Source organism: Miscanthus floridulus, chromosome 8 (genome assembly GCF_019320115.1).
Source record: "Miscanthus floridulus cultivar M001 chromosome 8, ASM1932011v1, whole genome shotgun sequence".
Classification (NCBI taxonomy): Eukaryota; Viridiplantae; Streptophyta; class Magnoliopsida; order Poales; family Poaceae; genus Miscanthus; species Miscanthus floridulus.
Window position 1 is genome coordinate 15,473,879 of NC_089587.1, and position 72,089 is coordinate 15,545,967.

A 72,089-nucleotide genomic window follows, 5' to 3' on the forward strand; every position below is an offset into this window, starting at 1 on the left:
TTACATAATCCCTTAAAAGTCACCCTGCCGAACTTTCACACTGACTACAACATATTGTTATCACGGCTACTTTCTCTGTGTTGATTGCGTTGCTATTTCCATCTACATTCCTCGATGACCCTGACTAGGTTAACCTTGGCATCGTCCCCTTTCATAACGATTGTTTCAAGGGGCTATTGCGTTCTTGCCCCTAGTTTGAACCCCAATTGTGATTTTACCCCTATTTTTCAGCCACTTTGTGTTTTTACCTCTGCTTTTCCAAAACGAAGGCTCCGTTTACCCCTACTCCGTGAACAGCAGGTAACGGTGTTAAAAAAGTTAACAGATGACAAGTTTGCCCTTCCGAATATTGCGTTTTTGCCCCTATTTCAAACCACAATTGTGATTTTACCCCCACTTTCTTCCACTTTGTGTTTTTACCCCTACTTTTCCAAAACAAAGGCTCCGTTTACCCCAATTCTTAACTTGGTTATCTACATCCGGATCAAAACAACTAAAAATTAATAAAAGGCCTGTGAAAAAATAAACTTACCCCTTATCTCTCGGTCGTCTCTTTCAGGGTCGTCCCTCTCAACGCTAGCAGGCAGCGGGCGGCTGGGTGCGGCGGCAGAAGGGCAACGTCGGGCCGTGGGGCGGGCGCGGCGAGCGGGCGCGTGGGGCCAGGCGGAGGAAGCGGCGTGGGCGCGCGCGGCTTAGCCTGACATGGGCACGTAGCCAGGCACGCGGCTCTACTTGGCGTGGGCGCGCGCAGCCAGGCACGTGGCTCTGCTTGGCACGGGCGCGCGCGGCTTGGCCGACGTCACGGGCGCACGTCTTGTGAAAGCAGCCGACCATGGAGCCGACCATGGGTGCAACCAAGCAGCATGGTCGACTGCTTCCACGAGACGCGCGCCCGCGCCAAGCAGAGCCGCGTGCCTAGCTACGCGTGCCCGCGCCAAGCAGAGCCGCGTGCCTGGCTGCGCGCCCACGTCAGGCTAAGCCGCGCGCGCCCGCGCTGCTTCCTCCGCCTGGCCGCACGCGCCCGCTCGCCGCACGCAACCAGCCGCCCGCTACATGCTAGCGTTGAGAGGGACGACCCTGAGAGAGACGACCGAGAGATAAGGGGTAAGTTTGTCTTTTTACAGGCCTTTTATTAATTTTTAGTTGCTTTGATCCGGATATAGATAACTGAGTTAAGAATTAGGGTAAACGGAGCCTTCGTTTTGGAAAAGTAGGGGTAAAAACACAAAGTGGAAGAAAGTGGGGGTAAAATTACAATTGTGGTTTGAAATAGGGGCAAAAACGCAATATTCGGAAGGGCAAAGTTGTCATCTGTTAACTTTTTTAACACCGTTACCTGCTGTTCACGGAGTAGGGGTAAACGGTGCCTTCGTTTTAGAAAAGTAGGGGTAAAAACACAAAGTGGAAGAAAATGAGGGTAAAATCACAATTGAGGTTCAAAATAGGGGCAAGAACGCAATAGCCCCTTGTTTCAATGTATCTCCGTCATTACCATAGTGCCTCTTTTGTGCCTGTAGCTTCATGTGCAACCGCTTCGACATAGACTACCTTGATTGCTACATTAACCACGGCTATCTCTAGCATGCCATTTTTTTTACCATGGCTATTTTGCCTCCACGCTCGCCTATCTCCACATCTAGACTAAGGGCTACCGCCTTACTTTAGCACTCCAACCACACATCTGTGATGCATCGACCGTTATAACGAGAGGATGTATCCTCGTCGACTTACAACCTTCAGCTTCTTCTCTAGTTTCATTGTTTATGCTGCTGCCGCTGTGATTGTCCCCTAAGCAATGTGTTTCTATGTATATCTACCCACAAGGCTCAAAAATACAATTAACAATTCCACCACTTCGCTCACTCCTACACTGCTACACATACGCCTAAAAGCCATCAATCGTTGATCTTTAATAAGAAAACTTTATTTCATTGGTTTATTACTAACCAAAGCCCAAACTGTCTTTAGCTTGTCCACTAAAATTTTCTTGCACAAGCTTGCTACAACGAGAGCTAGTACATGCACATCCTCTCTAAAGGCTTTGGCACAAATAATATGGAGCTCAATGAGCTCCCAAGGTGTTCCTTCTTATCGAGACGCCTATCAGATCTCTCGCTCGCTCTCTACCCCTAGCCCGTAACACGGGCGCACGACGATGGCAGCCGCTTGCGCGTACTTTTTTCCAGAAATGGTATACAACATACATGCGTTTTAGCACAAAAAAACACATGGATTTTTTCGTATCTATGACGTCTAGGGCCCACATGTCATAACCGGCGTGCATGGAGACACCACGCCCGTGCCTCCCCAGCCTGCTACTCGCGCTGCTTCCCTGCTGCCCCGCGTGGCCCCGCAGTCCTCCCAACCGGCGGCGGACGAGGTGCAGCTGCTGCTCCAGATCAAGCGCGCGTGGGGCGCCCCGCCCATGCTCGCCGGATGGAACGCCTCGGCCGCGGGCGCATGCTGCGCGTGGCCATATATGGCAGTGGCGGTGGCGACAGCGGTGACGGCGGCGGGTCCGGCTCCAGGTAGGCCTCTCCTCCTCCTCTACGATCTATGATTTGTCTTTCCATATAAAAAATTATTTCTTATGATCTGTGATCTGTGGAACTGTGATCTTATGATTTGTGATTGTCTGGAGGTAGAAGAATGCTGGAGACGGGAGGTAGAAGAAGGGTGCAAACTGTTAGATCTTAATCCTATGGTGTAAAAAATTTATGTGTTGAAACTACATACAACACATGCAGCATGTTCGTTTCGTCGTAAACGATCGTGAATTATTTACTGCTGGCTGGTTTGACTTGTTTGGTGTGAGAAAAAAATATTATTTCAACTTATAATCTAATATCGTATACGATCGTATAAGCCCAGCCCAACAGACCTAAACTTTTTTTCTCCTATACGCAACCAGCACGGCAGCACGGACCGCACTGCCGCCTTAGGGTGACATGACGGCCGACGGCGCTGCGGAGTGGCAAACTCGTAGATATCTCGCGAAAGCAGTCCCGGAAGATACAGCAATCTGCTTTCCACGCCGGACTCCGTTGCAGCCAGCCACCTCTCCTAGTCTCCTTTCGCTTCCGATCACCAAAAAGACCTTTCTTTTCGTCGCCCTCGGTGCTCTGCCTCGCTGCGTCGCCCGTCTCTAAAAGCCTTGTGGATTGTGGACGCCGACGCGGCCGCAGCAGCAGCCACGAGAGTAGAAGCGCCGAGAGAGAGAGAGAGAGAGAGAGAGAGAGGTGTCCGTCGCTGCCTACCGAGAGACGGATGAAGAAGTGCCCGTCGGAGCTGGAGCTGGAGGCCTTCCTCCGCGGCCGTGAGGACGCCACGGCGGCGGCGGGCGAGCAGAAGCCTGTGCACGACGTCGCTGCGCTGGCGCCGTTCGGCGCCGGTGGCGTGTTCCCCCCCAGCGATCTGTCCGCCTTCAGCTTCGCTGACTCGGTGAGTAGAAAGCAGAGCAACTTTGACACTGCGTGAATTACTGAGTGGAGTGGAGACATAACATAAGAGGAACATGTATTTCTCTGTTTTTTGTCATTACAAATTGGTGCTTCAGGTCTCTTTGTGTATGTAGTGTTAGAAATTCCAGCGCTTTGTGACATGTGGATCAGTGGATGAGATCTTGTTAATTTAGGATGAATTTTTTTCCACTGGTGCACCTCGTGCCACCAACTGATTTTGGCCCACTTTTGTTTTGTTATTATTAGTAACATGCTTCACGTTCTTTTTTTTTTTAATGTTATGCTTCACGTTCTTAATAGCAATTTTGAATGGTATGATCACAATTGTATCTTGAACCCTAATAAGCATGTTGAAGCAAATCAGGAGTCTTCTCCTAAATGCATAATTTCTTTCAAAACATTCACAATTATCAAGCCAAGGTTCTGTTCTAAGAACTAATATAAGTACTTGGCTCTGAATTTCACATGACAATTAAGCAAGACCTGACCACAAAAAAGATCACATAGCTAGAGTACTACTGTATATATTTTATATTGTTGTAGACCTTGATATGGATGTAGATAACTCCATTAAGTTTGCTTTTGTTTTGTCCAAGCAGAACACTCTCAATGGAAGCATTCATAATCACCTATGGTCCCATAACCACAACGTGAGGCATGTCTCCACAACAATCGAGTCGCAATCGTCAATCTGTGGTATTATATATATATTGCTGTACATGGTTCCTCTTCCACATTTTTCAGTCTCTCTGTTGGAGTTTTGACAATTGATTAGTTAAATAGATAGGTTTTGGCATTTGATGAGATGAGCCAGTGACAGAAATAAATGTTGCAACAGACAAATTGGGCTTAAATGATTGCAAGGCATAATATAAGTTATTTCAGTGTTCTGGCTAGATCATAACAAATTCAATCATTGGCAGCAGCAGCAGCAAGTCCAACATCAGCTACCAACCTATATCTGAAAGAGAGCCAAACTTTGGGTGGCACAAGTGGTTCAGACTCCGATAGTGAATCGCTGTTGGATATCGAGGGTGGTCCATGCGAACAAAGCACAAACCCACAGGACGTGAAGAGAATGCGACGGTACACCAAGAACATGAACAATGTTTTCTTCAGCATTTTCTTAATTCACTATTAGCATTATATAATCATATCAACAAAGCAGAAGTTAGGATCGGAATCTTTTATTATCTCAAGCGAATGTTGAGAAAAAAATGCTAACATAGGAGACTAAGATAAGCTGAAATGTTTGGCTCAAATCACAGGATGGTGTCGAACCGTGAGTCTGCTCGACGGTCGAGGAAGAGGAACCAAGCCCACTTAGCTGATCTTGAGACACAGGTAACCACTACTATGTTTTCTTTGTTTTCCACAGTGCTGGTACAAATGTTAAGCTTCCATATAGGGTTTTCAATTTCGGTATTAGACTTTTTTTCATTCACCCCCGAAATTACCGAAATTTGTGAAATTAGAGACTTAAACATAAAGTATAATTTCTTAAAAAAATTAGATCTAAACAAAATGTTAGCATGATTTATGATTACATATTTATCGAGTAAAGGAATGCAAAATAAACAATAGAAAATGTGAGTATAGAGTTATATATTTACAATAAAGTACATGTGTTAGTGTAATGCAAAATTTCGGATTTTTCTATCAGCCATCCTTCTAATTACTGAAAGTTGCAGAAATTTTGAACCTAAACCATAGCATGATTGTGGTTGGTTTCTCCAGCTTCATTCTGACTTACAAACTACGTCCTTGGAAACAGGTTGACCAGCTGCGAGGCGAAAATACATCGCTCTTGAAGCAGCTGACAGACGCCAACCAGCAATTCACAACCGCAGTCACGGACAACAGGATCCTGAAATCAGATGTGGAGGCCCTCAGAGTCAAGGTGGCCGCCGGTCATATTCTTCATTGCAGGTGAAATCCGTGGTGATCATCCCGTTCACCTCCTCTGAAATCGTTCCGTCTCCGCCGTGCGTTTGTCTTGCAGGTGAAACTGGCGGAGGACATGGTGGCCCGCAGCGTGCTGTCGTGCGGGCTGGGCAGCCTGGGGCTGTCGCCGGTGCTGAACCCGCGGCAGGCATGCCGTGGCCCCGACGTGCTGTCCGGCCTGGACTTCCCCGGCGATGACGCGTGCTTCACGGGGCTGTCCCCGACGGAGCAGCTCCAGAACTCGCCCCTGCAGAGCATCGCCAGCCTCGAGAGCCTGGAGAACCGGATGGCTAGCGAGGTGACGAGCTGCGGCGGCCCCGGCGTCGACGTCTGGCCGTGGGACCACTCCAACGGCGGGCTATCCAAGTGAAGCTGAAGAAGGCAAGAAGCCGAAGTGTGGGATTCGCACGCCGATGGCAACTATCCTGCAGCAGCTCGTCGTACCCAAAGACGGCCAACCCGCCGGTCTCGGCGATGGCTCCCAGGGCCGCGGCGAGCGCCACGCAGACCTTTTTCTTCCCCTATTCCTCGTTGAACCACTCCTCGCCCCGCCGCGCTGCCGCTTCGCGGCCGCGTCCACGGCCCTGATCGCCGGCTCCACGTCCACGGACTCCACGAGCTGCGGCGGCTGAGGACGTGAGGAGCGCGATCGAGTCGTCGGCGGTGCGCTTCATCACCCGGTGCGCGTCCGCGATCACTCTCCACATCCTCGCCAACCTGATCGAGCAACGAACGAACAAAAAGGATGCAGAAATTCTGCCATGATTCCACATTTCCATTAGTACCATAATTCGTTCGGATGGCCGTGTTCTTGCGGTCTCCGTCGAGCACGTACCCTCGGACGAGCTGCGTGAGCTGCGGTAGTAGCTCGTCGTCGCGCACCGCCGCGATCCTCCTGGACACGGCGTCGACGGAGGTGAGGGAGATGTCCAGCTTGGTCCGGAGGTCCCTGACGGTGGCCCTCGTCTTCTCGATGGCGAACGGCTCGGCGCCATTGGCGTCCTGGCTCCTCAGCAGCGCGCACTTCTTCTCGTAGACCAGCCGGATTCTCTCCCCTGCCTTTCGTTCACGTTGGCAAATTCTCAGCTCACTGATTAGTTTCAGCACAAGAGATAGAGAGATGAATCAGGGGAGCAGGGTGCACGTACCCTGACCTCCTCGTACAGCCTCTTCTCCCACTCGTAGAGCCTGTCAAGGCTCTGGAACAGCTCGAACGGCTCCGGCGGGACCTCTGGGGCGCCCTGCTCCTCGCCGTCGTCCCTCGGAACAGGTGATTGAACTGTCTAGAAGAGAGCAACGGTCAATGGAACGACGATGTGCAAACTGCAATGGGGAAGAGAGAGAGCACGTACCTCTCCTCTGGTATTGGACAACCTCCAGGCTCCAGCAGCACGGAGACCTCTTTGGCAGTGTCAAGAATCTTCATGAAATGGCCCTGGATGTCCGTCATGGCCTCCCCCATGCTCGCCGGTGGCCGGTCGACGTACACGGTGAAGCCGGGTGCGCCATTATGCTGCTCGACTTCTGCAGTTGCCAGGACTCTCAGCTCGTTCTTTACATGATCCACCTTTTTCTCCACCTTCTCCCTCGCCGGCGGCGGCACCACCGGTGCTGCTGCCGCCGCCTCTTCACCCTTCTCCTCTACTTCCTCGGCTTCGCCTTCACCTTCTCCGCTGCCGACGTCATCGTCACTCTCTTCCTCCTGCTCCGGTATCTGTTCATCTTCTCGATCGTCTTTCACCTCCTCGACGCCGTAATTTGGATGATCGGCTAGTGAAGAGAAAGGGTCCCAAAAGCGGTCGCATCTCGGCGGCTGCGGCGATACCGGTGTGCCATTCAGCGGATCAATGGATGAAGGACGGAAGAACGGGTCATCCGTCCCGAAGAATCTATCGATCGTGGCGGCCTCAATGGCTTCAGGCGGTTCCCACTGCTCCACCACCGGATGCACCGAAGCACCCGCCGGCCTCAGGCAGTTGATGACGAGAACCTTCTCGGGCGAGCCCGGGTGGTGCACGTACGAGGACTCCTGAAGCCGGTAGAGGTGCTCGTCCTCGGCGAAGTAGTACAAGAGGGCCATGGAGACGCGGCGGAGCGACTGGACGTAGGCGGCGTGGGAGGAGGCCAGCAGGTCCCGCTGCGCGATCGCCTTCTTCACGAAGCTCTTCCGGTCGTGGCAGGTCTTCACGGCCGCCACCTCGTCTAGCTTCGACGAGGAGCAGCCCATTGCAGCTTCGAGCTGCCTGCTCCTCCTCCTCCGGAATCAGGTCGGAGCAGGAAGTATGCCGAGGAGGACCTTGCTTGGAAGTAGCAATGGTGGTTTCCTTTTCGCGTATCAGATGCATGTGGATTGGGTATTGGGCCATTGGGATTTGGGAGAAGGTTAAGATTCTTGGTTTGTGCTAGGTCATGAAGAAACGAACATTTCTTGGGCGAGGTAACTGAAAGTGCTTGCTTATCGAGAACTCTTTTCTGGCTTGTGGACTACGAACAATCGAAAGAGTGGAAGTGATTATCAGATTCTGAACTTCACTGACGAGTTAAGCTCACAAGTCACAAGCTGGTTCTTTCACCGAACTTCACTGATGAGGTAGGAATCCTAAATGCTTGTTTTGAAGGGAAAAAAAAAGAACTCCTGAAAAGAGGTAGGGTCAAATTTAACGGTGAAATTAGAAAATTATAGTTTTTTTTCTCGATCACGCAAATGGTTTGCGCGTCTTTGTATTAAGGTAAAAAAAGGTCTAATACAACACGCCATAGCAGCGTCCTAAGAGAACAGAAGAATTAACATGGAAGCTCATATGTACTGGGGCGACCGACCCTTGCTCATGTGGAATTTGTTCTTTGTCTAAAATAAAATATTGGCCATGATGCTCTGAGACTCTCATGTAATGGAATTTGTTCGGTCCACCATTACATCTGGTCAGTGTGGAATAGTAGCTTATACAAAATCAGAATTTAATGCCATGAATGGATTATTTTTGTTGAGCTTTGTTGTGGTACCCTAAATAACGGTGAGCTGTTCATTTAATTAGATCGGAGGGTTAGAATCATCGGTTACTTATTATGAGATAATAGGTGAAATATATATATATTTTATTTTAAATTTTGTTTAATAGGGTAAATAAGAAAAGTTTTAGATATAAAGATATTTTTTTATCTAATTGATGCATATGTAATCTACTAGATATTGTAAATATTTTTATTTTTGTAACTTTGGATATGAGATAATCTAATTAGCATAAAGCCACAAACTATCTATTTTTTATGTACCGCACATAGGTGCTCAACACGTTCGTTTCACGTACGTGTACAACTTATGTGCCCAACAAAAAATATACTTTACATACGTACATGAAATTTTACATGACCATTCTACGTGCTCAATGTACGTCACAGCTACATGTTGTGTTAGAAGGCTTTCTCAATCAGGTAACATAGTTTTAATCAAGTTAGCATAATATTACAATCAATTATGTCACGTGTCATTCGCATATATATATATGTATGTATGTATGTATGTATGTATGTATGTATGTATGTATGTATGTATGTATGTATGTATGTATGTATGTATGTATGTGTCACGTGTTTAGCGTGTAACATGTTTTACATTACCAACGCTCATGGCTCAGTTAACGTATTAGATGTTGATATTATAAATGTATATAACGTATTTTTAATTATGTGAATTAAAAAATGTATTTGTCCAAATTCATATATTTGGTCATTTGGATCTATGGGCTTGCTAGCATCCGGATGTCCAGACCGACGGGGCGTCTGGACGTCTACGCCTATAGCCGTTTCCCATGCCGTTTCGTCCACCTTGAACGTCGCCAGCATCGAGAAGAGGGGAGGGGATGGTGGATGCCAACCGGCCCCGGAAGGAAGAGACACCGCGGCGAGGCAGCAGAAAGCGAGGGAGATGTAACACTCGATCTACTTTTGAAACATCCGGATGCAACACTTGCAATATATATCTGAAGGCAGATGAAACACTTGAAACCTGCATCTGAAGCACTTACAAAAACACATGAAAAAACACTTGAAAACATACACAACATCCAGATAAAATACTTGAAACATATGTGTGAAACATATGCAACATCCAGATAAACACACTTGCAACATATATTTGGAAAAAACAGATTAAACATTAAGAACAGAAGCTTGCAACATACGTGTACAGCTATTGCAACATATGCGACATCCCGACCCACTTTTGCAACATCCGTATGAGACACTTGCAACATACCTTTGAAACATCTAAAACACTTGAAACATACGCATGCAACATCTCCCACTACTACTGATTGAGTTACCACTATCGCCACATTCACTGCCATAGAAGACATAAGCGACGGTGTGATACTTTCACCGTCGGATGGATCGATTTCAAAGGCTCGTAAGGAATCAAACCAACAGTTGAAACTTCTACCACCGACGGGTTAACGATAGATGCGACGATGCTAGTGGGGTTAAATTTCAGCGTCGTTTGGAAAGCCGAGCTAACTGAGATATGCACCGCCGGCCCTACACGACCGTTTGGTCTACCGACGGTAAATTCAACATGAGTGTTGAATGTCCCAACTTCCAACACCGTCTCAGCACTTTCGTCGGGAACCATCGTCTACCGCGTCTTCCCTGATGCGTATGCCTAGATCACACATCTTAAATGCTCCTTTTCGCTTCTCCATCTTGAAGGTTGGCCTATTTAAGCCGGGTTTGGGTGCACCTCTTGGCCTCATTCCACACACTCTAACTCCTTCACTCTCTTTTACAATATAGATACAAATCGACAAAGCTCTTGAGCCAACCATCTTTTTTCCTTCATTGTCATGGCGCTCCTTGTCCAATTCTTCTAGCGGTAGCAGCGGCGTTGAGAGAAGGCCTTTAAGATTGGGTACAATCTGCATCAAGGCGCAACTGGGGCTGCTCGATCTAGGTGCTAGTGGAAGTTTTACAATTAAGGGGGTCATTTATTTGGGCAAGCCGGTGGAGGCAATAAATGCACCTACCCAGACGGGATGCGCATGCACTCTCACACTCCTCTAGGTACAAAGAAGGACGACCACTCGTTAGACCCCCTGGAGTATCGGGCAATGTGTCAACCCTCGGGCCACACCCCTCTGATAGACAAGACTACACCAAGACCCTGCTACATCACCACGCGTGGCTCAGCACTGTCCAAATCCTGCCTAACTCGATAGACAGGCGTACGATCATACCCACTACGGGTATGGGATACATGGCCGAGAGTCAGCTTTCACCAAACCAACCAGATCCAATTAAGGATGGCAACGGGTATAGATTACTCACGTGCCCGTAGGTAAAAACCCGGTAAGGTGAGGGTACGGGTGCAACTTTGTGCCCGCGGGTGTGGGTGCGGGTTTGTAGTTGAACCCAATGGGTAAAAACTCATGGGCATAGAAAACTTGTACTTGTGCTCACTTCACCCACAAACCCGCTCCAACCTCGTGACATGTAGGTCCCCTCTTACTATATATAAAGGAAGCAACTTAGCTTTATGTTTTCCTCCCTCGTACCTATTTAAATACAAGAGAACCAATTTTATGTTGGTATAATGCTAGGTATTTTGGTATAACGCTAGGTATTTTGGTTTCCATACTTAAATTCATTTCTATAATCTATGCATGTATTGTTGTTTTGCGGGTTCATGGGTTACCCGTGGGTATTTTGTGCCCGGGGTAACGGGTGTGGGTGTAGACCTCTACCTGTGGCGGGTTGTGGGCGTGGGTGCAGGTTTGGGATTTAACCCACAAGTGCGGGTCTATGTCTTCTACCCGCGGTAATGTGCCCGTTGCCATCTATAGATCCAATGTCCTCGATCCGACCAAGGGAGGTCAAGACAACGTAGCCACAACCAAGAGAGCAGGCGACCCACGAGGAACAGCCTCTCCCCCCATACGAAGATGCCACGACATCTCCCTGAAATAACGGACGCCAGGACACAGACCATGACATCGCCCATGTTGCACAAGTGTTGACGATCGTTAACATCAATTATAAATCATCAACATAACCTGCATATATACTTAATTCCATCACCAAACATAGGTCTAGGGGTTTAAACTAATAAATTCCATGAGTTTTGGTGAATCTATGAGTGCAGGAGGATTTATCCAGAAAACGAGCAAGGTGGGCCTAATCGTCAAATCAAATCACGTTTATCCACGATGAAAATAACTCCAAAATACACCAGAGGGCAACCCACCGAAGAAGACTACGAGAGGATGCCAGGTGGGGCCAGCCGGCCCCACCTGCAGGTCGGCCGGCCTAGGGGGCCCACATGTCAGCCTCATCTTCCTACGTCGGTTCTCCACTGCCTTAAGGATTGCATCTACGCCGTTCTTTCAAGTCGGTTTGATCTGAGGGTCCAAAATTGATGCTACCCCCTATATATAGCAGCCCCTACCCCCTCCCTGAGGCAATCCCTAAAACCCTAATTCATACCTCTCATTCGGATCAACACACAATAGGAGGATTAGGTCTAGAACTTTCTAATATAGTAGATTAGTAGCTCGAGAGTGATGGTCGAGTTGGGCTCATGCTCAAGTTCCAGATCTAATCTTGGAGGCTCGGTAAAGACTTGTATCTTCACTTCTATATCTTGTAAGACTTGTTATCAATTTATCATATTCCTATCTACATGGCTATGCTTACTTTGAATATATATCTTGCTTAGTTATAGTTATCATTACTTTTGTGTGCGGGTTCATAGAGCGCTTAGCTTGCTAGTTTATCGATAGGGCTAAGCAGCCGAGCCTCGTGTAAGCATGGTGTTTATACGATGCTCTGTCTGTGAATACACCCTGTTCTCTGGTTGTGTGGTAGCAGCGGGAGATGACAACCCCGTCTATTCTCTGTAGTCCACTCTGAATTGAGCAGGTTCTTAAATTGTAGGACCGTAGTCGCGTCAGTAGAGTTATCCTTTGCGGTGTTCTACCGTCTAGCGACGTTCCGAAGTGCACAAGAGTAGAGTAAGTCTTAACTATCGTCGGGTATATATATACTTTGATCATGTAATAAGAATGTCACAGGAATCTACCTCATCCGTTGTTCTCCCGAGTTGACTAGTTTACATTATTTTAGTGATCTATCCCCTGAGTGTCATTATGCTTAGTTTCTATCAATACATTTATCCCCTGCTCTAGCTATGCTAGTATGTTGATTAGTAGATACTATTTGGTTATTCAATAAATCTTTATTCCATTGTTTTCTTGTGGTAAAATATAAATAACGATATTTGGAATACTCTCGGTAAATGCTATGATGGTATTCTGTGCGCTTGCAGAATTCTTCATATTCTATTTGCACTTATAAATACCAACAAGCATTTTTGGGCCGTTGCCGGGGAAACAATTGGCGTAAAGATTTAGATCATTAACATACCACTAGCTTTAGTAGGATTACCCCTGTTCTGTTGAATTGTGGAATAAGACAGGACAACAGACGCCTTTTCGATCTTTCGGCAAGCTTTCACAAGAAAAGAAGAAAATATTGAAGAACCCAGGGACCCTAAACATTCAAGATCCATTCCTGCCATCTCACAGGTTTGTATAAACATATATATTACTCTAACCATGTGTAGATTGGAGAAAAAGGTCATCGTCACAAGAATTCAAATCATATCTCAAATGACGAATACAAACGCTGCACTACTCACAAATTCCATCTTGTGAGTCATGGTAAGTATGATCAAGAAAGGTGAGATAGTCATGCTCAAGAACTTTAAACTTGATGAGTAGTTATCTTTTATTTTTTGTATATCATTGCATGTTTACTTTAAATCATTCATGCATCCACTCCATTTAGTTTAAATTCTCTCATATTAAATCCACAGCATATTTAGTTCCTTACATACATTCATGCTACTTGCATCTTTTATTAAAAAATCTCTCACCATGATCATGCTCTTTCGTCTCTATTTGAATAAATCTCTATAATGCCTTCATGTTACCTTTTGTTTACTATAGTATGTTTAGGTTTGGAAGTATCTTTTACATCTTTTAAAGTGAGCATGGTGCTTAGTTTAAATCAAGAGGTGTATGGCCTTATTTCTAAAGGTTTTTTTAAATTAAGCGTGGTGCTTAGGTTAAAATACCTTTCTTGATCAGATTAGACATGGAGTTTAGTTTGGTTATTGAACTAAAACTTTTGCTGTAGTAGATACTGGTTATTTTGTTGGACTAACCCCTGCAGAAAATTCTCAAACTCAAATTAAGGAAGTCCTGAGATAAATTCACATCGGAGATGAAGCAAGGCATATGAATTCCAAAAACTTTGCACAAAGAGGCCCCAACTCATTCTTCATGAAAGGAATAACTGTGAGTATCAAGGTTTATTCACTCATCTTTTGTTGCAAGTTATCTTAGCCTTGAATCATGCTAGAATGCATCCAACACATAAAATTTGTTAATAAACAAAATCTATGCTAAAGCAATCCTAAAACCATCCTTTCATTAGCATAGAGGAAAACTACAAAAGTTATGGACAACAACCCGTAATGCAAATTTGTTGTATTCCCTCGGGTATGAGTCCACTAACGTTTTGCAGAAAAAAATGAGTATAAGCTATGCCTGTTCATGGTATGAACCTGCAAATCCAGAGCTTACCATCACTAGAACTCAAAGGAACATGTTGATGGCTGATTTCACCGCTATCGTGCCGCTGCAAAACTGAAGGTTGGTGAGGCATCTGATGTAACAACACAACACTGATACAATGAAGGGCTTCATTTGAACAAATTGATCTTGTGCAGGTGGCAGCCATGATTGAGAACAAATTAAACCACCACACTTCCGCTATACTCGCTCTTGAATCAGTGTACAGCTAGCCCAACTCACTGATAGCAAGAGTTGCGAACCACCAGGAATCACAAGTGCATCATAGCTTGAAGCTTCCACACTTTCAGATGATGCTGTCAGAGCAAAATCATGGCAAGGCTTCTCACTGCAAGTCTGATCACCTTCAAGCCAATTACTCATAATAATATGTGTAGCTGTTGAAAATTTTCCTTCATGCAGTATCACACTGCTAGCCATACACCTTCGAGTGGCATCATGCGACAATGAAATAGTGATTGTAGTGTTATGTCCAGAAGCACCACATATATTGACATATGTATAAACCAACAACAACTGCATATGTGAAGACTGGACTGTGCACCAATCCGGTTGAGCACTGAACAAACTGGTTCGCACAAATAATACCCATGCAGTGAAGTTATGCAACATTGTACCACTGCTACTGAGTTTGCTCACTGTAAGCACTGATAGCTTGGACTAATCACTCCATTCCTAAGTAGCTAATAGTGATACAAAAGCAGACAGCATATGAAAATGTGCAGAAACATACCAAATTGTGATATGAGGCAAGCTAAAATTAGAACACCCTTCCCAGGTAAAGGAAATCCACATCATCTCATCTTTGTGCACATACGAGGACCAGATTAGCTTCCAATACTCCCTACTGACTTCACAACAGAGAAGCCACAATAGATACTTGTGCAGGAGACATGTATGACACCTCACTGTGAGACAACCAAACGACGACCAAGGCAAAGGCCTGAGTTGAACCGCATCACTCTGTATCCCGAACTGCATAGGTGGTGGCCATGGTGGCCTATGCGGCATTGCATCCAGCTAGGCGAGAAACAGCTCTCCATGCTCTTGTCAACCAAGTATTGAGCTAAGGTTATACTAGAGCCAGCACTATGGACTGCAGCAACAAGAGCTTCTAGTTTCTCAGGCTTTTCATCATCAGATTTTCCGAAATCAACCACATCAACATAGCAAGGACTGCAAATTGTACCAACTTGAGCCATATGTTCAGACATTTGCAGATATGTCTTGGTGGCTCTAGAAATCCAGCATATGACCATTTGATCTGAACGCCATGGCTGATAAGCTATAATGTGATGAACCAGAATGTGCACACTAGAAACACCTGTGTCACTACAACTTCCATGATGAACTAATTCAGCTTGCTAAGAATAGATGCAGTCATCACCTCAGAATCGAGCAAGCAAATACCAAGCGGTACAGGAATAACTATTCTCCCTAGTCTCATCAAGCATTTCCAAGACTCTGCAAGTGCAGCAAGCACACAACTGATTTGTTGTTGAGTTGATACATACCATGGGGGTTTGCAGAGTTGGCCAGAGAGAGACGTGACCGAGTACCTCTCAACCATGTCGAATGGCGGCCATGGTAGAGGACGCAGCTCAGCCTCACAGTTCACCAACCGGAGTTCTGAAGGTGGAGGCCATGGCCTGTGCTGCCAGCATAACGCTGCATCCCGGCTGCAACTGAATGGAAGTGAGAAACATCGTTGTATGATGGTGAGGCAATTCATCAAACACCTGTTGGGCAAGGTGTTGGGAACTTCATCCTCCTCCTCGGGCACCACCATCTACAGGAGAGAGGAAGCCGGGGAGGAAACGCTAGCTCGACACGGCACTGAGCATCCAATGGACCTGCTCCTCGAAGACAGTTGCGTCAGTGGAGGGAGGGCTAGGCGCGGCCTTGACGTAGTGCCAGCGGCGGATGCAGGAGAAACTGCTGTTTGATCTTAAGTCTCAGTCCTCCTACACTATAGAATTTTGCCTAAAGATTTATATGGGCTCTACAGTAATTTACCCTGCTTCGGTTTGGGTAGGGGGGCTTGAGCCCCCCGCCCCACTGCTGGATCCGCCCCTGCGTAGTGCTCCTCTTGGATGTGGTCGGTCCGACGAAGGTGAACCAGCACACAGTGCTTCCGGGACGACGTCGGGGCGGACGAGGAGGAGGCAGGTGGCTGTGGAAGACGCGGGTGCGATGGTGATCGAAGCGGCGGTGGATGATACTGTCGTGGCCGATGCGGCGGCGGAAGGCGTGGCCGCTGGCGCGACGGAGGCAGCGGCGGAAGGCACGGGTGTGGCGATGACCGAAGCGATGGCGGGAGGTGCGATGGTGGGAGGTGCAGGCGCGGTCACGACCGAGGCGGTGGTGGAAGGTGCTGGCGCCACCGAGGCAGCAGCCGACGGCGCGGGTGCGAGCGCGTTGAGCTTGGTGCATAGCCGATCCAACCGCGTGTTCTGCTCGGCGAAGAGCTGCGCATCTCGTGGAGGAAGAGCTCGGTGGAAGAATTCATGGTGTTCCAGAGAGCAAAACCACCTAATTGGATCGCTCACGTGCTGGGAATTACGAAAATCAAAGATCAACGACGGCCGATCCGATTTCGACAACCTAGGGCAGATGCGAGCAATCACGATCAGTAGAGAAAGAGACGAAACACATAAGAGGAATCGAAAGTCTCTGATAACATATGTTAGCAACCAGCTGTGAAGATACAAAGCTAGGGATGGGAGAGGAAGAAGAATTATAATTAGCTCATGTTTAATTTTCCTAATTAGCATTTGAATGTCTGATGTGACATGAAATAAACTTTAGTGCATGGATCCAGACACCCCTAACAGACTGATTTATTTGTCAACCGTGTGTCTTAGGTTTGGTAAAGAGAATGACTCGGACAAGGCCGCGGGGATCAAGGCGAAGCAGTGCAAGATGTTCCTCCTGACGATGGAAGGATGCGACGAAGAAGCTGATCGCGAGGCCTGGGCCGCGTTCGAGGAGATGTTGTCCAAGAAGCCTCCGCTCCTGCTCCCTCCGCCGCGGCGCCGATTGGCGACCCGGCCCCGCCTGCTCCGGCCGTCCTCCCCGATGCCGCTGGCACCATCCTACCACCCGCCGCCGGAGCTGCTGCAGCGGCTCCGGCTCCACAGGCGTGAAGGAGTTGCAGTGTCTGCTTCTGAATACTACTTGGTACTTGTTTTTTCCGTACTGATGAGTCCTGTCACGTTCTGCTGCGATGAAGTTTGCTGTTGTTCGTTATATGGCATTAGTATGGTACTTTGTTGCTCAGTGAACTTGGATGTTATGCCATTAACGCTTCCTTATAAGAAATTGGCAATCATGCAGTTTAGATCATCTTTTAAATTTGCACTGTTTCTTGCTCTCTCCACCTCAAATTATAAGACGTTTTGATTTTTCTAAATACATAACTTTTGCTATGTACTTAGATAATGTACATTATGTCTAGATGTATAACAAAAGTAATATATATGGAAAAGTTAAAATGTCTTATATTTTGAAATAGAGGAAGTAAATTGCTTAATTAATGCTAATGCGATTGTATTTATATCAAACATGATCATGCATTGTGCTGGCTTGCATGAAGCTTATTTTGGTGGTTTCTGTTATGATGCAAAAGTGATTATTGCAATTAGTCGGTGGTATTAGCTTATTGCATGAAGCTCATGCACCATTTTTGCCATATAATTAGACTGCCACTTCCTTAATTTGAAACTGCTGGTTGGGGAGAGTGCACAGTGCTGCTTAGATGGGCGGAGGAGCTCGCAGGTGCCGTTTTTTCACCGAACAATGTCACAGATGTTGCCGGCCGGTGAGACCGTCTCTGATAGTGGTGCGGTGATGCTTAAGTCATTTTTCCACTCAAAAACCTCTGTACCAAACGGGGTGTGTAAATTTCCTCTTCAACTCTCCATTCTATTTCTATCTCCGAACCAAACGAAAAAAAATGCCACTAAAGCTCATATTGCTTAGCATGTTTCCCTACATACCGACGGGCCGTCAAGCGCTGCGTGTATGTAGCACAGGTTCGATCCGGTGGCACGCGTGGGCCGTCCGATTCCGACGTACATCGACACAACTATCTATGGCACCCGGCGACACTGATGTTGTCATACAGAAGAAAACACAAAAAAGGTAAAAAAAAAAGGCAATCTCTATTCTCTAGCGGCTAGCCAAGAGACTTACATTATGCTTATATAATGCATCATTTTCTTGTGCGACAGCAACAGAAGGTGCAAATGGAGATGGAATAAGCTTTTCGATACTAACCTTACTGGCAAAGCTTGGTTTGCCTTTGCCGATCACGAAGCATCAGAGCCCAAAAATGGAGGGAAGGGCGTGCAAGGCCCGAGGAGCAGAACGGAATGCAGCCAAGGATGACTTGCCGGAACGCCGCCGCCGACCGGCAAGCCCATGTTTCAGCGAGTGCCGGCAACTTTGTCCCTAGCTACGTTTCGCTCTCTTCGCTCTCGCCTCCCCTCACGGTCTGTGTTCATCCCCGGTAAGAAATCAGCAGCAGCCTTCAACTCCTTAATTAATCTGTAGTTTGTCGATGGTTGGTATACAAATCAGCATTGGAATGTTTGACAATTGTTTCATTAAGAAGAGGTTGCGATTAACCTTAGCCAAGTAACTACGGTATATTATTGCTTTTTTTAGAGCAGCATATTATTGCTTAACTACACTGTACGCCTCACTTGGAAAATTTCACATGTCTTCAAGTTGGTAAATTAATCCATTACCTCTCAACAAGGAGATCAACTTGGCATACTTGGGCTGAAATGAAACTGGGCTCGATTTGTGGCCAGTTAGTAGTAGGCCTGATGCATGTGTCATTTTCACAGTTTCCATGTGACTAGCTACAAAAAAATCAGGGAAGGTACAACCCACGTCCTGAGTCGTGACACGCTGAAATATCATTTTTATTTTCCTCCCATTTACGTGATATATTTCGGTCACGGTCCAAGAAGATTGCAAATCCTACAGGTACACGTCACGGGCATCATATATGTCTAACCTTTAAGCAGTTGGCATGATTGAAGGAGATTGTGACCTATCAAATGATGACACACCGTAAAACCTTTTTTTTTCCTAATAAACTCCATTTGACCCTGAACTTGTTGAATTTGAAACCCCCACCCCATATACACACTAAAAAACTAGAAATTTGCATACCATAACATTCAAGACTTGACAAATTACCCCCCTATAATTCATATATAAAAGTGGTTTTGATTCACAGCATCCCTTTTTATTTCAAATAACTTTGGTAAACACTAGATAAGATTTTAAAACCATAGGTTCAAAAAAACATGAAAAATATCTTCAAAACCCCCAAAAATCCTAAGGGTATATTAGGACAAATGACACCTAGGTGAACTATTTAGAGCTCGTGAAGTTATTTCCGAAAGCTTCCAAAACTTGGATTGAGTTATAAAGAAAGATGAAAAGATATGAGAAGAAAACTAAATAAATCCCGAAAACATTCTAGTAGATGTCTAAACATATTATGAATAATTTTCACAACAAAAACATCACATTCAACCAACACTATTATGTGTTTCATTCATGCTGGTTTCATTTCATGTTTTTGTTGTGAACAAATTCAAGGTGTATTTGAACATCGATTAGAATGTTTTTCATAATTTTTCTTTTTTAGATGTTTTTCCTAAATCATTTTTGGGAAGCTTTTAGAGATAGTTTAACAAGTTTCAGATCTTTTTATTTGGTTGTCCCTTGTCCTAATACATCTCTAATATTTTTCTCATCCTTTTTGGGGAGACGCTGAAGATATTTTTGGTGGTCTATTAAAACCTTACCTAGTATTTACCGGATTTGTTTTTGAACTAAAAAGGGATGATGTGGGTGAAAACCACCCTTAAACCCACTTTTAACTAATGTATGGGGTAATTTATCAAGTTTTTAAAGTTGGATTGGAGGATGTAAGATTTCAATTTTGGAGAGGACCACCGGAGCAAAAACTCATATTTAGATTTCAAGTCACGGGCTTAAGAATATATTCGGTCCATTTCTGGAATGGTAAATGGCACAAAAAATTAAATTTATAAACTTTGACTAATATTTACTCAAACTACATACAAGTTTATATGACAAAATTTGCATGAATATTTGAAGTGCTTATTGTGGCAGAACCACCCTGAGTTATGATGATTCACACGCACTTATCATTGTCTTAAAGACTTCTGACCATTATGCGTGGGACTCACACAACTCCGGTAGTCTATCGGGTGTCCTCGGGGATCCCGAATCATCCACTTTTCACATCCGATCAGGATCATTATAGAAGGCATTGTAGTATTACAACAATTGATACAAATATATTACATCAGAGTTAAAGAGCGGAAGTATTACAAACCATAAGTTTACAAACCATTTGTTTAAGTTTTACAAACCATAAGTTTTTGACTACTCAAACGAAGTAGGATAGCATGACTATCACAACTTTATTCATTTCATAAATGTATCATCCTGCTCAAGGATGAGAGTACCACACATCTACTGCTAGCTATCATCTTCCAGAACTGACATACAACAGGGACAAAAGCCTACTTGTTGTTGGGTTCACCTGCAATAGGGGTTAACAAACCCGAAGTACTAAATTGTACTCCGTAAGACTTACCCGACAAAAATAAAAGACTCCAAGGATATGCAAGCTTACGGGGTACAAGGAGGGTTTAGTAAGAATCAAGAATTGCTTTTGCATAAAAGCTTACTAAAGATTTATCCTTACTTTCAATATTTTAGCTCAAGTTAAGTCATTATAAGTCTTATGCTTGCACCTGATCTAAATCAATCACTTCTTTAACCAACACTTCTCATGATCATAAGTACCATTGTTTCATTAGTTAACTACGATGTAGTTCAGTTGATCGAGTCTTCTTCTTCGAGAAGTAGCGACGATTTGAATCGATTAAAACCTAGCTGGGGATTTCTTACCACACGACATATGCAGGTCCTAGACCTACATATATCAACCTTCACTCGGATCCTCCAAACCCGGAATGGGTTCACGCCACCCGAGAGCACAGTACTCCACCGCCCTATCCTATTCTAGTAGGGTGGGTACACGCTACTCTCGCCATCTCTCCACTCCCAGTGCACGATTGTCCTTTCCCATAATGGAATAGCCGAGATATTAGGCTTACCGGAGTATGTGGCTAGTACTACAAGTCATGATCACAAGTGGCCCTACAACGATCGGTCCTTAATCAACACAGATGGGATAAGCACGACCAGGCAACCCTATCGGCTTAACCACCAGAAACATATCCCATGTCCCGTCTAGTCTCCATATTCATCAATTCATATTAGGTTTTCAAGGCATCTCAATAGTATAGAACCATTGCGAATGATGAACTCATTATTCAACTTCTAATTAGCTAAGCATGGCTAAGCATTACTAGCCTAGCATACTAAAAGGTAACAAGCATGATATTGGGATTAACAGGGCAAAGCATGCCACAGTTGGTAATCAATCAAACCCTAATAACTTAATGCTCAAAGCATAGGACTCAAAAGTGTAATAATATTTGTAAATCACAAGGAAGGGGTTTAAATGCTCCGAGGCTTGCCTTGGTCAGTAGAGGTGTTAGGTTCTCTCGATGAGCCACAGATGTCAAACCCAACCTCCACTGGTGGATGCTCTTCTTCTAGGATTTGATCAACGGTTACTCCCTCGCTTTCGGTCACTACACGTGAATAAAGGATACATGCTTAACATGATGAAGTGCTAAACATAATGAATGGAAGATGTATGCAAGTGCATGGATGAACTCAAACAGGATTAATAAACTTGAGTACAACTTTCCTTCACGATACAACTAAGTTAATTACTCACAAAACAATTTGTTATTATCATTAATAAGTTGATTAAGAGCATAACAAGAATGTGATTAAGTTGCCAAGGATCTACAAAGGGTTTAGTATTCCAAAATCCACAATCAAGTCCAAAATCACTTCAGGGTTATTTAAATAGTTATAGAAATCATTTGGGTATTTATTTAATTAATAAAAAGGCATTTAAACACACTTAAATTAAGTGGATAATTTATTTTTATCAAAACAGTGCCAAACTTTTTGTGAAGTCAGGTCTAAGCATGTAACTCACACACAAAAAATTTTATGATCAAAAGATTATTATCTTAGTCTACAAAAATTATACAAGGTCTATTTTATAATTAAAAGAGATAATTTTTAAGCGTATATTTTTTTATCATTTCATATTTTTCCTAGGTAGATAACAATATAAAGAGGCTACACAAAAATTTTCATAATTTTATCAGCTATAATTATTTAGTTATGAATTTTATAAAATTCAGTATATTTATTCATTTTCAGAAAATAAAAGGAATAAAAATCATTTTTTACCCACACGCAGTCAGCCACAGAGACTGGCAGGCGAGGCCCGTGGTCAGTAAAGATGGAAACAGGCAAGACAAACCTACGTGCCCGTGGGCATCGAACCCGGTGGGCATGGATATGGGCGTGAACCTATGCCCGCGGGCGTGGACGCGTGTATAGAATTGGATCCAACGGGCAAAGCTCTACGGGTAAGAAAATAGCATGTCCGCACCCACAAACCCACCAAACCCACGCTGACATGTGGGGCCATTGTAGAAGAGGTATATATTCTTCATCCTAGGGTTTCATTGGTCCCAAATTCACAATCCCATTCCCACCAGCAGCCGCCACCAGCTAGTCACCCGTGAGCTTGCCTCCCCATTCCCCCACTCGTAGTCACGCGTGGCTCCTCCACTCGTGGCGTCGGCATGGCTCCTCCACATGGGGGGGTCAAGCCTCTCCCACTCGTACTACCCTAATGCCGACCTCCAGCCTCCCTACCCCGATAGCTAGCGGACACCGGCCTTCCCTCTTCGAGGCTCCCACTCATGGTCGTGGCGCCTCCCCCTACTCGTGCGACTCCTCTGAGATCTAGCATACTCTGATGGCCTTGCACGCCTTCTCACCAGTCTCCACACACGACTCCTCTCCAGATCCAGCGCACTCCAACATCGGTCACCATCCTCTAAGCCTTTGACGCAGGCCATCGGCCGCTAGCCTCCCCGCTCCGAGCCTTTGAAGCTCTGACCTAGGTCATCGTCCCTGTCATGTAGGTCGTTGTCCCACCGCATTGGCGGGCATGCCCGCGGGCAAGACCTACCCGTAGATGGTGGGTGCGGGCATAGAATGCTACCCGTGGTGGGTGGCGGGCGTGGGTGCGGGCGCACAATTTCTCTCGCGGGTGTGGGTCTATGAGGCTTGTATCCGTGGGTAACATACCCATTACCATCTTTAGTGGTTAGCAGAACAGTGTCCCTACGCTGACCATGGCGAACACCACCATTGACCGGCGCACCTACACAACCTTCCTAACCTTGCACACAAACTCAGGGCAACGGACTGCTATCTAGAGCACGGCAGTAGGCACGACGGTGACCATGGTAGCACGACAGTGCTCCAGCGCAGCGAAGGCGACCCCCCGATGCAACGACAGATGATAGGAACTACACTAAAAGCTTCCTTGCACTCGTGCGAACATGAAATAGCCGCTAAGCGATCAAGTTAAGGATAGGAACTAGCTTGCCCGCAGCCATGGCGGAGCTGCGGGGCAGAGCACGGCGGCACGACGGTGGTCCAGCCGTTCTAGGCTTTAGCTGGTCAAGCTAGGGTTTGGCGCACGTCGAGGAGGCTCACTACAACTTGCTCAGTTACTCGGCTACGATGGAGACAAGGCGAAGGTGTACTGTCGGCGTTGAGGGCGGGTCCTGCAATGCGAACTAGAGAAGACAGTGGCGTTCAAGTGTGTCCTGCATGGTAGAGATATAAAAGGAGGAGCCAATCACCATCAAGGCATCACGGCGAGACAAGAGCAAAAGAAAGGTGGACGAGAGACCCACCCAAGTGGCCTAGCCACAGTGAGATGGCCTACGGTGATGGTGGCGAATGGCCACGCAAAAGATGATGGTCTCTGGCCAACTCCGGCGAAGAGGGATGGCATGCGTGGGTTCAGTGGATGCGAAAGGGGGTAGCGAAGCTATCTGTGAGAGGAATTGAGCGAAGGGTGAGCGATGGTGACGAATTTTTGCCACGAAAGAAGATGGTCGGCGTTGGCTTTTAAAAGCGTGGATGACGTCTCAGGCCTCGCCAACACCTTCTCGGGCTTGGCCACGTAGCGCCGCGTGTCCACGCGTGGGAAATGCCATGAAGGCACGACCAAACGACGCATGGCAATGACGTGATGGTAAGGGAGGCAGAGGAGCTGCTGCTGATGGTGCACTGTTCATGACTAAAAGGGACCATGACGCCTAAGAGGGGGGGTGAATTAGGCAACTTAAAACTCTAACTTCAGACTATGGCATCTTTTTCTATTCTTAGCAAAATCTATGCAAAAGATAAACTATCTAAATATACAACTACGGTTTTGCTAGTGTGTTACTATCTCTATCACAAAAGGAGTTATGCAAACAATGTAAATACGGAAGCTAATGAGTAAGGTAGAGATTTGCAAACTCTCATCGATGACTCTGATATTTTTACCGAGGTATCGAGAAGCATGCAAGCTTTCCCCTAGTCCTCATTGGAGCCCCTCGTAAGGAATCCCTTGTAAGGGCCAAGCTCCCAGTCAGGTAAGTCCGTGGATAGCCCGGGGCCTTCTCCACATGCAAGTGGGTCTCCAGTGTGCCTTTCGGCAAGCCTCTTCTAGACCACTCCCCGTCATCTTCACTATCAAGCTTCCGATCGAACCGTTGTGGGCCTTGTTTCCTTTGGTACACGGTGGCGGCCATACCACAAACGCAGTTGGTGTGATCTCAAAAGACTACAAGCCCCTCCGATGTATAACAATAGTGCACGCAAGCACCGAGTGGTAAGAGGTATGCAAACCTCACTAAACACTAGGCCTAAACCTAGAGCAAGCATATAAGCGGTGGTCTAATCAATCTAAGCACTTCACAAAGCATCTACGCTAATCACCTAATGAATCACTAAGCACTATGCAAGTGGAGATCACTAAAATAGTGTATTGCCACCCTTGGTATGTTTCCTCAGCTCCACTTTTTTCAAATGGTCGGTTGGGGGGTCTATTTATAAGCTCCACTAAGAAAGTAGCCGTTGGGGATGAAACCCAGCTTTCTGCTATTGATCGGACGTTGATCACGTCCTGACCGAACGTGTCTGGTCATCTCGACTGTTGGAGCGCGCGCATTGATCAGACTCGGCTCAAAGTCCGGTCATCATCGACTGGATGCATCCGATCGTGCTGGCGCTGCTCTAGAACCTCTCTGGACTCGATCAGATGCTGCACTTCGTGCGTCCGGTCGTCCAGTCTATTGTGTCTGGTCACGCTAAAAATACTGTCGTGACGATGAATAGTGTCACTGGTGCGTTCGGTCACTGCTTCGCTCAGCGTCTGGTCACAGCTACCGATGCCTGCTGTTGCCTGGCACCTGATCGGACGTGTCCGGTCACTCATAGGGCTGCATCCAGTCACCTCTACAGGGCTTGTTTCTTCACGATCTTACGTTCGGCTTGGTTCCAATCTTCGTGCTTGGACTTTGCTTGACCTTGTATGTCTTCTATGCATCTTCACATGTCTTTCTTGAGGTGTTGATCATTAGATCATCACGTCGCCTTCGTCCAAGTCATGTTTTGCATCCTATTGAACTACAAAACAATTACTTACAAATCCATTAGTCCAATTTGATTGTGTTGGTCATCAAACACCAAAATCTAAAGTAAATGAGCCTATGGTTCATTTTCCTTACAATCTCCCCCCTTTTTGGTGATCGATGACAACACGATCAAAACAAGCAAATAATAAAAATTTTGGAATTTAAAAACTATCTACTTGCTAAGATGCAATGCAAAGGGTAAGGTTATATGATGCTAAAAGATACCATATGGAAATATCTTTGGAAACTTATCTTATCCTTGCAAATGTTTCCATGTGGCATTACGGATTTAAGCCTACACCTAACTCCATAATCCACTATCCTCCCTTTCTTAAACCATTACCACTTGTAAATTATTATGATCGAGCTTGCTTTTGGTCCTATAAATTCTCCCCCTTTGGAATCAAACATCAAAAAGAAAGACATTAGTAGCCCAAGGGAGGGTCAAACTTTGTGATCCTTTTTATGTGGAGTGGAATAGGTCACAAAATTTGACTCTCACATTACATAGACTAAGCTCCCCCTAAATATATGCATACATAAGATGGAGAATGTAGTTTATGCATAATTGGCAAATTAATGCTTAAGGGAGTTTAATCTATATAATGCATGGAGAAAGCATATAAATACCAAAGTGAAATCAACATGATGATATCGGTTTAGAAATACCACATGTGGAAAACAATTTGATTTATATCACTTCCAATAGGTGGTGGATATTTGAAGTATGATGCTTAACTCTAGGGAATCCATTTTCCTTGCAATGAGACTACTACACACATGATAAGCTTAAAAATGTGTTAGTCTCAAGGCATCCAACTTGTAGAGTAACCTACCTCTAAATTTGTGCACACAAGTATGGAATACTTGTAGGAGACATACACAATGATTTTACAATAAAAAATACCACTTAAAAGATAACATCACATGAATGTGAGAATCATTTTTGAAAGTAATATTCGGGAGAAGTTATCTACAATTTGAACTTTGGCACATATTAGATGAACAATTATAAAACAAGCTATGTGTCATGCTCCTAAACAATTTAAACCATATAGGTTTACTCCAAGGGTTAAGAGTGAAACCGAGCAAGCCTACCATAAGATATACCTAGTGTATACAAAATATTTAAACATGCTAATGCAAACCTAGGCATGAAAAGGAACTAGATGCTAATTGAGATTGCAAGAAATTAAATCTAGTTACCTAACATAGAGAGAGAAATTTGAGTCCATAGTATTCACTAACCTACTTGACAATTACCTTGTCTATAATGATGTACCCCATGAAATGCACTCATACTTTGCCAAGTCTCCAAATTCTCCAAAGTCCATCGGACTTCTCATTTCCCTTTCGGGATCCAAACCTTCTTGGTGCTCTTCGTGTTGGAAATAATCTCCTTTAGCACCCAAATACGTTTGGCCCCAATGTTGGCTTGCTTATTCACCTCGATGGCCACCACCTTGTTATTTTTCTTCTTCTTTAACAAGTATGGTGTGGAGGCCTTCTTGTCCACCATGTTGGTGTAGGTGTTGGGGAGCTTGCTTGTTTACCTTTTGTTTTTCTCTTTCTTCTTAGCTCCTCCCCCATTCTTCACCTTGTACTCATAGGACATGTGGCCTTCCTTGCGGCATACATAGCAAACCACAGTTTGTCCTTCATCAAGCTTCTTCACTCCATTGACGGTGTTATCTTGATAAAGTTGAGCTTGCTCTGTCTTGCCTTTCACTTGAGTCAAATCCTTGGTGAGGCGAGCCATTTCTTGCTTGAGTTGCTCATTCTCCATTGCAACCTCTTGTGTGCATATATCTACAATAACTTTCTCAACACAAACTTGGTTGCACAAGGGTGAGTCTAAACATAAATCATTGCAAGAAGTAGAGGCATCCTTTTTAGGCATGTCAAAAATTGAACCTTTCTTTTTAGGTACCTCGGTGGGGGTTGTACCGACGACTTCAAAATTAGCAACTTTATTAGTTAGCTCATCACAATGTTTGCACATGGTTTTCATTTTAGCGAGCAAACTTTTATAATTATCTTGTGAGCTAGCTAACTTTTTCTTTAATTTTTTATTTTTCTTTATAAGTTGCTCATCATTGATTGTGCAATTATTTGTGTTTGCACTAGTCTCAAGTTGCTCAATTTTAGTAGATAGCTCCATATTAAGATTGGCAAAAGTTTCAGATTGTTCAAGCAAAGTAGCATAAGCTTATTGTGAGCTATCTAGTTTTTCTTTTAATTTTTCAAGCTTCTTTTGTTGACTAATGCAAACATAAGTTAAGATTTTCTTGCACAATTTCATCATAAGAAGGTAGTTCATCATCACTATCATTATTATTGTCACTATCACTAGGGATAGACTTTTTGTTATCTCGTGCCATAAGGCACACTCGTGAAGTGCTTGATGATGAGTGCTTGTACCTTTGCCTCTTATGATGGTCTTCTTCTTCACTTGAAGAATCATCCCATGACCTTATTGATGTGAGGGCTTTGTCCTTGCACGCCTTCTTCTTAGTCTTGGGTGTGGGCTTGTTTGGACAAACTTCCACAAAGTGCTCCAACTCACCGCATCCATAGCATCCTTTCTTTCTTTGCTCATTTCTTTAATTGGTGAAAATAAATCTTGAATTTAGATGGGCACACCCTTGACATTGAGCCTTTGGATCATTCTCTCCACCTTGTTGATAAGTTTGATTGATTCTTCATCAAGGTCGAAGGTGGAGGAGGAAGATTGATCATCATCACTTGAATCTTCATCATCATCATCATCATCTTCTTCTTCATCTTCACTTGAGGAGCTTGAGCTTGAGCTTGTCTCAACTTGCTTGCCCTTTATCTTCTTTTTCTCACTACATGTGAGAGCTTTGCCTTTGCTTGATGAAGAGGCTTCTTCTTGACCCATCTTGCGTGACATTTTAAATGCCACTATCTTGCCAATGACTATGGTCTGGGTCATGGTGCTCAAGTCCTCCATGTTGTGAAGGATGGTGATGATGCTTGTATATTTCTTCTGTGGTAGCACAGAGATGATCTTCCCCACGATATCCGCATCATCTAGCTTCGATAATCCTATTGAATAGAGCTCATTGATAATTAGATTCAAATAAGAATACATATCACGAACAAGCTCATCACCATTTATTTTAAAGGAATCATAATTTTGTTTAGCTAGATAATATTTTTGCTCACGGACATTAGTTGTGCTGTCATGGAGATCTTGGAGTTTTAACTAAATTTCATGTGCCGTATTTAAAGTGAACACTTGGTTAAACACATCCATGCTAAAAGATTCAAACAAGCAATTTTTAGCTCTAGCATTGAAATGAATTTCTTTTTCTTTACTCTTTGTGGGTTTATCAGGATTCTTGATGGGTTTCATCCCGTCACGAGTGACTCTCCGAACACCCAAATCTACCGCCTTAAGGTTACAAGCCATTCTAGCTTTATAGTAGGGAAGTTAGTGCCGTCAAAGTGCGGAGGCCTAGAGGTATCTATCACAACCACTCTAAATAGTATCGGCTCAACGACGGTGAAGCCAGAGGTCCAAATTGAGCCAACCGGCTCTGATACCAATTGAAAGGGACCATGACGCCTAAGAGGGGGGTGAATTAGGCAACTTAAAACTCTAACTCTAGACTATGGCCTATTTTTCTATTCTTAGCAAAACCTATACAAAAAGATAAACTATCTAAATATACAACTACGGTTTTGCTAGTGTGTTGCTATCTCTACCGCAAAAGGAGTTATACAAACAATGTAAATGCGGAAGCTAAAGAGTAAAGTAGAGATATGCAAACTCCCATTGATGACTCCGGTATTTTTACCGAGGTATCGAGAAGCTCGCAAGCTTCCCCCTAGTCCTCGTAGGAGCCCCTCGAAAGGAATCCCTCGCAAGGGCCAAGCTCCCGGTCGGGTAACTCCGTGGATAGCCTCGGGCCTTTCCCACGCACAAGTGGGTCTCTGGTGTGCCTTCTAGTAAGCCTCTCCTGGACCGCTCCCCACCGTCTTTACTATCAAGCTTCCGGCCAAACCGTCACGGGCCTTATTCCCTTCGGTACACGGTGGCGGCCACACCACAAACGCGGTTGGTGTGATCTCGCAAGACTACAAGCCTCTCCGATGTACAACAATGGTGCGCAAAAGCACCGAGTGGTAAGAGGTATGCAAACCTCACTTAACACTAGGCCTAAACCTAGAGCAATCATATAAGCGGTGGTCTAATCAACCTAAACACTTCACAAAAGCACCTACGCTAATCACCTAATTAATCACTAAGCACTAATTAAGTGGAGATCACTAAAATGGTGTATTACCACCCTTAATATGTTTCCGTAGCTCTACTTTTTTAAATGGCCGGTTGGAGGGTCTATTTATAAGCTCCACTGAGAAAGTAGCCGTTGGGGACGAAACCCAGCTTTTTACTATTGACCAGACGGTGATCACGTCCTGACCGGACGCGTCCGGTCGTCCCAACCGTTGGAGCACGCATGTTGATCGGACTCGGCTTAGAGTCCGGTCATCATCGGTTGGACGCGTCCGGTCGCGTTGACGCCGCTCACGAACCTCTCTGGACTTGATCGAACGCTGCACTTCGTGCGTTCGATCGTCCAGTCTGCTGCGTCCGATCACGCTGAAAATATTGCAATGACGATGAACAGTGTCACCGGTGCGTCCGGTCACTACTTCGCTTAGCGTCCAGTCAGCGTCCGATCACAGCTGCCAAAGCCTGCTATTGCCTGGCACCTGATCGGACGCGTCCGGTCACTCATAGGGCTGCGTCCGATCACCTCTGCCGGGCTCGTTTCTTCACGATCTTGCATCCGGCTTGGTTTCAATCTTCGTGCTTGGACTTTGCTTGACCTTGTATGTCTTCTATGTATCTTCACATGTCTTTCTTGAGGTGTTGATCATCGGATCGTCACGTCGCCTTCGTTAAAGTCACGTTTTGCATCCTATTGAACTACAAAACAATTACGTGCAAATTCATTAGTCCAATTTGGTTGTGTTGGTCATCAAACACCAAAATCCAAAGTAAATGGGCATAGGGTCCATTTTTCTTACAATGACTGACAGCCCATCTTCTTCTCTCATTTTCTCTTGATTCCAAACAGCAACTCGAAAAACTTCCTTACTATCACTTAATCAATTTGACGAGATCTCCAACTTCTATTAAGGAACCATCATCAAATTCTAACTGGTTAAGAAGATCTAGAGTTAAGAACATAGGTACATGCAAACTAAAAACTGCATTCAGTTAATGGGTTTTGGAAACAGTTAATTAACTACTTTGGGTAATTAATTGGGTGATTAACTAGTTATCAAACAATTCAACAAATAGCACAGTTGCAAAGTACAAACCTCATACCAATCAATGAAACAAAGGTTGCCCAACTTTTATTTATGAAAATTGATTTAATAAATTCCCCAACATTGAATTCAAAGTTGAATTCTAAGACTTAACTAAGTGCTGAATTTCAAAACTAAATTCAAACTTGGAGCTCAAATTTGAACATGTTTAATTTAGAAACATCATCAATTTTTGTTTCTATATTATAAATCACACTTTATTCTACAGGGTTTATTTTTAACAAAATTTTAATTGTTTAAACAAATTATTAGTTTATAAAATTATAAAGAACCTTAATCACTATTATTGCTAACATTTCATGGAACATATGAAACACATCATAAGTAACATATTCATGCTATAATTGAAATATGAAATGCATTTATGCCTTAATGCTTAATAGTTATGTATGATGATGAACATGATCAAGTCTTTATTAAGTGCTTAACACCTAGGGTGTTACACTTATGAGAACGTACTGGAAGAGAAAGTAAATTAAAATATATTTTTGTCCTGTTCGTTTGGGCTTGTTTGGCTGATAAATCCTGGCTGAAAGTACTGTTGGCTGATTTGGTGTGAGAGAAAAATACTGTTTGTTGGCTGAAAAAGTACGGCTTATAAGCCAAACAAGCCCAAGCAAACAAGACGTTTATATGATTTTTCCGTGATCGAAGTAAACTTATTTTTTTGAGACGGCGGTAGTAACTATTTTTAGTTTGGATGGAACCTTTATACATCTCCTGATCTCCATAATGTCAATATTGCATTGCAAGCGCAAAAGGATTTTTTTTCTCACGGTCAAAAAGAAATGAGACTCACAAACCTTAGCCAACCATGTTTCCCAAACTGCAAGTTGCATAGAGACTGATTGCCATATTATGACAAGGGCCTGGACGCTTGCTCTTTGGAGGCGATGGCGTGCAGGGATGGTGCTAAATTTGCTGCGCAGCTGGGTATACAGCGGGTGGGCGAACTGATTGCCTCCAGGTGGTTCATCTATGGAACAAGGTGGAGACCCAACTTTCAATCATCGATCCTATTCTGCGGCAGATTGATGAGCTTAGACTTTTTCAAGAATTTTCTCTTTCTTCCATTAGTAGGAATTGTAATAAGGGCCCGTTTGCGTGCCTTTAAATCCGGTTTGATCCGTTTCTTTTTTTCATCCGAAATCGTGTTTTTCTTTCACAAATTCCTCCAGATTTCTCCAGAATTCCTCCAATCAAACGGATAAGGTAGCACATTCTCTAGCTAAGCAAAGATCCGGTTCGCATCGCTCGGAGACGTGGCATATAACTACGAGGTGCGTGTATGTCCTGATTATGTTTGAGGCTTCGGCCAACTGATAATAAAGGGCAAGCAAGTCAAAAAAAAAAAAAAATCCCCTGCAAGTTGCATCATGATACCATCTGGAAAACAAATACTAATAGCAGGACAGCTTAACACTCCCTTGCTCAAATAAAAAAAGAACCATAACCCAGTATCAGTGCTAATAAATCCACAGTTCGTTCATCAAATGTATGTACTCCGAGTCTCCGATCACATATTCTTCGAACTAGCAAGTTTATTTATATTCTTAAAAGACCTTTAAACAATGTCCCATATGTCAGCGTCCGCATCGGCCGCTGCAGCTACAACACAAAACGGTACTGTGCTCCGATCCGATCGTGCAACAAGTTCACAAATCACAACACACATCTCGTCACAACACGATACTCCTGCTCCATAAAAAACAGAGCGAAATAAAAATCGACGACGCCATCTATTTAAGGCTGAATCCGCCCTGCCTGCGTGGCCGTCCTCCCCATCGCGTCCTCTCCGCTCCGCTACCCCTCGCCGACCAGATCGCTACGAGACGCCGCGCGATCCGACCCAGGCCGACGCCGACGACCACTCTCGCCGCCGGCGGCCATGGCGTACGGAGACCACGTCACCACCTTCGAGGACTCCGAGAAGGAGAGCGAGTACGGCTATGTCCGCAAGGTCCGCGCCTCCTCCCTCCTCCCGCTCGCATTGCTTGCGCCTAGATCCCGCTGCTCGATTTCGCGCGATCTCTGGTGGGCGCGGGCTGCACGGTACAGTGGCTGAGTCCTCGGCGTCTGGCGTGCTCGGATCGAGCTGAATTGCTGCCAGATTTGGTTGCCTGCGGGTTCTCGGTTTGGGATTTGGGTGGTGTTGACGGTTACTGTCGTGGATCTCTCAGGCGTGACTGGCCTTGTCCAGGTGGTGCTGGGATCTAGCCAGCATTGGTGGGGGTGGCTTGGACGCTTGGTCCAGTAGTTTGGAGATTGTGGAGTGGTATTTTGATTGACGATGTACTATTGTTTGATCCAATGTCTTGATTTGACTACCTCGATGCTTGAGGATTATTGTGGTATTTGGTTTGCGTTGCCATGTGATTAGTTCAATTAGTGGAAGATGTGCGTAAGTTTACCGTTTTTGTAGAAGCTAGATCCATTTTTTGAGCTTCTAATGCCACAATGTAGTTGCTTGTACCTTTGATGCTATATCCTATTACCTACCTTGGCTAATCGCCATCTGTTTACAAGAGATGACATCTTCCGCTGATGTTCTGCACCACCGTTATATATATAACAAGTCTCATTTTGTTCATGACGTATTGATTAACCTTGATGCTGGGTTATTGCAGGTCTCTGGACCTGTGGTCGTTGCTGATGGAATGGGCGGTGCTGCCATGTATGAACTTGTTCGCGTCGGGCATGATAACCTCATAGGGGAAATTATCCGTCTTGAGGGCGATTCAGCTACAATCCAAGGTATGCAACATGGCTGATCATCTATAATACATTATTCACCCTTGAGAAGTTCCTAGATATGGTACCAACCTTGCAAGCGCTGTCATTTGTGTGTTACAGTTTATGAGGAAACAGCTGGACTGATGGTTAATGACCCTGTTTTGAGAACAAGAAAGGTGCATTTTAGTTGTCTTTTAATCTTACTATATCTTTTAATGTCATTGTTTTCCTATCCTTTAACGTGTAATGGCTATTCCCATGCAGCCTCTTTCAGTTGAATTGGGACCTGGAATTCTTGGAAACATTTTTGATGGTATCCAGGTGCGCTGAACATGACAGGGCTCATTTTTGCGGTCATTTACTTTTGTTACTTTTTGTCTATTGTCCTTACCCCTCCTCTATTACGTTTGCAGCGCCCTCTAAAAACCATTGCTATTAAGTCAGGAGATGTGTATATACCTCGTGGTGTTTCAGTTCCTGCCCTTGACAAAGATGCATTGTGGGAATTTCAGCCAAAGAAGCTAGGTAATGACTTAATGTAGTACCTGCATTATCCAAATGGTCTTGCATGCTGTTTTTGTTATCTCTAAGTTGTATGTGAACTTCGATGTTATCTAAATAGATTTTCTTGTGTTATATTTCCAGGTGTTGGAGATGTCATCACAGGCGGAGATCTATATGCTGTAAGTTCCTATGACATTCATTCTTAAGACTAGCTGCCTGTGATATGTAGATGCATGCTGTTGACCCATGTTTACATCCTAATGATTGCTGACTGTGTGTTGCAGACTGTTTTTGAGAATACATTGATGCAGCACCATGTTGCTCTTCCGCCGGGTTCTATGGGGAAAATAAGTTACATTGCACCAGCTGGTCAGTACAACCTGCAGGTAGGTTGATATTATTGCCTTATACTAAGCCTTATTGATTTGGTGTCTTCTACCTCTGAGCTTTAATCTCAATCCTTGCTATTGTTTTTTTTATGCAGGACACGGTGCTAGAATTGGAATTTCAGGGCAGAAAAAAGAAATTTACCATGCTTCAGGTAAAAAAAGCTAATTGTCTTGTGCAGAAGATCAAGTTTCGTAAGGATTGAAGCATCCGTTTAATATGCTTAATTCATTTCCTTGCAGACATGGCCTGTGCGTTCACCAAGGCCTGTTGCGTCGAAGCTTGCTGCAGATACACCTCTTCTGACAGGGCAGGTTTGTCTATAAGTTGCCTTGAGCTTGGTTGTCTACAATTATCAATGCTTGCTAAAAACTTGAAATCGCCAAGCATTTTCAGATGATGTTTCCCTTTATCGTACTCTATTAAATCTTGAAGTCTTGTATGCTTTCAAATGGTTGCAGCGTGTACTGGATGCGCTATTCCCCTCAGTTCTGGGAGGCACTTGTGCTATTCCAGGAGCGTTTGGTTGTGGTAAAACTGTCATTAGTCAGGCACTTTCCAAGGTGATTTCCCCTCACCCTTTACTACTGCTCCTTCTGTTGCAGCTGTACATATTTTTTTTCTCTTTTATTGTCTTGATGGTCTCATTTTAACTTTGCCTAATGTTATCTGCAGTACTCCAATTCCGAAGCTGTGGTTTATGTGGGCTGTGGTGAACGAGGAAATGAGATGGCTGAGGTTCTCATGGACTTCCCCCAGTTGACGATGACATTGCCTGATGGCCGTGAGGAGTCAGTCATGAAGAGAACAACACTGGTGGCTAACACATCAAACATGCCTGTCGCTGCTCGTGAAGCCTCCATTTATACAGGTAAAACCCTGTTGCCTTGATATTTTACCTTTAGTTGTGTAGCCACAGATATCAAAGTGCTGTGGTAGGAAACATATCAATATCAGAAATATTTCACAGCACGTATTACCAAAATTGAAATATTACATGGTTAGGACTAGGAGACAGCCTTGATGATATGGGTGCCTCTGTCAGCTGTATCTCTGCTTGTTGCTGTTCAGTGCATAGTTTCTGTTAACAATCATATTCTGCCTTTTTTCCCTCAGGAATTACAATTGCTGAGTATTTCCGTGATATGGGCTACAACGTCAGTATGATGGCTGACTCCACCTCCCGATGGGCTGAGGCATTGCGTGAGATCTCAGGGCGTTTGGTATGTTACTCATCTTCTGTCCTCAAATTGGTGTATTTTAAAATAAGTATAAATAACATATAACAGATTATAGAAAACATTTTTAAAAAAAAAAAAATAGTCTCTAGTTCATCAGGTGTAATGCCAACATGATCTTTTAGTGATGTTGGATTTTCTCTCATTGCATCTTACTCCCTCCATTCCAAATTGGAAGATGTTTTGGCTTTTCTAGGTACATAGCTTTTGCTACGCACTTAGATGTACAATATGTCTAGATACATATTAAAATCAATTTATCTAGAAAAGCCAAAACATCTTATAATTTGTATTTGTCAATTACCTATGATTTTTGTCGCTACCTCTGCTGTCACAATTTGGTAAGATGTCCCATTTATGGTACCATCATTTGGCCACACACTAAGATTGACCCATAAACTTATATTTAGGAACATATAATTTCAAATGTAAATACTATGCTATTAATTTGTGATTTATAAGCTTATTACATAGTGATACTGATGATTAAGGGGCCGTTTGGTTCCTTTCATTTGGAGGAATTGAAATCTACTTAATAAATTAGGCTATTTGGCTTGGAATTTGATATTCCACCACTTTCCAAAGTTCACATATAAGCCTATCTCAAATTCATAGGGTGGGAGATGGAAATTGATTCTATAGATCACCATTCTATGTTTCTCCTTTGCAATTTGTAACACGTTCTTCAACTCGCTCCCATACGGTGGAAATGCAACACATAAGTATCTCTCTCGTATAGCCAACAATAATATACAAATATAATCCATATACAACCATATTAGCTTAATTAGTATGTGTCTAAATTATGATTATTAAAATGAATTCAATTTCAAGGATCCAAATGGGGCCTAAGAGAAATGAATGACTCGGTGTTGAGTACATCATAGGCCTAGGCTGGCGGTATAGCCCGTTAGTGTTACGGTTAATTAGAGATAAGGGTCGCTTGCTTAGGGGTCAAGTAAGCCTTGCTTGTAAGTCAAGTAAGCCTTGCTTGTAAGTCAAGTAAACCTTTCTATATAAGGAGAGAAGATGTATCAATCTAATAAGCAAGAATTAAGAAGAAAACCCTTCCCCCTCTTGCTCGGCCGTGGGCAAAGGCCCCGCGGCCGGCCTCTCGCCCTCGCAGCCCTAGCCCGTGGACAGTACCGGGGGGCACTGTAACACCCGTGGGTACTGTAGCATGACAGTCGCCGTCGCTCCCCTCAACTCTCTCCTCTCAATCCCAACACCCACATAACACTCGGATTCCTAGTTAAGTTGCAAATAGGCCTATATCACTAGTAAAGCAGTTTTAGCTCTGAGATAATATGAAATACTTTGTGTCAGTAGTTAGCCTAGTGTTCTTGTTTTTCCAGTTACCTACTATAGATATTTACTATTCACTGTCATGTGTTTTTTTCCGTTTCCTTGGCAACCAAGTTGATCATGGTGCCTTGGCAACCAAGTAGGAATCATAGCATCTGCTTTATGCAGTTAGAATATGCTAAGGAGTAGGTACACCACTTGCTTATATATGCAGTGATTAGCATCTTTGTATCAAGTAGTTATTTTTGCAATTCAATACTCCCTCCGTTCCTTAATATAAGCCATATAGATTTCTAAAGAAAATTCCAAAATATAGGAACGTATCAGCTCCCACGCCGATTAGTTTGGAAACCTTCCCACCGTACATAGCACATGCCCTAACCAATCCTTTAGATTTAAGAAGCAATCTGATTGGGAGAGAAAAGATGGCCTGATTTTTCTTTTTTTCCTCGGTCTCACATCCTTTCCCAAGCCGTGCGTTAATATTAATGCTAAAAACTATATGGCTTATATTAAGGAACGGAGGGAGTACAATCCAAGCGGCCTGCTGGCCAAGCTGTCCTCTGGCAGCCCAATTTACCAACAATTGGCATTAGAGCCCGGGATTGAGAGAAAGGGAGAGGCATGGCCACCTCCGCAGAGAGCAACAGCCGTCGCCGCCGCCGAGCAGCGTGCGCAGCGTCTGGCCGCGGCAGAGGCCGCAGCCGCGCAGGCGCAGCAAGCCGCGGAGGCCGCAGCAGCAGCAGCTAGGAACGCGGCCGCCACGGCCGCGGCTCTGCGTCGAGAGTTGGTGGAGGAGGATCCGTTGCGCGATCGCCGCCCGCCTCCGCGGAGGAGCCCGGAGCGCGAGCGCAGGCAGACGCGGTCGCCCGATCGGGATCAGGATCGCCGCCGCGGACGGGCCAGGGGCTGCTCGCCGGTGATCCAGACCGTGTACAAGGATTCTGGCTCGAGCTCCACCTGGCCGATGCTCACCAAGTCCAATTACCATGAGTGGGCCTCGATCATGAAGCTGAAGCTCCAGGCGCGGCAACTCTGGGACACGATTGAGTACCAGGACCTGCCGTACCATGAGGACAGGCGCACGGTGGAGGCGATCATCGCCGCCGTGCCGCAGGAGATGCAGATGCCGCTGTCTGAGAAGGGATCGGCCAAGGAGGCCTGGGACTCCATCGCCGCCGCACGGATCGGAGTCGATCGGGTGCGCCGCGCCACGCTCCAGCGACTCCGCAGCGACTGGGAGAAGCTCGCCTTCCGTCCGGGTGAGCAAATCGAGGACTTCATCCTTCGCTTGATGGCCCTGAAGCAGCAGCTTCTCCACGGCGACAACGACATCGATGAAGAGCGCGCGGTGGAGAGGCTCCTGCGCGCCGTGCCGCCGAAGTACGCCCAGCTCCGGATCGCCATCGAGACGCTTCTCGACTTCCAGGACCTCACCATCGAGGAGGTGTCTGGGCGCTTGAAGACGGTGGACGACAGGGAGGCGCTGGACGCGGAACCGGCCGCCATCGGTGGACTGCTGCTGACAAGGGAGCAGTGGCGTGCCAAGGAGGAGGCGGCTGCCGCTTCCGCGTCGGGCAAGGAACCGCGACGTCGTCCACGCGGCGGCAAGAAGGAGACAGAGGCGGTGGCGACGATCGCGGGGTGGACGACGACATTTGCCTCAACTGTGGTGATCGCGGCCACTGGGCGCGCGACTGCCGCCAGCCGCGCCGTGGTGGTGGTGACCGCGGCGGCGGTGGTGGCAACCAACGCGGAGGAGGCAACCGCGTTGGAGGTGATCGAGGTGGACGGCGCGGTCGTGGGCGTGGCGGTGCTGCGCACGTCGCAGAGGCGGAGGACGATGATGGTGATCTGTTCCTCGCCCACGGCTTCCTCGAGCTCGACGAGAAGACCGAAGCCGTCTGCTCCAAGGCCACAGTCTCCCTCGACATCAGCGAGCCGCGTGCACGCGTCTTCCTCAACACTAGCGCCAACGAGGAGGCGCTCGACGGTTGGTACCTTGACAGCGGGGCCACGCATCACATGACCGGCCGCCGGGAGCTCTTCGCCGAGCTTGACACCACGGCGCGCGGCACGGTGCGTTTCGGCGACTCGTCTCGAGTGGAGATCAAGGGGACCGGCTCCATCGTCTTCCAGGCCAAGAACGGGGAGCAGCGTGTCCTCCATGGCGTCTTCTACATCCCAGCACTCCGGAACTCGATTATGAGTTTGGGGCAGCTCGACGAAGGAGGCTCCAGAGTGGAGATTGAACATGGAGTGCTCCGAATCTGGGACCGGCGTGGTCGTCTTCTCGCCAAGGTACATCGCGGGCCCAGTCGACTGTACATCCTGCACTTGGAGGCTGCGCAGCCGGCGTGTCTCACCGCCAGGAAGGAGGACGAGTCATGGAGGTGGCATGAGCGCTACGGGCACCTCAGCTTCGAGGCGCTGCACCAGCTCGGCAAGCAGGAGATGGTGAGGGGGATGCCGGTGATCAAGCATGTGGAGCAAGTCTGCGACACCTGCGTCACCACCAAGCTCCGCCGCAAGCCGTTTCCGCAGCAGGCGCAGTACCGCGCGCAGGCGCCCCTGGACCTCGTCCACGGCGACTTGTGCGGGCCGGTGACGCCGGCGACTCCAGGAGGGCGCCGCTACTTCTTGCTGATGGTGGACGACGCCACCCGCTTCATGTGGGCGGTGCTTCTGCCGACCAAGGATGCTGCTGCGGATGTCGTGAAGCGGGTGAAGGCCGAAGCAGAGAAGGAGACCGGCCGTGAGCTCAAGGTGCTGCGGACCGACAATGGAGGAGAGTTCACCGTCGGCGAGCTGGCGCAGTACTTCGCTGCCGAAGGAGTCAAGCGGCACTACTCTGCACCACACTCACCGCAGCAGAACGGTGTTGTGGAGCGGCGCAATCAGACGGTCGTGGCGACCGCACGCGTGCTCCTGAAGCAGAGGTCCATGCCGGCCAAATTCTGGGGGGAGGCAGTGATGACGGCGGTGCATCTGCTCAACCGCGCGCCGACGAGAAGCTTGCAAGGCAAGACCCCCTATGAGGCCTGGCACGGACGAGCGCCGACGGTGAGCTATCTGCGCACTTTCGGCTGCGTCGCCTACACAAGGGAGCTCGGGCAGCTGCACAAGCTCGACGACCGCGACAAGGCTGGGGTCTTCATCGGCTACGCCGAGGGCGCCAAGGCCTACCGGGTCCTCGATCCGGCGACAGGACGCGTCAAGGTGAGCCGCGACGTGGTGTTTGATGAAGGGCGCGGCTGGGATTGGTCCAATTCGGCCGCCGGGACATCTGCTTCCGCCTCCAGTGACTTCGACATCGAGTTCTGGGGAGTCGACGCAGACGGGGCTCAACCGCGCACGCCATCACCAGCTCCAGGGGAGCACGATCCACCGGCCTCCTCTGCTTCACCAGCAGCAGAGACCGAGCAGGCGGACCCGGTTGAGTTCGCGTCACCGCTCGAGGACGACGACGATCGTCTTGACGCTTCCTTCGACGGCGAGCAGCTGCGGTACCGTACCATGCCCAACATCGTCGGGGATGCGCCCACACCGCCGTCGGCTTCACGTCTCTTCGCCGAGCTTCACCTCACGCACGCCGGCGAGCCGGCCAACTTCGCGGAGGCTGAAGGCGATCCTGCCTGGCAGGCCGCCATGGAACAGGAGATCAAGGCGGTTGAGCAGAACCACACGTGAGAGCTTGTGGAGCTTCCTCCCGGTCACCGGCCTATCACTCTGAAGTGGGTCTACAAGCTCAAGAAGGACGAGCGGGGTGCGGTGACCAAGTACAAGGCGCGCTTGGTGGCGCGGGGTTTCGTCCAGCAAGAAGGGATCGACTTCGACGACGCGTTTGCTCCCGTGGCGCGCATGGAATCTGTCCGAGTCCTCCTCGTGCTGGCGGCCCAAGAAGGATGGCGCGTCCACCACATGGACGTCAAATCAGCCTTCCTCAACGGCGACCTCAAGGAGGAGGTGTACGTGAAGTAGCCGTCTGGTTTCATCGTCGCCGGGAAGGAGAAGATGGTGTACCGTCTGCGCAAGGCTTTGTATGGCCTACGGCAGGCTCCACGAGCTTGGAACGCCAAGCTGGACGCCACCCTCAAGGAGATGGGTTTCCAGCAAAGCGACCATGAAGCTGCGATGTACAGGCGAGGAACAGGGGAGGAGCTGCTGCTGATCGGTGTCTATGTTGACGATTTGATCATCACCGGTGCCAGCACTCAAGCCATAGAAGGTTTCAAGGCTTTAGATGAAGAAGGTCTTCGACATGAGCGACCTCGGCCTCCTGTCCTTCTACCTGGGGGTCGAAGTACACCAAGATTCAGCTGGGATCACTCTGAGGCAAACCCATTATGCCAAGAGGATCCTTGAGCTAGGAGGTATGGATGCCTGCAACCCTGCCCATACACCAATGGAGGAGCGGCTGAGGTTGAGCAGGCAGAGCACGGCTGCAGAAGTTGATCCTACCCAATACAGAAGATTGGTGGGCAGCCTGCGCTACTTGGTCCACACAAGACCTGACTTAGCCTTCTCAGTAGGTTTTGTCAGTCGATTCATGGACAGGCCGACTGCAGAGCACCAAGCTGCCATCAAGCGCATCCTGAGATATGTGGCTGGTACTCTGGAGTTTGGACTTCACTACACTAAAGCTCCAGGGAGAGCAAGGTTTGTTGGGTACTGCGACAGTGACTTGGCTCGGGACATTGACACCAGCAAGAGCACTAGTGGCACTCTGTTCTTTCTGGGAAGCAATCTTGTGTGCTGGCAGTCAGTGAAGCAGAAGGTGGTGGCTCTATCTAGTTGTGAAGCTGAGTACATTGCCACTACCACAGCTGCAACACAAGCTATTTGGCTATCCAGGCTGCTGGCAGACCTCCTTGGAAGGAATGTGGAAGTGGTCGAACTGAAGGTTGATAGCAAGTCTGCACTTGCTCTAGCCAAGAATCAAGTCTTTCACAAGCGCAGTAAACACATCAGAATCAAGTACCATTTCATCATAAACTGCTTGGAAGATAGAAGTATCAGGGCTGATCACATATCCACCACTGATCAGCTGGCTGACATTCTAACCAAGTCTCTTGGAAGATCAAAATTTGAAGAGATGAGGGGAAGAATTGGGCTCAAGCACATCACTTCCAAGGACCACAAGGCTAAAGGGGAGAATTGTCAGTAGTTAGCCTAGTGTTCTTGTTTTTCCAGTTACCTACTATAGATATTTACTATTCACTGTCATGTGTTTTTTCTGTTTCCTTGGCAACCAAGTTGATCATGGTGCCTTGGCAACCAAGTAGGAATCATAGCATCTGCTTTATGCAGTTAGAATATTCTAAGGAGTAGGTACACCACTTGCTTATATATGCAGTGGTTAGCATCTTTGTATCAAGTAGTTATTTTTGCAATTCAATACGATCCAAGCGGCCTGCTGGCCAAGCTGTCCTCTGGCAGCCCAATTCGCCAACACTTTGAACTTCTGTTTTGTTGTGTTGATCATTTTTCACATTCTGTCTCTGACTCAACAGCTAATGATGCACTTTTTTTGGTCCAGGCTGAAATGCCTGCTGATAGTGGTTACCCAGCTTACTTGGCTTCACGTTTGGCATCCTTTTACGAACGTGCTGGTAAGGTGAAATGCCTGGGAAGCCCAGACAGGACTGGCAGTGTCACAATTGTTGGAGCCGTCTCTCCTCCTGGTGGTGATTTTTCAGATCCTGTTACCTCCGCAACCCTCAGTATTGTTCAGGTAAGAAGGCTGCCAAATTACTTCAATACTTCAGTCCTCCGATCATTGGTCCAGCCTGATTTACAGTGTTTGTTGTTTCAATATATTGTTAAATCATGTGCTGCTCATTTTTGCAGGTCTTCTGGGGTTTAGATAAAAAGCTCGCTCAAAGGAAGCATTTCCCATCTGTGAACTGGCTCATTTCCTATTCGAAATACTCTAAGGTTATTTCCTGACTTGTGTAAAACTTGTTTTGCTCACATTTATTATCTCTAAAAGTATCATGCAAAATATGGAGCACAAGAAAAGAATTATAAAGGTTGTTGAAAATGTCTACATTGTTTTGTGAGGTGGCAAGGGTGCTCTATTGATTTATTTACCGTAATGCTTAGTGTGTTTGTTGTCTTCTTTCTCTCTCAAATATCTACAGTTCTTCATTTGCTTGTTGTGATCTTCTCCAGTGATGATGTTATGTGAGCATACCACTTTCTGTCTTGCAGGCCCTTGAGTCCTTTTATGAGAAGTTTGATCCAGATTTCATTGATATTAGGACAAATGCACGTGAGGTGTTGCAGAGGGAGGACGATCTAAATGAAATTGTGCAGGTAGATTTTGCTCATCATTTCTTCATTTACTTGCACAAAATACCATGATGTTTCAACCTTTCTTCCTTTATTATGTTGCCTTGGCATGTTCTGTCATGCAACATGCTAATGACTAAAATTTTATCACTAGCACAACATTGTCTTGATTGTGACTTCCCTGTGTTCAGCTTGTTGGTAAAGATGCGCTGGCAGAATCTGACAAGATTACACTGGAGACAGCAAAGCTTCTGAGAGAAGATTATTTGGCACAAAATGCATTTACCCCGTGAGTCCCCTAGTTATTTCAACATGTTTTTCTGCTCATTTTTCTCCATTTTATTTTTTAATAATTCTGACAAGCGCTGTTTAATATAGATATGATAAGTTCTGTCCATTCTACAAATCCGTTTGGATGATGCGCAACATTATTCACTTCAACACATTGGCAAATCAGGTAAGCTCTCAACTGGCAGTACTTCTATATAGTTTTTGAGTAAATGGTTTTTCGCCTGATTGTTCTGCAATGATAAAAAAATCTTATTAAGTTTCGGAATGTCTGCAATGATAAAAAAATCTTATTAAATTTCGGAATGTTTTCTAACCGATTATTGTAAACTAATATTGCTCCACCTTTCTGCTATCCTTAGTTATTGTCAAGATTTTCAATGATAAATTCCATCTGAGTGCAAGAAGGATTTAGGGTTTTAGATCTGCAGTTTACATCTTTTAGATCGTTTTTAGGGTTTAGGGTCTTGGGAGTGAGCTAAACTAATAAATAGCTTGTTAAGACAGTATTCATGGTTTAAGAATAATTTATATGCTTGTATTGTTTGTAGGCTGTGGAGCGGGCAGCTGGTACTGACGGCCACAAGATAACATACAGTGTCATAAAACATCGCTTGGGCGATCTATTTTATCGCCTAGTGTAAGTATTCTTAACTTATTTTGAACACTAATTTTGGTGGCATCATCACTAATGATCCTTCTATGTACAATTACAGATCTCAGAAGTTTGAGGATCCTGCCGAAGGCGAAGAAGCTTTGGTTGCCAAATTTAAGAAACTGTATGATGATCTTACCACTGGGTTCCGCAATCTAGAAGATGAGGCACGGTGAACTGTTGTAGATTTTGTGTAAACAATAAGGACCGCCAAATGTTTTATAAGATAGGGAGGTTGTCGATTGAGGTCATGTATGAGAATTTTCCCCACCGCTGCTCCATCTCTTTGCCACCACTGTTTTAGTCATCAGTGCCCAATGGGCACCTTGTTTATTTCGATGTATCATTTATTGCTATCATTGTAATAAGCGATGGGCATGCTTGTAGTTGAATAAGTACAATGTCCATGTATTCAAACATCAGCATCATTTCTATTTGTTTGTTGAAAAACTATGTTGCCTTTTTGGGATTTGATCGTGCTGACCTTTGCTGTACGGCTGAATTTGGAGTTCAACATTCCCTTCTATCTCCAACTATACTATCGCATAGGATGGTTGTAAAAGAAAATGAACTTTATGATTTTTTTACGGAAATGCTTACTAGAGAGTGCGCACGCTCATCATTACGTTCCGCTCGCTCACCCCGTCATCACGCACCGACGCGGTCTTTCCTCTCCCTGGCCTCTCTCTCTCTCGACTCCTCCGTCCTCCCCCTCGCACGCCCCTCTCTCTGTCTCTCCCTTTCTCTCTCTGGCGACATCCTCACCGGCGTCCAGCGTCCTCCTCCCCATGCCTGCGTCCATCGCCTCCCTGCACCCGAGCCCCAGCACCTCCCACACGTGCGCCCATGGCAGATGCGGCGGCGGCGGATTTGCCGGATCCGGCGGCAGGTAGGCCTCTCCTCCTCTCTCGTCCTCGATCTGCTTTCTAGGGTTCTGGCGAGCTCTCTCCAATCTTCCTCAACTCCGGTGGGCTATAGGTAGGCTAGGCGGTGGGGATGGTTGGCGGACGGTTTAGGGGAGCTGGCGGCGGGAGCGGTGGCCGGGCCAGGTCGGGGCGGGGGAGGCTCGCCGGAGCTGGAAAAGATGGCGGTGGAGCGAGCTCGCCGGAGCTGGAGAAGATGGCTGCGGTGGGGTGGGGGGGGGGGGGAGGAGAAGAGGGCGGCCACCGCGGGCGCTAGGGTTCGCCGGAGCTGTGGGGCGGTGGCCGGCGGCGGGGGCAAGGGCGTCGTTGGGGAAGAGTGCTGCTGTTTTCTTTTTGCGACTAAAAGCTATTGTGCGAGGTGCGCGCGCTAGAAGTCGAAATCCTGCGCGTGCACGCGGTAGTAAAGTCCATTTGACATAGTAAATGAACTTATTCTGAGTGCTTACTTAAACAGAGTGGGTTTTATTTTTCCTCGCTGGGTCAAGACCTGCCGCAGCTGAGGTGTCTAGCCAGGATGGTCTGTCCTTAACACTCCCTGCTCCCTCTCTCGTACTAGTAGTTTTCTAATCGTGTTTTGGAGACTACCTTTAATATGCCTAATGATTGGGCATTTTTAATACGTGTGCGGGGACATGTTCGACCTGTTGTGGCGTGTTGTAATTTGGATCGACAGGTTGCTGGACGAATGCCCACCTTCCCTCTTGGGGTGTTCCATGTTTGGGTAGAGAGAGAGAGAGAGCGCTATCCTATCCTATCCATTGCCTCAATTGACACTTGTTGTATTGTAACTACGTTCCTTGAATCATTCTTGTTTATAATATACGAGGACTCGTGCCTGTAATCGCCATTTGTATGCACCTCTTATACCATTTCCATTTTTGACAAAATACCAAAAATGTATCAAATTAATGCTTGGATTCAACCAAACATGTAAATTCCATTGATTACTAATTGAATGGGACTAAGCTAATTCCTTAAATGTCTATATTGATGTCAACATCAGTGGAGGGGGCCGCGATGTACTTTATGTGTACTAATGTTAACCTTCATGGTAAGGCGTGTCTAAAAAACTAAACGACTACAAAATAAAGGTAAAAAATGGCAATGCTATGATAACATCAAAGCAATACAGCTATAAATTGCTAGAAACACGCACTACAACATTATTTTATGAACATGGCTTTAGTCATAGGAGATTATAAAAAAAATGTAAATATATCATAACTAGTTTTATTATAAAATAACATAACCATGTTTATAATACCATAAGACCGCAATACTATGAAAATCTAAGTAATTTCTCCCTTACCATTAATTTTGGTTTCAAATATGCCCGTGAGGAGTTTATCTTATATGTTTTGTGGACCGTGTTAGATGTTTTGAGAAACATGTGCTCTAAATTTTTTTTAGATCTTACATTATTACTGAATTCCTAAATATGTTAACTTTTTGATCGACTTGAACACATCTAAAAGTTTGAATAATAACATAGAAAAAGTTTACATAATAAAATATTTAAATTGAAAAATGTCACATTTTTCTTCGGTCCACATGCTGCTCCCGAGTTACTATGAGGGATCGTGATCAAAGTGAAAAGCCAAAGCCCAGGCGTCCAAACCCCACAACCAGATAGAAAAGATGTAGGCCTTACAGTAAACCCACTCATGGGGCTCCAGGTTTGTTGTAACGCTTTAACAAAATAGTTAATTCATAATCAGATAAAAAAAACTATGAGGCTCAAATTGAAAAAAATATTATATTTTCCTCCAATGCACACACTACTCCTAAGTTACTACCAGCGACTGTGATGAACGTGGAAAACCAATGCTTAGACATCAAATCCTAAAATCAGATGAAAAGCCATGTAAGCCTTGCCGTAAACCCACCCATGGGGGGCTCTAGCTTTGTTGTAACGTCTTACCAAAATAATGGAATCACGATCAGATAAAGAAGTGGAGGCTTACAATTTTCTCCAATTTGCACGATACTCTCGTGATAAAAGTGGAGACTAGACGTCCAAACTGCACAATTAGATCTTTATCGTAAATCTACCAGGAGAGTATTCAGACTTGCTCTAGTATTTTGACAAAATCACGATCAGATGAAAAACAAGGTTCAAAAGGCTCAAATTAAAAAATATTTCATTTTTCTTCAATCCGTATGCTCTCTCGAGCTACTACGAACGATCCTGATAAAGGTCCAGTTTAGTTCTAGAAAATTTTGCAAAATTTTTCAAGATTTTTCATCACATCGAATCTTTGGACACATGCATGAAGCATTAAATATAGATAAAAAATAAAACTAATTATACAGTTTAGACGAAATTCACGAGACGAATCTTTTAAGCCTAATTAGTCCATGATTGGACACTAATTGTCAAATAACAACGAAAAATGCTACAGTAGCATTTTGCAAAAAAATCGCCATCTAAACACTACCAAAAGTGGAAATCCAAGCAGCATCTCTAAGAGTTTCCTAAATCTTTTCCTAATCCTTGGATTTTAGCAGGATGAAAAAAAAACTCATCTCCAACAACTCCTTCATCCTCCTAAGAAAAGTCACCATGTTTCGCGTAAAGTTACACGCTTCCGAGTCGCGCGTATCTTTTCTCACCCACGCGTGTTTGTCGTCCAATCTAAAGTGAAAGGGCGTGGAAAGAATAAAGAGCAAGAAATGGTTCCTGATGCAAATGTACAAGAGAGAAAGAAATATATAAAAGTGGTAGGATAATTTAGAAATAGTATAGGGTTCCTGATATAAAATTATCTTCTATATTTTAGAAGTGGATTATTAGAAACTCTTGGAGATGGTTCTTTTTATTCCTTCTAATATTTGTTTAGGAGTTGTAAAACTTCATGTTTTAGGAAGAACTAGCAAGCATGCTCGTGCGTTGCAATGGGAGAAAATTAAAACTTATATCTCTACTTAGTTACAAAAGATATGTATATTTTATATTTAATCCATCGGTAATGAAGCAATAATTACATTAAAACATTGACCGTCTATAAAAGTGCAATTTGGAATAATGCCAGCTGTTGACGGTAGTTAATAAACATTATAAATCGTCAATATAATACGTATAAGAGCATAATATGATCACCAACAAAGGTCTAGGGGTTTAAACTACGGGTTTTGGTGAATCTGTATTTTCTGTAGGGTTTATCCAGAAAATGGTCAAAGTGGACCTAGATGTCAGACTTAATCGCGATTATCCGCGGAATAAACAACTCTAGAAAGTTCCAGAGGACACCACACCGAAGCGGAGGGCGAGAGGCCGCCAGGTGGGCCCGACCAGTCTGGGTCCCCACCTGTCAGCCTCCACCTCGCTCCGTCGGTTCTCCACCGCCTTAAGGATTGCATCTACGCCGTTTATTCAAGTCGATCAGTTTGATCCGATGGCTCAGAATTGACGCTCCGGCCTATATATACGCCTGCCCCCCCTGAGACATAAGTCATTTGAGAAGACAGAAACTCTAATCATCCTCAAAGCTCCATCATATTCTAGGGCATAGCTAGTTAGGCTAGGTCTAGAGGGAGGCAAGCAGGTTTCGCTTGGATTCCTGATCGTGTCAAGAGCGTGGTTTGGTATAATCTTTGTATCCCTCTCTCTTTTGTATATCTCGTTACTTTTATATGTTTGCTACAATTGTTATGACATTATTATTCATATCGCTTATATTTCTAGTTATCATGTTCATTGTCTACTTTGATTATATGTTTAGTATAGTTGGATTATCAACATATTCATGCATAAGTTCGTATAGCGCTCGCTCTGGTGTACACGGGGTGAGTGGTCAACATTGTGTAAGCGTGGTGCTTATATGTTGTTTACCTGCGGATGCACCCTATATTTCTGGTCATGTGGTAGATTGTGAATGTGACACTCTCGTTGAGTCCTTTGTAGTCCACTCCCCGAATATAGGACAGTTAGGATCTAGTTATGAAGGAAGACAAGCTATGTTCTTAATCTTCCTTAGTAATATTCCTTATATGTAGATATGAAGTTGATCTTAGCCATGATTACTAAGTGTAATTGTACTAATCAATGTATGCTTTGACTTGTAATTAAGAATGACTTAGGAACTATTCCTCTAATATTCTACTTAACCATGCTAATTTCTTAGAAAGGAGTACTCTGAGTGATCAAAGATTAGTTATTATGCACCATTCATATATACATTTACCTCTTGACTTACTCCTGTTATGAGTAAAATATTGGTTATGGTTTACTTCTCCATCAACAAAATAAGTTATCAATACATGTCCTTGCCAGACCTTCACTGTGGCAAAAATTTAAATAACGATACCTGGAATACTCCCGGATAAAGTGCTATAATGGTATATTATCTGTGCGCTTACAGATCCCTTTCATATATATATATATATATATTCTTCCTAGTCACATAAAATAATAAAAAACTACAAAGTATTATTCTAGTGGTAATGCTAAGAGGGTGTTTGGTTTCTATAGGGGTGTCTAAAATTCCTGTCACATCGAATGTTTGGACACATGCATGGAGTATTAAATATATATTAATTACGAAACTAATTACATAATTTGCGACTAATTTACGGGATGAATCTTTTAAGCCTAATTAGTTTATGATTTGACAACATGGTGCTACAGTAAATATGTGCTAATGACAAATTAATTAGGCTTAAAAATCATCTCACAAATTAGCCTCTATCTATGTAATTAGTTTTGTAATTAATCTATATTTAATGCTCTTTATTAGTATCTAAACATTCGATGTGACATAAATTTTAGGAACTACTAAAGAACCAAACACCCTGTAAGTAGTACCAACAAGCATCTCTGGCATCATCACTAGGGATGACAACCTGGTAAAATAATGTTAAGAGATGTAGACATTTATTATGTGGCTACTAAAATAAGTGACAAGTTAATAAATATCAATAAGCATTTCTAGTGCTGTAAAAGGTCCTAATATGGTTAGAGGGGGGTGAATAGCCTATTTAAAAAATCTATAAATCAACTAGAGCAATTTGATTAGTATAACAAACAGCGAAATGCAAACTTGCTCGAGCTCTACAAGGGTTGCAAGCCACCTATCCAACAATTTTAGTTGCAATGATTACTAGACACATAACTTGCAATGTTACTACTCACTAAGAGCTCTCAATCTTGCTACTCTAAAGAGCTCCACTAGATGAACTTAAAATAATAAAGCAAGCTCTCAATTCTAATTACACTAAAGAGCTTGCCACAACTAGTTTGCAAGAATATAAATGAGTGAGTAGGGTGATTATACCACCGTGTAGAGAAGTGAACCATCACAAGATGAATACTAAATCAATCACTGGGAGAATACCAAAGGGCAAGAGACAACCAATTTTTCTCCCGAGGTTCACGTGCTTATCAGCATGCTAGTCCCCGTTGTGTCGACCAACACTTGGTGGTTCAGCGGCTAAGAGGTGTTGCACGAACCTCGTCCACACAATTGGACACCGCAAGAACCTACCCACAAGTGAGGTAACTCAATGACACGAGCAATCCACTAGAGTTACCTTTCAGCTCTCCATCAGGAAAGGCACAAGACCCCTCACAATCACCACAATCGAAGCCAGAGACAATCACCAACCTCCGCTCAATGATCCTCGCTGCTCCAAGCTGTCTAGGTGGCGGCAACCACCAAGAGTAACAAGTGAATCCCGCAGTAAAACACGAATGTCAAGTGCCTCTAGATGCAATCACTCAAGCAATGCACTTGGATTCTCTCCCAATCTCACAATAATGATGGATCAATGATGGAGATGATTGGGAGGGCTTTTGCTAAGCACACAAGGTTGCTATGTCAATGCAAATGGCCAAGAAGATGAGCTTGAGCCAGCCATAGGGCTTAAATAGAAGCCCCCACGAAATAGAGCCGTTGTACCCCTTCACTGGGCACAACACAGGGTGACCAGACGCTCCAGTCAGATCGATCGAACATAGGACCCCAGCGTCCGGTCGCCCGATGCTTGCCATGTGTCATCGGCTTCAAATGCCGATCGCCCGATCTCAACGGTCAAGTGATGACTGGACGCGTCAGTTAGAAAGTGACCGGACGCAGGACCCTAGCATTCGGTCGTTTCCAGTAAGGTTCCAAACGTGAAATTTCACGACCGGACACATCTAGTCATGCTCGACCGGACTCACCTGGCGTCCAGTCACTCAACGTTTCCTCTATGTGCCTCATGTCAGTGTACGTCAGCACTGACCGGACGCACCCTGCCAGCGTCCGGTCACAAGACCGAGACACGTGCTCACTGCTGCTACTGACCGGACTCTGAACTCAGCGTCCGGTCACTACACCACCAGCGTCCGATCACTCTATGAACCCTTGTCTTTTCTGTCTAGGGCACCGGTGGCACTGTCGGACTATCCGCACTCTACGGCGGACACTCTGTCGGTGAAGTTTCTAACCCTTGCTCAAATGTGCCAACCACCAAGTGTATCACCTTGTACACATGTGTTAGCATATTTTCACAAATACTTTCAAGGGTGTTAGCACTCCACTAGATCCTAAATGCATATGCAATAAGTTAGAGCATCTAGTGGCACTTTGATAACCGCATTTCAATATGAATTTTACCCCTCTTAATAGTACGGCTATCTAACCTAAATATGATCACACTCGCTAAGTGTCTTGATCACTAAAACAAAATGGCTCCTACTATTTATACCTTTACCTTGAGCCTTTTATTTTTCTCTTTCTTCTTTTCAAGTTTAAGCATTTGATCATCACCATGCCATCACCATCGTCATGATCTTCGCTATTGCTTCATCACTTGGAGTAATGCTACCTATCTCATAATCATTTTGATAAACTAGGTTAGCACTTAGGGTTTTATCAATTAACCAAAACTAAACTAGAGCTTTCACGCTATTGCCGAGAAAGTTAGCTAGGCAAAGGAAGTATTGATAAACTTATACTTATTGATGTGATCAAGATAAACCATTGACCTCTGCTCAAATAGGCTTACCCTTGTTCTGTCTACTTTATTATCTTATGCAGGGTAATGCATGACTAGTTTTGATCTTCCAACAAACTACGTTGAAGATCCAGAAGCATTAATCAGAAAGTTTTAGCTTTAGAGTCAGAAGACAACCAAATAAGACAAAGCTTAATAGCAGAATTTGAAGCCATGGCTGACAAGACTCTCCATGAATTCTCTGTTCCAACTACAACCAATATCCGTACTGGACCAATAGTCGATATTAGAGATAATGGATTTGAGCTCAAGCTAGCTCTCATCAATATGGTGCAAGCCAGTCAGTTTTGTGGAAAGACACATGAAGATGCGAGTGCTCATCTCTAACATTTTTTAGAGATATGCAGCATTTTCACCATCAAAGAAGTGACCAAAGATGCCATACTACTTCGTCTCTTTCTATTCTCACTCTTGGGGAAGGCAAAGCAATGGTTCTACGCCAACAAAGATAGAAATACTACATGGGATAACAGCTCCACTGCCTTCCTAGCCAAGTTTTTTCCCATAGGCAAGACCAATGCTCTACGTGGGAGAATTTTAAGTTTTCAATAGCAACATAATGAATGTATCCCTAAAGCGTGGGAATGCTTTCAAGATTACATTGCAAAATGTTCTCATCATGGGATAAAGAATTGGCTACTCATACAGACTTTCCACCATGGGTTGACCAATAGTACTTGAAAGGTCCTAGTATCTAGAGGGTGGGTGAATAGCCTATTAAAAATTTCTACAACAACACTAAGACAAATGATTAGTCAATAAGATGGCGAAGTGAATTTTGCGCTAGCTCTACACTTGGGGTTGCAAGCCACCTACCCAATTCTATTTTCTATGATCACTAGTATATCACAACAATAGCTATGTTACTACACTAAGTTAGTATGCTCTCAAAGGCTAACTAAAGAGCCATACTAACCAAACTAACAAGCTCTCACAACTAGCTACACTAAAGAGCATGACAACTAGTTTACGGTAATGTAAAGAGAGAGAGCAAGTTGGTTATACCGTCGAGTTGAGGAATGAACCAATCAATCACAAGAGTGAATACCAATGAAGACCAATCACCTTAGAATCAAATGATGACACAATGATTTTTTTTACTGAGGTGTACTTGCTTGCCGGCAAGCTAGTCCTCGTTATGGTGATTCACTCACTTGGAGGTTCACGGGCTAAGTCACATCACACGCCAAACCCTCAATAGGGTGTGAAGGGACCGTGATGCCTAAGAGGGGGGGGGTGAATTAGGTGACTTAAAAAAACTCGACTTCCAAACTTTGGCCTCCTTTTCTACCTCTAGCAAAACCTATGCAAAAGATGAACTATCTAAAAGTGCAACAACGGTTTTGCTAGTATGTTGCTACCTCTACCGCAAAAGAGTAATATAATCAATGTCAATGCGGAAGGTAAAGAGCAAGGTAGAGATATGCAAACTCTCGTTGATGACTCCGGTATTTTTACCGAGGTATCGAGAAGCGCATAAGCTTCCCCCTAGTCCTCGTTGGAGCCCCTCGTAAGGAATCCCTCGCAAGGGCCAAGCTCCTGGTCGGGTAACTCTGTAGATAGCCTCGAGCCTTCCCCATGTGCAAGTGGGTCTCCGACGTGCCTTCCGGCAAGCTCTCCCGGATGCTCCCCGTCGTCTTCACTATCAAGCTTCCGGCCAAAACGTCGCGGGCCTTGTTCCCTCCGATACACGGTGGCGGCCACACCATAAACTCGATTGGTGTAATCTCGCAAGACTTGAAGCCCCTCCGATGTACAACAATGGTGCTCGTAAGTACCGGGTGGTAAGAGGTATGCAAACCTCACTAAACACTAGGCCTAAACCTAGAGCAAGCGCATAAGCAGTGGTCTAATCAACCTAAGCACTTCGCAAAGCACCTACGCTAATCACCTAATAAAACACTAAGCACTATGCAAGTGGAGATCACTAAAATGGTGTATCAACACCCTTGGTATGTTTCCTCAGCTCCACACATCTCAAATGGTCGGTTGGGGGTTGTATTTATAAGCCCCACTAAGAAAGTAGCCGTTGGGGACGAAGTCCCGCTTTTCTGCTACTGACCGGATGCTGAACTCGTCCTGACCAGACGCGTCCGGTCATCCCAACCGTTGCAGCCGTGAACCACTGATCGGACGCTGCTAGTGTCCGGTCGCCTGCCACCGGACATGTCCGGTCGCAATTTCACATGCCTAGAACCTCTCTATACTCAATCGGACGCTGATGCCCTATGTTCGGTCGGTTGCCGCCAGCGTCCGGTCCAGCATTCGGTCACCTGTTTGCCGAGCCACCGGTCTAGCGTCCGGTCACGCTTCCAGCATCCGGTCCAGCGTTCGATCGCCTCTATGAGCTCGTTTCTTTACGATCTTGCCTATGGCTTGGTTCCTATCTTCATGCTTGGATTTTGCTTGATATCTTGGGTCTTTTCTTGTACTCCTAAGTCTTGCTTATGGTGTTGATCATCGGATCATCATGTCATCTTCGTCCAAGTCACGTCTTGCACCCTATTGAACTACAAAACAAACACTTGCAAATTCATTAGTCCAATTTGGTTGTGTTGGTCATCAAACACCAAAATCCAAAGTAAATGGGCCTAGAGTCCATTTTCCTTATAGGGTGCCACACAACCAACACAAGATGAGGATCACATAAGCCACGAGCAATTTACTAGAGTGCATTTTGGCTCTCCACTGGGGAAAGGTCAAGAACCCCTCACAATCACCACGATCTTGAGTCGGAGACAATCACCAGCCTCCGCTCGATGATCCTCGCTGCTCCAAGCCATCTAGGTGGTGGCGGCAACCACCAAGAGTAACAAGCGAATCTCGCAGCAAAACATGAACACCAAGTGCCTCTAGATGCAAACACTCAAGCAATGCACTTGGATTCACTCTCAAATCTCACAAAAATGATGAATCAATGATGGAGATGAGTGAAATGGCTTTGGCTAAGCTCACAAGGTTGCTATGTCAATGCAAATGGCCAAGAGAGTGAGCTTGAGCCGGCCATGGGGCTTAAATAAAAGCCCCCACGAAATAGAGTCGTTGGCTCCTCAGTCCACTGAAAATCAAGGCGACCAGACGCGCCGGTCAGATCGACCAGACGTACCCTGCCAGCGTCCGGTTAACGGATGGCTACCACGTCATCCCTCTCTTTAAATATTGAGCGTCCGATCCCAATGGTCAAGTGATGACCGGATGTAGCACAGTTGAAGGGTCGAGATGGCGGACTAGAGGGGGGGTGAATAGTCTTTTCTAAAACTCAATTGCGTCGACTAACCGATACAAATACGGAATTAAAACTATCGGTCTAGCCAAGACTATACCCCACTATATATGTTCACTAGCACCTTGCAAAGATAACAATTATGCAACAAAGGTGTCGGGCTAGCTAGAGCTCACCTAACCAATGCTAGGAGCAAGGTCACACAAACCTATGCCTCTAGTACTTTAAGCAACAAGGGAGCTCCTACACATGCTAGTAAGCAAAAGCACAAAGCTAACTAAGCTCACTAGCAATGCTTAATAACAAGGCAACCAATGCCTAATTAGAGAGCGCAAAGACTTAGCTACACCAACTAAGCAATGTGACTAACAAGGTTACTAAAACCAAATTAGCCACGCAAGGGAGCTACTTCTATGCTACACAAGCAAGAAGGTAATTAGCAAGCTACACAAGCTATCTAATTACAAGAGCAACTACACAAGCTTAATATGTATAAAAGTAATTGCAAGCTTGTGTAATGGGGATGCAAACCAACGGGAAGAATAAGGTTGACACGATGATTTTTCTCCCGAGGTTCACGTGTTTGCCAACACGCTAGTCCCCGTTGTGTCGACCGCTCACTTGGTGGTTCGGCGGCTAATTAGCATCACCCGCTAAGCCCGCACGTCAGGCGCCGCAAGAACCTACCCCAGAAGTGAGGGTAGCTCAATGACACGCTTTACTAGAGTTGCTCTTCGCGGCTCCCACGGGGCGAGCACAATGCCCCTCACAAGCACTTCTCCGGAGCGCCGCACAAGCTTCTTGCACGCTTCGACGGAGACCACCACCAAGCCATCTAGGAGGTGGCAACCTCTAAGAGTAACAAGCACCACCGGCTTGCAACTCGATCACCTAGTGCTACTCGATGCAACCTCACGATGCAATCGCACTAGAATCGCTCACTCACACAATCGGATAATCGCTATCAAGTATGTGTGTGATGGAGGGCTCCCAAGCACTCTCAAGCATGGACACAAAGTCCCCCAAGGTGCTCCACACCAGCCATGGCCGAAGGTCACTTCTATTTATAGCCTCAAGGGCTAAACTAGCCATTATCCCTTCACTAGGCAACAGTCGGGCCAACCGGACGCTCCGATCGTGTTGACCGGACGTTGGACCTCAGCGTCCGGTCGCCCACAGACGGCCATATGTCCCGACTCCAACGGTCACTTGACTTGACTAGACGCAGCAGCTTTCAACTAACCGGACGCTGAACCCCCAGCGTTCGGTCGTTTCCAGTTAGGTATCGACCTTGACCGGACACGTCCGGTCACACTTGATCGGACGCAGCCAGCGTCTGGTCACACTCCAGCTTCTATGTCATCGTACGTCAGCCTGACCGAACGCAGCCTGCTAGCATTTGGTGCATTCAGATCCAGCGTCCAATCAGTTGACCGACGCCAGCATCTCCTCTATTCTCTTCACCCTTGCTCAAGTGTGCTAACCACAAGAATTTGCATCCGGCGCAATAGAAAGTAGGCATTCCATTTTCCCGAAAGCGCCAAATCCTGCCGAGCAAGCTCGGTGGGAGGGAGAGAGGAACCCAAACCCATCTCAACCCTACAAACACCACCTCCTTTGTAAATGTGCCAACACCACCAAGTGTACACCACCATGTGTAAGTGTGTTAGCATTTTCACAATCATTTTCCAAAGGATGTTAGCCACTCAACTTGCCACGCCACTCGATCCTAGCGACAATGCAAAGTTAGATCACTCGAGTGGCACTAGATGACCGATATGCAAACACGTTTGCCCCTCTTGATAGTATAGCCATCTATCCTAAACCCGGTCATAAACTTCTCTACATACCTATGACCGGTGAAATGAAATGCCCTAGGTTATACCTTTGCCTTGCGCATTCCATTCTATCTCCTCCAATGTCGATGCAACACATGCACCAACATGATCAACAATGATATGATCCACTTCATATCATCACATGATCATATTGGTTCATCGATCTTGACTCTACTTGCTCTTCACTATTGCCATCGTCTATCGGCGCCAAGTCTTGCTCAAGCTTCATCGCCACGCGGTCCATCACTCCAAAGCCTTTGACTTGCCCTTCACGCTTGCAACTGGTCCATCAAGCCAAGTCTTGTCTTGATCTTCTCCACCTTGATCACATGACTCAATGTCATGTCTCATGTGCAATAAGCTCCTTCATCATCACATGTGTGAGCTTTGCAACATCTCCAAGCTATTTTCACCTCCATGGCATATGTTGCTCACACACATGTACCTGTGGACTAATCACCTGTGTATCTCACATAAACACAATTAGTTCACCTAAGTTGTCACTCAATTACCAAAACCAAATAAGGACCTTTCAACAGTGCCAAGACCAGACACACCTCTATCGAGTCTGGTCGTTTCTAGAGAGGTTCCATTCACGACCGGACGTGTCAGTTTGATCATGACCGGACGTAGGACTCCAGCGTCCGATCACTTCTAGTAAGGTTCCATTCACGACCGGATGCATTTGGTCACAATCGACCGAACTCGCCTAGCGTCTGGTCACTCACCGTCTTCTCTGTACGCCGCCACATCAGTAGGACTAGACACTAAACAGTGTTTAGCTAGAGTCCGGTCGCCTATGTCCGTTCTTAGGCTGAGAGTACCACCTTCTTTTATAATTGACCGAACGTTGCTCCCCTAGAGTTTGGTCACCACATGACCAGCGTCTAGTGCACTCTATGAAACCCTATCTTTTCTATACACTCCACTGGTGAAGTTTTGAACCCTTGCTCCCAAGTGCTAAACACAATGTGTATCATCTTTTGTGCATGTGTGTTTACATATTTTCACAAATGTTTTTAAGGGTGTTAGCACTCCACTAGATCCTAAATGCATATGCAATGAGTTAGAGCATCTAGTGGTAGTTTGATAACCGCATTTCGATACAAGTTTTACCCCTCTTAATAGTAAAGCTATCGAACCTAAATGTGATCACACTCGCTGTTGGAGGTGCATTCCTATCACTCACCGTACTAGCTGCAACAGCTCTTGTGGAGAAGATGGCCTCCAACCAAGGTTGAAATGAAGAACGTCTTCAGACCCGCAAGAGAGATGGAGGTATGCATCAACTTAATGAGGTAGACATGTTATCTGCCAAGATGGACCTACTAATGAAGAAGCTCGAAGACCGAACCAATGACAAGCAAGAAGTCATGCACATTCATGATTCTCGCATGACATGTGAAGAGTGTGGAAATACTAGGCATTCAGGGAACAATTGCCCTAAAACCCATGAGGATGTGAACTTCGTCAACAGCAACTATTTTTGTCCTCAACAAAATCAAGGATGGAATCAACAACAGAGGCCGAACTACCAAGGTAATTACCAAGATAACCCTCAAGATAATAATTTCAATCAACCACCCTTGAGAGAGTTGATTTCTGGCCAAGCTAAAATTATGGAGGGCTTATCTAGAAAACTAGCTTCCAATGATAGAGTTTTAGAAAATATAAATAATAGAATGAATAACCTCTCCTCTGCTATTAAAAACCAGTATAGTTTTAATAAAATGATAGAATCATAAATAGCTCAGCTGGCTACTGTTGTTCCTTCGACTGACAAAGGTAAGATTTCGGAGCAACCGAAAGATCTAGAAACCACAAATCTTGTTGATATTCCAATGCAGCATACTACTGTATACAACCATCGACGACAAGGTGGATAGATTATACCTTGCCTAAAAAGAAGAGCGATCCAAGAAGACCTGCCATCCCCATTGCTATTGGACCTCATATTTTCTAAGAAGCTATTTGTGACTTCGGAGCAAGTGTCAACATTACGTCTAAGGTAATCTATGATAAAATTAATAGAGATATTTTGTTGTACACAAGTATGCGTTTATAGCTTTCAGATTAGTCACTCTGCTACCCCAAGGGAGTTCTTGAAGACACCATTGTTCGAGTGGGACAATCATATGTCCCCATAGATTTTATGGTTTTGGAAACATGTGGAGATGTAAGGGCACCCATTATCTTAGGTCGACCTTTTCTAAGCACCACAAAAGCCATCATTTACGTGGATAGTGCCAAGATCTGCTTCACAATCAAGGATAAAAAGAAGTTTTCTTTCAAAAATCGTATCTTGCAATCTCCTGGACATCCACAGACACTGTACCTGCCCAAAGAGATGACAGTAAGTAAGAAGAAAAACAACAAAAGAAGAAGGAAGAATAAGGTCAGGCAGCTACAAGAAGAATTAGTCAACATGATCAACACACTCTGATCAGAGTATGATCAAGAAGGATGATCTAGGCGTACCCACAATCGAGTGTACCATTGGACAAAAAATCTTCCATAACACCTTTTGTGACATTGGATCAGGTGTTAATATAATGTCCAAGGTAACGTATGAATACTTATTTTGTGACGAACCTTTGTCACTACATATATGCAATTACAGATGGCGGACCAATCAATCCGATTTTCTGAGGGAATAGCAAAAGATGTCATGGTAAGAATATATGATCACTATGCCCTCGCCGATTTCATGGTTCTAGACATTGGTGAAGAAGAAGACGACACACCCATCATCCTTGGAAGAGCGTTCCTCAATACCACAAATGCGATCATCTATGTCGAATCTGGACAAGTCCACTTCCAATTCCCTGGAGAGAAGGTATGCTACTATTTCAATAGTTATACCACTTATGAATAACCAAAGAAGACCTGCTCTAGGAGGAGACATCGATCATCCTAACGCCAAAGAAATCAACCCCCAAGGAATAAATGGAAAGAAGATGAAGAACCTAAAGAAGTTATGAAAGATGAACCTACTCCACCTAAGACCAGTCCACAGACAAAGCAAGTGTGAAGGAAAAGATGACATCATCAGAGTCACCATCACTAGAGGTGTAACCATCAAGGTCTCCATCCTCGAAACCAACAGATGCACCAAAAGAATGAACAAGATAGGAGAAGAGTCCTGTCCGGAGGACTTAAAAATTCGAACCCTCGCCAGGAGGTAAAATTGGTAGTTATCCATAATTACTTTCTAGCATCGCATGAATTATTCTTTTTTACTTTAGTATATTTACTTTCCTGCATTTACATTATGCTAATAAAAGAAAGACAAAAAGTTTCATGACTGTATTTTATCATTGCATTACAAATCCTAAGCCCCATGTGAATAAATCTACGGTGTAAATACTATTGGGAATATTCACTGTGGTGGCATAAAAAATTAAAAATATCATGCATACATATTTTTTTGTTCTGCATATCATAAATTAGAAAATCCAAAATATATTAGGTAAACATCCTGCTAAAATTCTGCCAATACAAAAACATTTCTAAGCCTCAAGAACAACTAATCTCCGGAGGGCTGACCACTAACCCTTTATCCTAATCCGTTCCATGACTTTTGGTATTCTTGTTGGTATTATACAGGATGATGCACAAAGATCAAGAGCAAGTTCAACCGGCTGTCTTCATCTCATCTCACCCCGGGACGAGAAGGGCATCCGCTGGCAAATCTGCTTTGAGAAGGATCACTCAACTTCAACATTTGACCACGCCAACATCCAGCTTGGGGGAAAGGCATCCCCCATGTTCTAGCTAAGTATTTCTTTCCTTTTGTTATTTTTAAGTTTGCTTTACATTTGCTAAAAAAAAGATGATGCCTAACTAAAAGTAAAATAAAAAATTCTATGTCTTATATATATATTAGCAAGGTGTGATCTAAAAAAAATGAGAAAACAAAATAAAAGGTGTGTCTAGATTTTTAAAAGCTAAATAAATGGACTTTGAGGATAATCTCCTATAATAGAAATGTTGAATAGTTGCTCTGTTGTACTTCCTTTAAAGTACCTAGTTTTCAGCCTTGAATTCTCCCGAGTTTTGGATACGACTGTTTTGATATAAGAATTTACTCTGAACTTAAGACTCATGGGTAGCATGTGCTTGATCTAAGTCTAGGTAATTGATGAATATGATATGAGAAGGTCTGAGCTGTTGTTTATCTTGTTCTAAGTGATACTAAAGTTCTAGATATTTCTTTTGAAAAACATAAAAATACTTCATAATGAGTTCTTGTATGACAAAACTTGAATTTCTACCAGAGCCAAATATGATATTTAGACCAGAAAAACTTCTACTCATATATGCTACTTGTTTTGCATTGAGTTTAGTGAAGCTTTGTTGGTCCTTATGAGAGGTTTGTCATGCTATTAAAATCAAGATCACGTACACACCATCCACATATGCACTACTCCTACACTGGGGATAGGCGCAAAAACATGCTATTCATCTAGATCCACCAAAAATATTTTACTCCTACACTAGGAGTAAACACAAAACATGCTTGATAGGATTATCCACCAAATAAATACTCCAAATTCTTGTTGTTATCTATCAAAAGTTTTGTTGTAGAAAAGAAGCATGGGGCTATGCAAAAGTTATTTATAAAAAATGGACAAGTGTCCGAGATATTGAAAACAATGGGTACTCAGATGCTCGCCTAAAAAAAGAGAAAAGAAAAAAAAGAGATGAATAAGATAGCCCATGTTTTCTTGCAAAGTATTTTCTGAGTTTCAAAAGAGAGATATGCTTTCAAGGAGCATAGTATAATTAGGTTAGTGAAAGTGCATCTAGCCCTTTAGTGGGTTTTGGATGATTGAATGACAACGTGATTAAAGAACTAATCCGTTTGCTAAGTGTGGACAGGTAATAGGTTATCTCATAGGTACTTAATGAAAGCCAAAATAATGTGTTGTTGTATAAACAATCTAGTTCAAGCACAAGACAACAATGCAAATGAAATTCATGCAAATGCTTGTTTATTGTGGGATTTCCATATACTATGTAAAAGAAAGCTCATGAGTATTAGTTAATGAGACATGAGGGATTGCATATGGAATGGTCTCATATTTGAAGCTTGCTAAATTGAAATGAAATAGATAACAATACATATGAATGGATGATTCAACACAAGATGTGACTTAATGGCTTGAGATGGTGAAGATAGCAAGGAAAGGCTTCGAGGTACTAAGCAAGGGTGAAGGGCAAGCGATGGCTTGGCGGCCGAAGAACCTAGCTAGGGTGAAGAAGAAAGTACTTGCATTTAGTTGAGGTACTAATCAAGCTAAGATGGTCATATTGATGTGAAGGATCAAATCTATATTGGACAAGTTGATTAAAGTGACTTGATGCATTTGGAGTTGTTCATATTTGATGAATGGAATCAAGTCACGTGCTCAAGATGGCTATGCTCAAGTGACAAGATCAATATTGATATGTTGGCACCCTCACTTGATGAAGATTGAAAGACACGGCATCAATTTAAAGAAGATCGACTCAAAAGGTTTAATTTTGTTTTTCTTTTGATCTTGAGTTAATAGGTATGCCATACTATTAAGAGGGATGCAAGTTTAGGTGGTTTGAGGAAGATAGAGTGCTCAAGCATAATAATTAAATCAAAAGAGAGACACTCTAGCACTTCACGAGCACAAAGAATAATTTTCTATGACTGTCGGAAGTCCCGACCCAAGCCGGGAGTCCCAGCATCGATGGTTCTACTGACCTGCTGACTGTGCACGTCGGAAGTCCCGACGTTCATCGGAAGTTCCGACCGTCGGAAGTCCCGACATTCGTCGGAAGTTCCGACGTTGGCTGTCTTGAGTGGACTTTGACCTCGCATGAACAGTGTTTTCTTCATACGTCGGAAGTCCCGAGATCTGCGTCGGAACTCCCGACGTAGATCTGAATAGTTAGATTTTGCCTTGGAGTATATATACCCGTCTCCTCCATTCTAACCATTGCCCACTCATTTCATTGCGATGAACACTCGGCCAAAACAGCCCCCAAGCATTCTAGGCTCCCCTCTCTTCACTCCTTTGCTTCCAACTTTGATTCCCAAAGGGTTTGAGTGATTGGAGAGTGGATTGAGTGAGAAAAACACTTTGAGCAAGCTTGAGCACTTGATTTCTTCGTCAAGCCGGTTTGATTTGCATTTGTTACTCTTAGGGATTTTCCCCTAGCCGGCGAGACGTCGCCCAAGAGCTTCCATCTTGTGGAAGAGCCTTGGGAAGTTTGTATTACCCTTGATTTCTAGTGAAGAAACTCAAGTGACCTTTGTGGTATCCTTGAGTGAGGCAAGGAGTTGGAAGAGACTCCAACCAAAGTGGTCACCTCAACAACGAGGACATAGGAGCTCCTTTGTGGGGCTACCGAACCTCGGGATAAATTCTTGTCTCCCACGTGCTTGTTGTTGTTGTGATTTGCTCAAAATTACTTGTATTTGGTTGTCTCCCTCTCTCTAGCTATTTCTTAGGGTTTGGGACTCGATCTACGGAGTGGTGGCTTATCAACGTCAAGAGAGTGCCCCAACACCTTACCTTACCACTAGGAAGTGGGTTTATAAGATATCGGCATCACAAAGTTCATTTTAGCACTTGTAGTTCATTTCCCGTAGGGGTCGGAAGTGCTGACCCAAACGTCGGGACTTCTGACACGTCGGAAGTTCTGACCCAAACTGTCGGGACTTCCGACATTAACTGACTAGTGCATTTTGATTCAACTCTTTGGTTGCCGCTGTTTGGCTCCCTAGGTTTATCTAGTACCTTTTATATACTTTGTGGCTAACTTGTGAGGGGTTGTATTACTTTGATTTGGAGTTTCCATTTTGGAAACTCCTATTACTAATCGTTTCCGCTTTTAAAGGTGTTGATTTTTCAAAAACGCCTATTCACCCCCCTCTAGGCGACATCCTAGGTCCTTTCAATTGGTATCGGAGCAAGGTTCTCACCTAAAGCTTCACCGCCATGAGAAAAGGATGTCGACGTCTATCGAGTTGGAGCCGATGCTTCTTCAAAATGATGGTTCAAACTTTCTACCTTGGTCAATTCATGTACTCAATGCTTTTAGAGATATTAGTCCTCTTGTTGAGCATATTGTGTTTACAAACATACCTCTTCCTATAGTTGATTGGAGCAACTATAAGAATTTATCAAAAGAGGAAGAAATATGCATGCAACTCAATGCTCTAGCTATTAATATCATTTTGAATACATTGAGTGCAGAGGTTCAAGATGAGGCAATATTCAATGGACAACCACCTCCTGAGAGTGCTCATCTTATTTGGACCAAACTCGTTGAGGTATATGGAAAATTCAAATGCGATGATGCACTTGAGGTCGAGTCAATGGAAAATATGTCCATTATGTCTTCATGCGGCGAAGAAGCCTCACAAGACCTCAAGAGCGTCGAGCCGGAGCAAGAGGTGCAAGCCGAGACGACTACGCTGTCTGCAAGCACATACCGGACGTGTTCGGTATCCCTACCAAACGTGTCTGGTATGGCTGAGGTAGCCGGATAGCAGGCAGTCTATGATGATGAGGCTCAAGCCCAGTGGCGGCCAAGTGATGAGTCAACCTCAGTATCTCATGATACTCATCACTTGTGTCTCATGGCCAAGAAAAGCAAGAAGAAGGCTAGCAAGAAAGATCAAACCAAGGAGATAGCACGAGTAGATGATCAAGAAGAGTGATATTGAAATTGAAGATAGCTACACTCTTGATCATCTAAGCAACAAAGACAAGCTCATTCTCATGAAGCTAGTTGAGAAGAATGATGAGCTAGAGGAAGAGAATGAGAAACAAGAGTAATCACTTCAAAATCAAGAAAAGTTTCTCATCTCCAAATTGCAAGAGCTAAATGCCATAAATGAGAGGTATGAAAAATTATCAATTGAGCATGCTTTAGTTACTAACTCCTCTTCTAGTGTTTCACAACTAGAGAAGGAAAACTTTGAGCTCAAGGCAAAATTAGATAAACTCTCAAGCAAATATAATGTGCTACAAGCAAACTATGTTCATCTCAAGTGCTCTCATGAAGAATTAGTAGAATCAAGCATCATGCTTGAGGTGGCTCATGAGGTTGTGATTACAACGGTAAAATCATCTCAACCTCCCACTCACACACTCACTTGTACACAATCTCAATTGAATATTTCTTGTGCTAATGAGTGTGCTTCTCAAGCAAGCCAATCTTCGATTGAGCAAAAATTTATAGAAAATGTAGAGCTTAAGGAAGAAGTGGAAAGGCTAAGAAATGATGTGATTCGATTGAAGGGTAAGGAGAGAGCACAACCTTCTCAAGATAACCGTGTTAACATGGTGAAGAAGCTTGGGAAGGGTTCAAACCTTGCTTCCTCCAAATCTCAACAAAAGAATCACATTTCAAGCAAGGCCAACACAACCAAGAGCAAGAAACATAGAAAAAGACTATGCTATGGTTGTGGAGTGAATGGACATGAGATTACCATGTGTCCATACAAGAGTTGGGCCGACAAGTGTGAAGTGGCCGATCAAACGGCCTCAAACAAGTTGGCCAACCAAAGGAAAAGTAATGGACAAAGCACTTATCTCATGTGCAAGAAGTTGGGGCATCCAACCAAGAAATGCCCAATGTATAAGGAGGCAAGAAAGGAAGCCCAAGTTGCAACAAGAAGATGCTATGGATGCAATGAGATGGGCCACAAGGTTGATGGATGTCCATACAAGCAAAACAAGCATAGAGCAAACAAAGGCCGCATATGCTATGCTTGTAAGAAAAAGGGGCACTTAAGCTATGAATGCCCGAATGGTAATGCTCCTAAGCCAAACACATTTGTTTATAATGATATGCTCAGGAAGACCTTAAATGGAGTTAGCACTAGCAAGGTGATGTGTTCACCACAAACTAGTACTAAGGCCATTTGGGTGCCTAAGCACTTCTTGACTAACCCAAAAGGACCCAACAAGAGTTGGGTACCAAAATGTGCTTAGGTTGATAATATAGGTACTTGGTGGTGAGATGAAAGCTTCGGGGTGGTTGAGCAAGCAAATTGAAAATATTCACTCAATCTATCAATCAATTCTTATCATAATCTCATATATAGTTGACCCGAATATGAATCAATGACCATATCGTTTACTTCATCTCTACCATTGGTAACAAGTACCTAAAAACCTTATAGGATAGCCACTTTGTGTTTAGTGCTCAATGGCTCACAAATAAGCATATTTGTGAAATAATTGGAAGTGACTAATTATTTTTATTTAATCATTATCATATTTGCCATGTGATGCTTTTAATGGCTCTCTAGTAGAGCAATGCATTTGTTCAGATGCAGGCATACAAGAAGTACTAGAACTAAAACGAAGAATCATAAGCAACGCTTCAATTGTTTCTGTCCTGCGCCTACCAGACTTGTCCGGTATGGCTATGGCAGAAAGGAAAAGTGTTTATGTTCTTCACATGCCAGACGTGTCTGGTATGTCTACCGGACGTGTCTGGTATGGTAGGAACCAGAGCACTAATTGGGATGCAATTGAGGTTTGATCCATATGATTTCATATATCCTTAATTTGCTCAGAAGCTTGTGATCTATCAAACCTAAGTGGGTTGTGAGTATGTCTCAACGAAATTTAAATATGGCAAATTACTTTGTGTTGGTCAAAATAGAAAATTGACTCCCAAATTCTTAAAAGAATAAAGTGCTTGTTGAAAGTCATTCAAATTACTTGTGGTACTTATTTAGGGGGAGCTCAGTTTCTATTTTGCACCATTGTGGACTAACAAATTTATCTAGCATTACTTGTAGTCCTTTAGATGAAAATTGATTTCATATATGGTATGATTATTTGATAAGTGAGGTCAACATGATGTTGTAATGCCATGTATTATCTCAGTGGTGATATTGTGGACTAACAAATCTATCTAGTATTATTTATAGTCCTTTGGATGAAAATTGATTTCATATATGGTATGATTATTTGACAAGTGAGGTCAACATGATGTTGTCATGCCATGTATTATCTCAGTGGTGATATTGTGGGCTCAAGACAAAGGTATGTATTTACATACATGCATTGTAAGTGTATCTAAGGCCCTTTATATGCTAGTGTGTGCATTTGTGTGATATAAGATAGATGTTTTTTCAAAATCCCTAACTAGCATGTGTAGGTGGTGTGGTTTTTGAAAATCATGTGGTTTTTAGGTCTTTGTGACCTAGTCATGTCATATTGTGATTATTGCTACCCTTGGTTGATTATTTGCCTAATCACATGTGACATGGTTCTCTCAAGTCCATAAAAATCCCTATGTCCCTCTAAAATCTCTCTCAAGTTTTGAAAATCATAAATTTGCCAAATATTTGAAAAAGAGAAAATCAATTCTTGGCTAATTTATGTCCCCTAAGTGAGAATCCTAAGCCTATTTCAATTGATGCAAATATTATGCCTAGGAAGGTTTGTTATGGTACCTTATTGGTTAGTATTGAAAAAAAATCCGCTATTCATACTAAGGCTATTCCTAAGTATGTTGCGTCTAACATGAGAGGACCCAAACTAGTTTGGGTACCATCGAAAAGTGGATGATTGTTTGTAGGTACCATGGCATTAGAGACTTGATTCAATGGAATTATTATTGTTCATCTTATGTGGAGTCAAGTATTGAAGCTTAGTGCAATTCTATCCTAATGCCAAGTCAAAATTGAGTGAAGTCCATATGCTATCAACATACAAGTGTCATATTCAAGTTGTAGGAATTTATTGATATATTTGAAGGCCTGCAAATAAGTGGAGTTGAAGCTTGCAAACATGATCATAAGCTATCAAGGTATATCTCTTGTTGATCAAAGTTTATTTGGGTGCATATGAGTTAATTGAATTGGATATATATGCATATGTTGTTTGCTATGAGATGTTTGAATAGATTAAATGCTTAAGTAATCAAGTTTGAAGTTGGTTTGATTGGATATGTTCATAAGATTTCTTCTAGTAAGTGGTTTGAATGAACATATGTCTTGTGAGAGTATTCAAACAAGTTGATTTCAAGTTTGGTTCAATTTGGAGAAAAATAGCTCAATTATTGAAATCTATCCAATATTGAAAATCTGAGCTAGCAGTGATCATAGACATGTTTAAGTAATCAAATCTATTTATATTAGCTTGAAATTTGGTCTGCATGCTCTAGACTTATGGTATTAGTTGCTGTGCAAATTTCATGAGATTTGGATAAGTGATACTTCGGATTTGGAGTAGATCTTGTCAGCTATAGTGCAGCAGTTTTTAGCATGTAGCAGTGTGGAAAGATATGAAATCTGGTAGCAATATGGAAGTCAAAAGAAGCTCAAATTTTTACAGCTACTAGAAGACTTAGTGTGTCACATCTTCACCAAATTTCATGGTTTTTGGATGTGTACTTTGGGAGATATGATTTATTTTTTGAAGAGTACAGAATCTACCAGGAAAGTGACAATTATTGGATTGATCAAAAGTCACTTAGATTCAAAGGTCCTCAAATTAGAATCATATCTATAAGTGATTGAGGTACCTATGTTTTGGTTTTGGTTTGAGATAGAAGCATGAAAAATGATGAGTACAAGACAATTTGTTTGAAGAGTGTATCTGGTACACATTTGGTACTCAAGCTAGAGATCAAGACTAAGATCAAGATGAAGATGGAGTTTAAGTTCTAGTGATAATTGGAGATCTTTTGATAGAAATAAAAGGACTTAAACAAATAGAAAGAAAAGAACTTAAAGAATGATTCAAAGTTATTCATCAAATTAAGTCCAACAATATGGATCAATCAAACAAAATCTTTCAAGTGGATCAAGTGATTTTCTTTCAAGTTATTTCAAGTGAGTATCAAGGATGGTTCTTTGGAGAGAGGTCACTTCGCTCTAGGCTTGGATGGCTAAAATCAAAGTGATAATCTAAATGGACATTTGAGGTACTTAGTTGAAGAAAATCAAGAGATTAGCCTAGAAAGTAAGCAACACCCAAAAGAGAACAAGTCATGAAATTTCAAGTGGTATCATGAAATTTCAAGTGGTGCATCTTTTAGTTCTCTCAAGCAAGCAATGATCAAAGAAGAAGCAAGCCAACCACAACAAGAAGAGTGCACTTGATCATTAGTGATTCTCAATTCATATGAGTGAAGAATAGGAATTCAAAGAATTGGTATCTATTGGTCTTCACCAAGCTTATAATTGGACTTTATGGTGCTATTGGAGAAATGAATTGAAATCTATATGACTATCTTCCTCTCCAATATAGCAAAGGTATCATTGTATTGTGCATGATCATTTTTCATCCCTTACTAGTATGCGGTTAGTGCATATAGTACATGCTTATAGGATCATGCATTACAAATGAAAATTTTTAGATTCATAGACTACCACTATTGCTTAAATGATTATATAATCTAGTGGTTAGTGTATGAGTTTGTTCATGAGCTAGTAAACCCATGTACTTGATCTATTTTGAATTGCAAACAAGTGACAAGTACAACCTCTTTAAGATGACAAAGGGGAGCGTTTAATACAAAGGGAGAGATTAGTCCAAAGTTTGAACCTTAAGCACCCTTTGTGCTTTGTGTGACAGCTTGTAGCCCCTTTGTCCTTAGTATGTCATTGTTGGACCTTTGTGGTAATAGATGACAAAGGGGGAGAGAGACTGATTAAAGGTTCAGGATAGTTTCATTTGCTTATCTTTGTACCTGAAGATATGTACTGCAGGCTGTCGTTTCTTCTTTTTGAGCTTCATTGATGTATCTTAGATTTGAGATAGATTGTATCATATGAGAGATGAGACTTACTTATGCTTTATCTATGTATCTCTTGAGACATGATCTTTATTTATATTTTAGTGGCTTGTGGACTTGAGAAAATGCGTAATGAGTGCTATGTGTGAATTACATGTGTTATATTTATTTTCATAAGGACTATGCATGCTAGAATGAAAATATTTGATGTGGTGTCTTTATATTTATTCTTATGTGATATATCTTGTCATATGCATCACGGTTTCACTTTGTCACACACACATGCACCCCATGGATGCAATGATTTAGGGGGAGTCTCCTATATGTTTTAGTATGTGCAATTGACATTTGAGGTCATTTTGTGAATTCTAATCATAAGCACATATTAAGGGGGAGCCTCTCATAAATCATTGAACCTAAAAGTTTAAATGTTTATATCATTTTGTAAGTTTTAATCAAGTTATCATCAATCACCAAAAAGGGGGAGATTAAAAGTGCATCTAGCCCTTTAGTGGGTTTTGGATAATTGAATGACAACGTGATTAAAGAACTAACCCGTTTGCTAAGTGTGGACAGGTAATAGGTTATTTCATAGGTACTTAATGAAAGCCAAAATAATATGTTGTTGTATAAACAATCTAGTTCAAGCACAAGACAACAATGCAAATGAAATTCATGCAAATGCTTGTTTATTGTGGGATTTCTATATACTATGTAAAAGCAAGCTCATGAGTATTAGTTAATGAGACATGAGGGATTGCATATGGAATGGTCTCATATTTGAAGCTTGCTAAATTGAAATGAAATAGATAACAATACATATGAATGGATGATTCAACACAAGATGTGACTTAATGGCTTGAGATGGTGAAGATAGCAAGAAAAGGCTTCGAGGTACTAAGCAAGGGTGAAGGGCAAGCGATGGCTTGGCGGCCAAAGAACCTAGCTAGGGTGAAGAAGAAAGTACTTGCATTTAGTTGAGGTACTAATCAAGCTAAGATGGTCATATTGATGTGAAGGATCAAATCTATATTGGACAAGTTGATTAAAGTGACTTGATGCATTTGGAGTTGTTCATATTTGATGAATGGAATCAAGTCACGTGCTCAAGATGGCTATGCTCAAGTGACAAGATCAATATTGACATGTTGGCACCCTCACTTGATGAAGATTGAAAGACACGGCATCAATTTAAAGAAGATCAACTCAAAAGGTTTAATTTTGTTTTTCTTTTGATCTTGAGTTAATAGGTATGCCGTACTATTAAGAGGGATGCAAGTTTAGGTGGTTTGAGGAAGATAGAGTGCTCAAGCATAATAATTAAATCAAAAGAGAGACACTCTAGCACTTCACGAGCACAAAGAATAATTTTCTATGACTGTCGGAAGTCCCGACCCAAGCCGGGAGTCCCAGCATCGATGGTTCTACTGACCTGCTGACTGTGCACGTCGGAAGTCCCGACGTTCGTCGGAAGTTTCGACCGTCGGAAGTCCCGACGTTCATCAGAAGTTCCGACGTTGGCTGTCTCGAGTGGACTTTGACCTCGCATGAACAGTGTTTTCTTCATACGTCGGAAGTCCTGAGATCTGCGTCGGAACTCCCAACGTAGATCTAAATGGTTAGATTTTGCCTTGGAGTATATATATCCGTCTCCTCCATTCTAACCGTTGCCCACTCATTTCATTGCGACGAACACTCGGCCAAAATAGCCCCCAAGCATTCTAGGCTCCCCTCTCTTCACTCCTTTGCTTCCAACTTTGATTCCCAAAGGGTTTGAGTGATTGGAGAGTGGATTGAGTGAGAAAAACACTTTGAGCAAGCTTGAGCACTTGATTTCTTCGT

The 72,089-nt window shown here is 44.0% G+C and overlaps 3 protein-coding genes and 1 non-coding gene across 6 annotated transcripts; 2 read left to right on the top strand and 2 right to left on the bottom strand.

Annotated features, from left to right (window-relative positions):
- The first annotated feature begins 3,101 nt into the window (after window positions 1–3,101).
- On the top strand, window positions 3,102–6,168 carry LOC136475820 (bZIP transcription factor RISBZ4-like). Of its 3 annotated transcripts, none has more exons than XM_066473448.1 (6): window positions 3,102–3,441; window positions 4,061–4,157; window positions 4,391–4,547; window positions 4,730–4,805; window positions 5,236–5,361; window positions 5,464–6,168. In XM_066473448.1, exons 1-6 carry the CDS (start codon window positions 3,268–3,270, stop codon window positions 5,773–5,775), a joined length of 942 nt encoding a protein of 313 aa, XP_066329545.1. In that variant the 5' UTR covers window positions 3,102–3,267; the 3' UTR covers window positions 5,776–6,168. The 3 variants fall into 3 exon arrangements, with proteins under 3 accessions (XP_066329545.1, XP_066329543.1, XP_066329544.1); XM_066473446.1 differs by having other exon boundaries at window positions 3,103–3,441; window positions 4,385–4,547; XM_066473447.1 differs by having other exon boundaries at window positions 3,103–3,441; window positions 4,388–4,547.
- Window positions 6,169–6,304: 136 nt separating this feature from the next.
- On the bottom strand, window positions 6,305–8,860 carry LOC136475822 (protein ALTERED PHOSPHATE STARVATION RESPONSE 1-like). Its single transcript, XM_066473449.1, has one exon. It carries the CDS (start codon window positions 7,630–7,632, stop codon window positions 6,706–6,708), a length of 927 nt encoding a protein of 308 aa, XP_066329546.1. The 5' UTR covers window positions 7,633–8,860; the 3' UTR covers window positions 6,305–6,705.
- Window positions 8,861–32,869: 24,009 nt separating this feature from the next.
- Window positions 32,870–44,989, top strand: LOC136471198 (V-type proton ATPase catalytic subunit A-like). Its single transcript, XM_066468940.1, has 19 exons — window positions 32,870–33,076; window positions 33,744–33,870; window positions 33,970–34,025; window positions 34,114–34,170; window positions 34,263–34,374; window positions 34,495–34,532; window positions 34,638–34,739; window positions 34,838–34,894; window positions 34,983–35,054; window positions 35,202–35,303; window positions 35,416–35,611; window positions 35,857–35,963; window positions 42,823–43,017; window positions 43,134–43,220; window positions 43,497–43,601; window positions 43,769–43,866; window positions 43,956–44,034; window positions 44,417–44,505; window positions 44,582–44,989. Exons 1-19 carry the CDS (start codon window positions 33,005–33,007, stop codon window positions 44,694–44,696), a joined length of 1,866 nt encoding a protein of 621 aa, XP_066325037.1. The 5' UTR covers window positions 32,870–33,004; the 3' UTR covers window positions 44,697–44,989.
- A 7,967-nt stretch (window positions 44,990–52,956) lies between these two features.
- Window positions 52,957–53,065, bottom strand: LOC136478738 (small nucleolar RNA R71). The gene has a single exon (XR_010764451.1). It is a non-coding gene; the product is annotated as a small nucleolar RNA R71 (small nucleolar RNA).
- Window positions 53,066–72,089: the final 19,024 nt, after the last annotated feature.

Coding starts and splice junctions, on each gene's coding strand:
- LOC136475820 (XM_066473446.1), top strand. CDS start 3,268: ATGAAGAAGTGCCCGTCGGAGCTGGAGCTGGAGGCCTTCCTCCGCGGC. Junction 3,442..4,060: donor CCTTCAGCTTCGCTGACTCG/GTGAGTAGAAAG, acceptor TTGTCCAAGCAG/AACACTCTCAATGGAAGCAT. Junction 4,806..5,235: donor TAGCTGATCTTGAGACACAG/GTAACCACTACT, acceptor CCTTGGAAACAG/GTTGACCAGCTGCGAGGCGA.
- LOC136475822 (XM_066473449.1), bottom strand. CDS start 7,632: ATGGGCTGCTCCTCGTCGAAGCTAGACGAGGTGGCGGCCGTGAAGACC.
- LOC136471198 (XM_066468940.1), top strand. CDS start 33,005: ATGGCGTACGGAGACCACGTCACCACCTTCGAGGACTCCGAGAAGGAG. Junction 34,026..34,113: donor CTGTTTTGAGAACAAGAAAG/GTGCATTTTAGT, acceptor ATTCCCATGCAG/CCTCTTTCAGTTGAATTGGG. Junction 34,895..34,982: donor AGAAATTTACCATGCTTCAG/GTAAAAAAAGCT, acceptor ATTTCCTTGCAG/ACATGGCCTGTGCGTTCACC.